The sequence below is a fragment of the Lactuca virosa genome, chromosome 7 (assembly GCF_052849685.1).
Source record: "Lactuca virosa cultivar CGN04683 chromosome 7, Lactuca_virosa_CGN04683_v6, whole genome shotgun sequence".
Lineage (NCBI taxonomy): Eukaryota > Viridiplantae > Streptophyta > Magnoliopsida > Asterales > Asteraceae > Lactuca > Lactuca virosa.
In genome coordinates this window covers 68,302,559-68,374,647 of record NC_136432.1, presented here as the reverse complement: position 1 = coordinate 68,374,647, position 72,089 = coordinate 68,302,559, and the positions used below count along the sequence as shown (strand labels likewise).

General features: G+C 40.0%; 3 protein-coding genes across 4 annotated transcripts; all 3 read left to right on the top strand.

Annotated features, from left to right (window-relative positions):
• Nucleotides 1–14,626: 14,626 nt before the first annotated feature.
• Nucleotides 14,627–19,051, top strand: LOC145126747 (uncharacterized). Its single transcript, XM_079062054.1, has 2 exons — nt 14,627–15,128; nt 19,017–19,051. Exons 1-2 carry the CDS (start codon nt 14,627–14,629, stop codon nt 19,049–19,051), a joined length of 537 nt encoding a protein of 178 aa, XP_078918180.1.
• A 4,814-nt stretch (nt 19,052–23,865) lies between these two features.
• LOC145123880 (Excinuclease ABC, C subunit, N-terminal) lies at nt 23,866–25,528 on the top strand. The gene is made up of 3 exons (XM_079059072.1): nt 23,866–24,159; nt 24,703–24,809; nt 25,263–25,528. Exons 1-3 carry the CDS (start codon nt 23,939–23,941, stop codon nt 25,436–25,438), a joined length of 504 nt encoding a protein of 167 aa, XP_078915198.1. The 5' UTR covers nt 23,866–23,938; the 3' UTR covers nt 25,439–25,528.
• A 1,886-nt stretch (nt 25,529–27,414) lies between these two features.
• On the top strand, nt 27,415–33,482 carry SS4 (starch synthase 4). 2 transcript variants are annotated; one of them, XM_079059582.1, is made up of 17 exons: nt 27,415–27,648; nt 28,295–28,487; nt 28,722–28,803; nt 28,900–29,402; nt 29,469–30,010; nt 30,096–30,147; nt 30,392–30,514; nt 30,618–30,693; nt 31,334–31,518; nt 31,601–31,795; nt 31,874–31,945; nt 32,024–32,233; nt 32,324–32,449; nt 32,526–32,675; nt 32,784–32,845; nt 32,943–33,018; nt 33,102–33,482. In XM_079059582.1, exons 1-17 carry the CDS (start codon nt 27,500–27,502, stop codon nt 33,285–33,287), a joined length of 2,982 nt encoding a protein of 993 aa, XP_078915708.1. In that variant the 5' UTR covers nt 27,415–27,499; the 3' UTR covers nt 33,288–33,482. The 2 variants fall into 2 exon arrangements, with proteins under 2 accessions (XP_078915708.1, XP_078915709.1); XM_079059583.1 differs by lacking the exon at nt 27,415–27,648 and having other exon boundaries at nt 28,403–28,528.
• The last annotated feature ends 38,607 nt before the right edge of the window (nt 33,483–72,089 follow it).

The window sequence follows — 72,089 nt, the reverse complement described above, 5'->3', positions numbered from 1 at the left end:
AATCCCCTGGAAGTTGAAGGAGGGAAAATCTATCTACAATCATGTGTAGAGAATGCAAAGATACGTGGGGTGTCTTGAAAGACTCAATGTGAACTTTGACAAGGAGTTGGCTATTGACATAGTCCTTAACTCTTTGTCATCCTGTTATGATCAGTTCATCCTGACTTATCATTTGAAAAATACAGAGACCATATTTGCCCAAATCCATAACTTGTTTCAGACAACTGAATAAGGGATGAAAAAGAATCAAGTCCCTTCTGCTACAAGTACTCTCGTCCTTGCCATTGGGCAAAACAGAGGAAAGAAGAGGAAGGCTAAACCACAATCTAACTGAAAGGGCAACGCTCAAGCTGGATCGACTTGCAATGGGTTAAAGGCAAAGCCCAGTTCAGATATTCTTGCTGTTAGTGACCCCAAACATGCCACTTGCTATTACTGTAATGATAAGGGCCATTGAAAAAGAAGCTACCATAAATACTTGCAAGATATCAAGGATGGTAAGTTCAAGCCATCGTCGGCAAGTACATACACTATTTAAGTCAATAACTCATAACTTACTCATTCTTGGGTCCTTGATACAGGATGTGGATTTCACATTTGTTTAGATTTGCAGGGGCTAAGAGAAAGTGAGGAGGTGGAGCATGGAAGAATAAATCTGATCATGGGAAATAGGTGATCTTCTCATGTTACCAAGATTGGAACTTATAGTCTTATGCTTAGTAGTGATGTTAGGATAGATTTGATAAATTGTTGCTACTCGTCAGAAATGACATGAAACATTATTTCTTTTCATGCATTGTTTAGACACGAAATTCGATATTCTTTTAATGATATGAATGGTTTGATTTTAGCTTATAAAAATGATGTTTTTATGTTTGAAGCTTTACCTTGTAATAGTGTGTATGAAACTGTGATTTATGTTGATAGCTTAGGAAATAGTTTATTAAATATCGATTTGTCTAATGGTATAGACAAAGCATGCTTGTGGCATTGTTATTTTGGACACATTAACAAGAAACGCATCGCCAACTCCAAAAGGATGGAGTGTTGGAATCATTTGACTTAAGTCGAATGATGAATGTGAGTCATGTCTTTTGGGTAAGATGAAAAAATCACATTTCACTGGATCTTATGAAAGAGGTGAAGGTTTGTTGGACCTCGTACACACAAATGTATGTGGGCCCTTCAGATCAACCACAAGGGATGGCAATTGATTCTACATGATATTTACAGATGGTTATAGCAGATATGGATATATCTGTTTAATCAAACATAAATCAGAAACCTTTGAAAGGTTCAAAGAGTTTAAACACGAGGTCGAGAATCAACTAGGAATGAAGATAAAGATGCTTTGATCTGATAGAGGTGGAGAGTATCTTAGTATCGAGTTCCTAAACTATCTCAAGGAATATGGAATAGTTTCACAACTGACTCCTCCTAGGACACCACAACTTAATGGTGTGGCTGAGAAGAGAAATTGAACCTTTTTAGACATGGTTCGTTCCATGATGAGTCGAGCTTCACTTCCTATTTCTTTCTGGGGGTATGCCTTAGATACAGCCATCCATATTCGTAATCTTGTCCCTACTAAAAAGGTTACCAAAACACCTCACGAGATGTGGACGGGGAAAGTTCCCTCGCTAGGCCATATCAAGGTTTGGGTTGTGAAGTTTTCATTAGACGAGAGACCCACTAAAAGCTAGAACCTAGAAGTGAGAGATGTATTTTCATTGGTTACCCACATAAGTCTTTTGGATACTTGTTCTACAGACCTAATGAGAACGTGGTCTTCGTAGCTCAAATAAGAGTCTTTCGCGATAGAGAGAGAGAGAGAGAGCTCATATTCAAAGAGGACAGTGGGAGCCCTATTGATATGTAAGAAATTCCATAATCATCCAATGAAGGAACCTTAGAAGACACTAACTCTCAACCAGAGGATGAGACTTATGTTGAGCCCATTGACAATTCATTACCTCTTCACCGATCAGGTAGAGTTAGGATGCCACCAACATTCTATGGTTTCCATATAACATCTGATGGTGACACGTTTATCAGTGATGGTACGCTGGTAAATTTGGTCGAGCCAACTAACTACAAGGAAGCGATGGCGAGCCATGAGGCCGCCAAATGGAAAGGCAATGTACAACAAGATTTAGTCCATGTATGACAACCAAGTTTGGAATTTGGTTGATCAAGAACCTGGTCGAAAGACAGTGGGTTGCAAATGGATCTTCAAGAAGAAGACTGGCGTAGATGGGAAAGTAAACATGTTCAAAGCACAATTGGTTGCAAATGGCTTTACTCAAACCTTTGGGGTTGACTATGATGAGGCCTTTTTGCCAGTGGTTAAGATCAAGTCTATTAGGATAATGCTTTCCATAACTATCTTTCATGATTATAAAATATGGTAGATGGATGTCAAAATTGCTTTCCTTAATGCAAAGTTGGCTGAGAATGTTTACATGAGTCAGCTAGAGGGTTTGTACATGCAAAGCTTCCTATCAGAGTGTGCAAGCTTGAGAAATATATTTATAGTTTGAAACAAGCTTTTTGCAGCTGGAATCTTTGTTTCCATGAGAAAGTGAAAGAGTTTTGTTTCTCTGGGAGCAAGGATGAGTCATGTGTGTATGCCAAAGCTAGTGGGAGTATAGTGACTTTCCTAGTATTGTATGTTGATGACATACTCCTTATGGGAAATGCCATTCCGACCTTGAAAGAAGTGAAATCTTGGCTCGGGAAGTGTTTCGCCATGAAGGATCTAGGGGAAGTTTCCTATATTCTTGGGATAAGGATTATGAGAGAGAAAGAAAAGACTTATTGGTATTAGTCAAAGTACTTACTTGGATAAAGTACTAAAACGTTTTAGTTTGGAAAATTCCAAGAAAGGGGAACTGCCTATTCGGAGTAATGCCAAATTGAGTAAGACTCAAAGTCCTAGTACAGATGAAGAAATAGATTATATGAGTCGAGTACCATATGATTTGGTTGTAGGTTCGTCATGTGTTCTATGACATGTACACGCACTGATGTGTCTTTTTTTAGCATGGTCAGTCGCTTTCAGGGAAATCCGAGCAAAGCTTATTGGACTGCAGTAAAGAACATACTTAAGTATCTACGAAGGATGAAGGATATGATTTTAGTCCTTGTTGGCAGTGATACGCTAAGAGTAACTGGATATATGAACGCCAACTTTCACACAGATCGAGATAACTTTTGTTCTCAGTCGGGCTGAGTGTTTGTGTTAAATGGTGGAACAGTAACTTGGAAGGGTTCCAAGCAGGATATGGTGGTTGATTCTAGTTGTGAATTAGAGTACATTGCAGCGAATGAAGCATCAAAGGAGGCTGCTTGGTTGAAGAACTTCATCGGAGATCTTGGAGTAATCCCGACTATTCAGGAGCCATTAGAACTTTACTGTGATAATGACGGAGTGGTTGCTTTGACCAAAGAATCCAAGGATCATGGTAGAGCCAAGCATGCCAAAAAAAGTACCATTACATCAGACATAGGGTTGAAGAAGGTCATCTTATAGTGAAGAGAGTATCCTCATAAGATAAGCCTGCGGATCCTTTCACGAAGGCTCTGAGTAGGGTTAAGCATAACCAACATGCTAGGAGAATAGGCTTGAGAGGTGATATTAGTTTTAGTAGTTAGTTTATATTTTGAAACTTGTAACAAAATAAATGTAATTGATTTTGGTGATTAAGTAATAAAGATTATTTATGAGTATGGCTACTGCCTTTTTTGATTATTTATTCTTGTGTATCGTTCTGTATTTTTTACTTCCCGAATGATTTGATTATTCGAAACTCCACATACGCTCATACTTTTGGAAGTAAGTAGTGAATGAATATTGTCATGAATACATTGTAGATTGTATATGAAGATTAGACATTGCAATCGTTGCTACAATATTCATGAGTACTTAAAAAAATGAAGATAATATCTTATATTCATGGATTATATCATGAGTAATTATGAGATGATAATATCTTATATTCTTAAAATGGAGATATATTAGTTGTAATTTACAAGTCGGTTGTGTATTGGTGTTACGTGAACGCATCAGTAACATGATGTTATAAAACGTAGTGTCATGTATGATTTGGTGAGTAAAGGATACAAGCATATGAGTCAAAATTAAATTTTTCCTATTGCCCTAACAGGAAAAGGCGATATCTTAGGTCCCCTCGGTGATTTGGTGTTGACATTATAGTGTTGGGTCAAGCCATGACTAAATTGATGTGTTCAATTAGTAAGTCTTATGAGATCATCATAAATCGGGAAATCGGAAAACAGAATTTTGGAAAAGAGATAGATTATAATCCATGTATCATGTTCATATGATATCCTGTAGAACGAAGTAATATTTGATCACTTATCTTAGGACCGATGTCTGATCAGATCAGAGACTGGAGTTGATTTGGGAAGCACCCTTTGCTGTCAACTTAGAAGTTATACTTGTAATTGTATTTATAAACTTATCCAAGTAGTACACTGTTGGATTAGGCGTCTAAGCCAATAACTAAATTGGTATATACTTGAATTAAAAACAGAGTACTTTTGGGTTTCCCTCAAAACTAGTAATTGACATAATGTCATTTTGGAGAAAGAGGTTGATTTATTGGTTTATTATAAGATTAATAAATAGTAATAAATGAATTATTAATATATTATAAGATTAATATATTAATCATAAATAGTATTATTTAATGAATAATTAATCAGAAATTAATTGGAATTAATTTTGGGATTAATTGGAATTAATTTTGGGATTAATTGGATTAATTAAAAGTAGAAGGACAAAATGTGAAAATGTTAAAAAGTTGAGCATTGAAGAATTCCAGAACCTTCCCATAAGGGGGATGGTTTTGGAGAAGGGTTCTAGGGCTTCTTAGAAGCCTTAGGGAGCAAGAAAATGGATAAGGGTTATCCAAGGAAACCTGTCTTATCCTAGCCTCCTTACTCGCTTATATAAACTCCTTATGGGTTCATAATTTTGGCCATCCCTCTCTAAGAGCCTTAGAGCCAAAATCCATTCCTCTTTCCTATCTCCTCTAAAGTCTTCTATTGCTAGGGTTTGGGTCCAACCCATTAGAGGCACGGGATTTCTTGTTCTTGCTTTCTGAAGCTTATTCAAGAAAGAATTGGTGATTATTTACTACAATAATCAAAAGGTATGTAAACTCTAAAACTGTTTATGAATTTCAAAAATAGTAGAGTACTACTAGGGTTCTTGATATTTAATTGTTTGTTTTAAACCAATAGTGAAAACATAGATCCATTAGGTTGCATGTGAACTTAGGGTTAAGTTTTTTCCGCCACATATTTTTTGTAACCTATAAAACATATCATGTTGGACGTCAGTTCTTAGCAAATTCAAGAAAATTCTCCTCTCCAACCTCAAACCTCCAACATGGTATCGTTGTCCAACATGCACACGCAAGGGTACAGAGAATGGGCTTTCAGGAATCGGTAGTCTGAAGATTTGAGATGCGAGTGTGATGAACTTGCCACATTCACGATCTCCAAAACACTCGAGAATCCATGGAGGAAATTAAGGGGGATTCCAAACTATTAGTTAAGATCGACCTTAAATCTTCTATTGCTTTTGTGTTCTTGAACTAGTATGAACAAGTGGTCATGTTGTGCAGGACTCCATAAAATGTGATTCTTTTTATTGCTTGATCCACCGCTGACAAACACTTACTACAAGGAAACCATGTGGAAATTCTTTATGGATTTTGAGGAGACAAAGAAGAACAAAGCATTTGAAATGGAGATTTTGAAGCTTTCAGATGATGCCAAGAACAACAAATCAGTTCAAATGGAGATTTTGAAATGGTTGAAGGTGGCGCTAACTATTATGGTCATGCTTTTGGTGGTGGTGATTATGATGGGGTTTATGTTTCACAGTGTTTTGATTAAAGCATTGGGAAGTCGTGGGCATTAGTTAGGTTTAGGTGGAATGGTAGTAGTGGTTTAGGTGTAAGGGTATTATGGTCAAGTTAGACAATAATTTTATGTAGGTATTATGTATGTTAGTATTTTGGTGTTGTAATAGATGACAATGATAACAATATATTATATCTTAGTAATGCCAATAACTGTAACAGAAACCTAGTTACGAAAATGACCAGATCTTGAAAATGTAATAGTATCCTACTTTACAAACTAACCAAAGCATGGAAGGTAACAACAATTATAATGATCAAGATACATATATTGATAAGTAATAGCATTCATACATCCATTTTCAATGTAAGTTAACAGCCCAAAAAGGGGAATGTACCTTCTAAAGCTTCCCACAAACCATTACCATATGAGGTAACCTAATTAGAACCAAACTTCCAATTCTACCAAACATTATGGACAGGAATTGGAAGCTTGTTACCAAAAGACATGTTTACCAAAAAAAGATGTTTACAAAAAAGGAACCTATTTACTAATGCCCATTCTACCCATTCTACCTTTAAAACACAAATTTTTAATTTAAAACCCATGGGGTTTTGCTAGAACCACCACCTTCACGTTCTGGGACCATTTTCCTAAGCTTCATTTTCCTAATTCTTTCATAGGGACGTGTATTTTTCACCCAAGGGATTTTGTAAGAACCAGGACCCAAGGGTACCTCTATTGCTTCAGCCTTTCTTTCTTTAACTTCTCTTTCCTCAACCTCTCCTTCTTCAACCTATGTTTCTACAACTTCTCTTTCCTCAACATCTCTTTCTTTAGCCTCTCTTTCTTCAACCTCTCTTTCCTCAACCTCTTCTCCATAACACTATAATGTGGAAATCTAGTTAGTAAATCTACAATATGAAAGTAACAAAGTAATGTAACAACACATACCTCTTTCAAAGCATCAACATGTGTATATCCAAATTGCAACAAGTCCTTTAAAGTTAATCTTTCATTCACCTCCACCACATGGCCATTCTCTTGTTCCTACACCTCCTCCTTTGCTTGACTCATAGGTTGTATACCATGGGCTTTCTTTAGTGTATGGATGAAAATATCCCAAAAGCCTCATCACACCTTAGGGACACATCCTCACTTCCTTGAATCATAGGTTGCTTACCATGGGATTTCTTTGGTGTTTTGTGCCTTGGTCCAGAAATCTTAGCTTTGCCTCCCCTCATTTCCATCATCTTAGTCCTTTTCTGTAACACCCGTAGATCCGGGCTAGTCAATTTAGAGATAATAGGGGTCGAAAACGACTTTTTGACAAAAGATTATTTAGAATAAATAATCTTAACCAAGTTGTAGAACACGTCTCAAGGGTTCCGTGCATATAAAGAACGTTGAAATCCGAGTTATAACGAAGAAGTTATGGTCCGTCGAAGTTTTACGGCAAAACCGGCACGACACCGGGAGACGTAAATAGTGAATTTACGATGGATGACTTTTTAGCCTTAGAAATCTAAACAAAAGTTGTAGTATACGTTAAACCGAGAACATACAAAAAAAGAACGCCCAAATCTGACTTCGTATGAGGAAGTTATGAATTTTCTAAGATTTGGCATAGCAGTGCACGGCCCGAAACTCGAATTTTAGTTCGAGCGGTTTTTGGCCTACGCTACCTAAATTAAAATTGAAGATCTCATTAATAGGAACTCAACGTTAAAAAGACAGACGAAAACAGAGTCCGTATGTAGAAGTTATGAATTTTAAGCGGACATTTAACAGTATAATCTCCTCGTACTGTTAAATTTAAGATCGGTCGAGAACTATCCGACGGAGTCAAAATTAAAGTTTTAGATCTTATTTTTACCTACGTGTGGATATAAAGAACGTCAAAAACGGAGCTCGTATGTGAAAGTTACGGATTTTAGAAGTCGGAAGTGTGTTGTACGAAAATGGGTGATGTGGCACAATCTTGACCATTGCTTTCTCCCCAAGTCTTGCCACTAGATGGTGACATGTGGCACCAAGTTCAGCCATTTTTCACCCTATAAATAGAACCTCTCCCACCCTCATTTTCTTCACACCTTTCCCATTCTTTCTTCTCTTTACTCTCTCTCTAAAACCTCTCTCTAGCCCTGAAACCCCCCGAAAAGCCTAGGGAACCTCCCTAGCACGAGGCGGAAGCCCCGGAGTGCTCGAGGGCTCCGAGAAGAAGAGCTTTTCGGCTCGGGAACGCTGCTCCAAGCAAAGCCCGGTTTTCTATAAAACCCGCTGTAAGTGAGCTACACCTACGCTATTTTTAATATAGCTTTTATTTAATTATAGTAACGTTATTAGGAACTTATAATAAGTACTTGGGCTATTATTATGGGTTATATAAGTATTTTTTTAACGCTTATATAATAGTAATAATAGCTAGACTATTAATTAGTCTCGACGAATAATATACTAAACTCTAGTGGTAATAATACTAAGTTTCGTCGAAAGAAATTATTTTTTAAGAAGCGAAGCGCTGTCTGAGTTCGGAATCACCACCTTGAGTGCATGGTCCCTTTCAGCTTACACATAGATATGAAGTATTTTATATAAATTATGTATTGTGTGTGCATATTATCTGTATACTTGCTATCTATGTTGGATGAATGATTTTATACATGTTTTAAATGATTTAAACTGTATATGTATTTTATATCTACAAAATGTGTTGGGTAAAACATGGGTAGATGAATAGTTGCTGTGTGACAAAATAAAATAATGAGAGGCCTCGATATAGATGTTATTGATGATCCAGTCATCTAGCGGAGTATAGATGACGACCACAGACTATTCTAGACAGTCCAGTGGAACGCTAGCAGGCTCGCAACCTGTAGGTGTTTATTTGAACTGTGTGCTCACCAACATTACTCCATCCCCCACATGGTTGCCTTATTTGACATGAATTGCTGAGGAACCCCCGAACCATGTGTAGTCACCCCGATGAAAGTCCTTAGACTAGGTCCCTTGTGTTAGATGTTTTAGGGACGTAAAGTGAGGATAACGGGAACGGGTAATCGGGTTTGTTTGGTTTGATAAAGTTAATAAACTTATTTATTGTGGGTTGAAAACCCTATGTACTCACTAGGTTTCCCAACCTGACCCGCTCAGTTTATTTATATCACAGGTGTTGATATGAAGTCACATTACACTGAGAGATTAAGGAGATATAAATCACTAGAGATAATGAATGTAAGTTCTGTTTATGCTTATGTTTCTGTATTGACGATGACATCCCAAATGTTTTAAAATGAATAAAAATACTTTTCTTCGGAAATTCTTTGATAACGTATTTATCATGTTTTACTGGGAACAAATTCCGCAACATTTTTATTAAAAGAGGTACTCTGATTTTTATAAAGCATAAACAAAATCGGTCTTTTCTGTCCATGAAAATGGGGATGTCACATTTTCCTATGAATATCAGCAAGACCACCAGATTGAGAAACAATAGGAGCACCATCTTGATTACCAAATTTAGAAATAGGAGGAGCACCATCTTGACCACCATATTGAGAAACAGGAGGAGCACCATCTTGAACACCTGCACCACCATCATTAACACCTGCATCACCATCCCTTCTTGGTCTAGCAGGCCTAACTGGGGGGAATTGGTCAAAGATAGGTTTCCCTCCCCCATATTTCATAGGTCTTCCAATCTTCCTTTTTTGGACAAGGGGCTTAGGTACTTCACCATTTGTGCAGGAAATCTTATTATGCCCAAGCTCTTGGCAATTTCCACACCTCACAATCCTAGTCGCCTTTAACCTTTGTGAGGGGTATTTGGCATCTATTGATTCATATGCATGCTTCACTCTCTTTACTTTGGGTATTTTAGGCATCCTTTTAACTAGGGGTGGTAATGGCTTAATAAACTCAGTCCTTCGCCACAAGTTGCTTCCACCTTCAGGTAGTATGTTCTCCGTGTATGTTGTAACATACTTGTCCTTGTGGAACCAGGAAGAAATGAACAGAATTGGATCTTTGTGGATGATGTTGATTGCAGATTGACAATGCACACATGGTATGCCAGACAACATCCACAAGTTGCAGGTATAAGTGCGAGCATCTAAATCCACCTTGTATCCATTATAGTCATACCTGGTCTCAAACACATCACCTCCACTTGGCACCACTGTCCACAACCTAAAAAGAAAACAAACAAATTACACACATAAACAATAAATACATAATACATGCACATTAATCAAACATTACCTCATGTCCTTCCCAAACTCCTCAATCTTTAGTAAGATGTTGGGCCCACAATTACCCCTCCATTTTGATACCTCTTGTGTGACATCCCCAATTTCACGGCCAGAAAAGACCGATTTGTTTATGCTTTATTTTGAAATCATAGTATCCTTTTAAAGAAAAGTGTTGCGGAATATGTTCCCAAAAATATGATAAAGATTTTATCAAATCATTTCCGAAGAAATGTATTTCGTTATATTAAAAACCTCGGGATGTCATTGTCAATACAGATCAAAAGCATAAACAGAAACAACATAGGTCGTACAACATTTATTTATATCTACTGGCCTATAATCCATAAACTCTCATCCGATCATCACATCTATGCTCTTGTGTCACTACCTGTAATACAAGAAGCTGAGTGGGTCAGGCTTGGGAGCCTGGTGAGCACATAGGGTTTTCAACCCACAATAATTAAGTTTATTAGTTTCATCACATCAATCAACCCGATTACCCATTCCCGTTATCCTCACTTTCTGTCCCTAAAGCATCTAATTCAAGGGACCTAGCCTAAGGATTTTCATCGGAATGGACACTATTTCTAAGGGGATTCCTCAGCGATATATGTCCATAAGTCAACCATGAGGGGAATGGAGTACACCGGTGAACACTTCGTTCACAAACACCTACAGGTTGCGAGCCTGCTAGCGTTCCACCAGACTGTCTAGAATAGTCTGTGGTCGTCATCTATACTATGTTAGATGACTGGATCATTGTCAACATCGAGGCCTCTCATCATTTTATTTCATCACACATCAACTATTTCATCTACCCATGTTCTACCCAACATATTTGTAGATATAAAATACATATACAGTTTAAATCATTTAAAACATGTATAAATCGTTCACCCGACATATATATCAAGAACACAAATAATATGCACACATAGCACGTAATTTATATTAAATACTTCATATCTATGTGTAAGATGAAAGTAACTATGCACTCACTTGATAAAGTGGCGATTCCAACTTGGACAGCGCTTCGCTTCTTAAAAATATAATTTCCTTCGACGAAACCTAGGATTATTACCACTAGATTTTAGTCTAATATTTATTGCGACTATTTACGAGCGTTATTATTTTATAAGTGTTAAACAATACTTTTCAAACACTATGTACAAACAAGGGCCAGACATGAAACACCGGAGGGCAGGACCATTTTGGCATTATAGCACTTCTGAAATCCAACAACCCTATGCGGCCCTTCAAACCAGATTCCTCGTACCGCGAGTAGTTAAAAGATATTATAATAACACTTTTTATATTATATTTTATAATATATATATATATATATATATATATATATTATAAGTTCATAATAACGATATTAAATTTAAACATAAACTATATTTAAAGTAGGGTAAGCATATCTCACTTACCGGGGTTTGGCTAGGAACCGGGCTCTGCGGGGGCAGAACTTTCCGAGCCAAGAAGCTCTTTTTCTCGGAGCCTACTGGCACTCTGGGGCATTCCTCTAGTACTTAGAAGATACTAGAGGTTGGTAGGGCTTAGAGAGAAGAGAATGGATTTGGTGTGAGAAATGAAGGCATCCCTCGCATGCTATTTATAGATTGACTGGTCCTCGGTGCGCAGGGCGCTTCTCGGAGGAACGCAATGCATTCCCGGTGCGCAGGGCGTACCTGCTTACGCAGCGCGTATGAGTGGACAGATGGCGAGCTTCGGGTGGGGCGACGTGGTTGATCCGGAGCCAAGTCTTTGCAAGAGCGTGGGGCGTTCGGCTTCTCTACGCGGGGCGTTCCCTATTCCTCTCGCACTTGCCACTTTCGAGTTCTAAATTCCGTAACTTTCGCATACGAGCTCCGTTTTCGATGTTATTTATATCCACGCGTAGGTGGAGACGTACTCTACAACTTTCATTTAGACTCCGTTGGTAATTTTGACTTTATTTTTAAAGTTATATTTTAACATGCCTGGACAGGTAAAGTCTGTTAAAAATTCATAACTTTGTCATCCGACGTCCGTTTTCGTCTGTCTTTTTTATCGTTGAGCTCCTATTAACGAGATCTTCGATTCTCGTTTAGGTTGTGTCGGCTAAAAATTGGTCGATATAATATTCGAATTCCGGGCTGCATACTGCAATGCCAAATCTTAGAAAAATCACAACTTCCTCATACGAAGTCATATTTGGATGTTCTTTTTATGCACGCTCTCGGTTTAACGTATACTAAGAATTTCGTTTAGATCGCTAAGCGTAAAAAGTACTTTATCGTAAACTCATTTTTGACGTCACACATCGTCGTGCCGGTTTTGTCGCTAAACTTCGACAGGTCATAACTTCTTCGTTATTACTCGGACTTAAAAGTACATGCTAGTTGGTAGGCTAAGGATTCCCTAGGAGTTTTAGGATAGGGTTGCCTAACTTTGTGATGCCTTATAGCCTAGGAGATTGTTGTGGATGGCTTACTAGGGTTGAAGCTAATATTGCTAATTATTTAGTGTAATTGCATGGTTGTACAAAGTTAGGATTTTATAGCGTTACAATGCTTGGTTTAGCCTTACTTCATGTTCCTTGTTTGGTTGTGGATTTGGGGTGGAATCTTTTATTCGAATGTCCATTGATTCTGGGTTATGTACAATTGGTTTACGCAGAGTTGTTGGCAAGGTTAGCAGAGACTTCTTGCGGATCAGAACAATAGCTGAGAAGGGACCTAAGATGTGTGTCTAAATATTTAGATGTGGCTCTTTAAGCACCTAGATGTATATGTGTTGCTTCCTTGGAAGCAACGTGTTTGTGTCTGGGGATCTCGGTTAGGAATCTAAATCAACTACAGATAGGTATGGAAGGTAGTATGTGCCCGTATTACTGAAAGCACATGATTTGTATGCAGTTTAAAAGGAGTCATGACGGTAGCAAGGAGTTGAGTGGATTATATGCTTGTCATGATTTTAGTTTGGTTTGGACTTTTTCCTTGTGAACTTTAGTATGGTGTTTACCCGAGGTTCAGGCTCTAGCGGCCAAGAGAGGCAGGGTATCAGTGACAGCGAGATCCATAGGATTATCGATGCGGAGGAGGACGCAACGGTTAGGGAGGCTATCCCGGAGGTATTTGGGTTTATTGAGATTGCGATGATTAAGATGTTTGACGAGCTCTACGTTGCTGTTATCGAGGCTTCTACTGCCGCAACTGTCACCGCTGTGAGATCCCACGGGGGTGAGTTGATGCAGTACTGGGAGTTCAACAATATGAAGCCCCTGGAGTTTGATGGATTCCAGCATCCGATTGTTTCTATGAGGTGGATCACTGATGTTGAGGGTGATTTTATACCTGCTCATGTCCGAATGATTTGAGGGTTCGCTTTACGCTGAACCTATATCAATTTGGAGCGAAGGACTAGTGGAAGTTCATGACTGATGATTTATCACCTGCGGAGAAGGCCGCAGTGACCTGGGACCAGTTTTTTGAGATGTTTCGAGAGGAGTATGTTCCTTTGGCGGAGAGGGAGCGATTGGCTCAGGAGTACCTATCGCTCCAGCAGACGATAGAGATGGTGACTAAGATCACCAGGATGTTCCATCAGAGAGCTATATTTTGTCCAGAGAATGCATCTACTGAGCAGGCACGGATGACCTGATTCTTGAGTATGCTTAAGAAGGATATCAAAGAGTTCATGACGAACTGCCAGTACCGGACATTGGCTGAGTTGTAGTCCAATTCCAGGAGGAGGGGGAGATTGATTTGGATCTGCGGGAGATGGAGATAGGGGTGGACTCTCATAGGAGGGATAAGAGACCAGTCCAGTCGTAGTCGGTGGCTAAGCGGGCAAAGCTTGCTGATTCGAGAGCAAGGGTTCAGAAGAGCCACACTTGCAGTAAGTGCGGAAAGGGTCATGAGGTTCCCTATTGATCATGATAGCTATGCTACTTATGTGGCAAGGATGGTCACTTTGCGAAGGAGTACCCGAAGCGTTTGCGAGTTTGTTTCAGCTACAAATAGGTAAGCCATGTGAAGGTCGAATGTATGCTTCTTGCAGCGAAGACAGTTCGGACTCCTGCTCCTGCGACCATGTACATCATTGATGGGCGTCAGGGGAAGGTTGAGGCCCCAAAGGACAGGGGTCGAGTCTTTTAGTTGACTGCGGAGGAGGCCAGAGCATCACACGATGTCGTCGTTGGTATGTATTTGTTTTATATTCATGTTGAATTATTTAATTTTATACTTATGTTGTAATTCTGTTAGGTAATTTTCTTATAAATTATGTACCTGCCTTAGTGTTATTTGACTCGAGTGTGAGTCGATATTTTGTGTCTACATCTGTTGTAGAGGTTTCAGTAATGTCGTGGCGCCCTGGATCGACATTTGGAGGTCGCTATAGCTGTTGATCGTACGGTTTTGGCTTCTGAGGTATATCGAGATTGTGTATTGGAGATTTTCAATATTGGATTTCCGATTGATCCCATCCCTATTGAGATGGGAGATGTCTGTGTGATTGCGGGTATGGATTGGCTGAGTTGGTTTGGGGCACTGATTTACTGCGAGAGCCAGTTAGTGACGATTCGTGACCCTAGTGGGGGAGTTCTGACCATCTATGGTGAGGGTACTAGGGTTGGATCCGCCTTCTATTCCGCCGCCAGGGCGAGGCAGTGTCTTCAGCTTTGTTATATAGGGTATCTTGCTTATGTAGTTGATACGCGGGTTGAGGAGAAGAAGTCAGTCTTCGATGTTCCTATTGTGCGAGAGTTTTCTGTTGTTTTCCGTGAGGAATTACCTGATGTGCCTCCCGAGAGGCAAGTGGAGTTCAAGATCGATCTGATCCCTGGTGCCGCCCAGATTGCGAATGCGCCATATTGCCTTGCGTTATCGGAGATGCAAGAGTTATCCTCACAACTGCAGGACTTGTTGGGGAAGGAGTTTATTCGGTCGATTAGCTCGCTGTGGGGAGCACCGACCCTTTTTGTCAAAAAGAAGGATGGTTCGCACCGGATGTACATCGTTTACCGGGAGTTGAATAATATGACCATGAAGAACCGGTATCCATTGTTGCGGATTGATGACCTTTTTGATGAGTTACAAGGGGCATATTGGTTTTCCAAGATCGACTTGAGATCTGGTTATCATCAGATGAGGGTTTGGGAGGAGGATATCTCGAAGACGACTTTCCAAAATCGCTATGGGCATTACGACTTCATGGTGATGCCTTTCAGACTCACCAATGCACCGACAACATTTATGGATCTCAACACCCCGACCTATGTTGGATCGATCAGTGATAGTTTTCATCGATGATATATTGGTCTATTCCAAGACCAAAGAGTAGCATGAGGAGCCTTTTCAAGAGCTTCTTGGAGTTCTTAGGTGGAGAGGTTGTACGCCAAGTTCTCCAAGTGTGAGTTCTGGTTGTGCAAGGTCCAGTTTCTGGGGCACCTCATTAACCAGGACGGTATATTGGTCTACCCGGACAAGATTGAGGCGGTTATGCGGTGGGAAGTTCTGAAGTATCCATCTGAGATTCTAAGTTTTCTCGAGCTAGTAGGGTATTATCGGAGATTCATTAGGGACTTCTCTAAGATTGCAGTTCCTCTTCGACAGAAGCTCTATGAGGCATCGTTGCTTACCCTTCCTGAGGGAGTTGAGGATTTTGTTGCATATTGTAACATATCGATCATTTGTTTGGGTGCAGTAATGATGTGGAAGAGCATGTGATCGCTTACGCTTCGAGGAAACTGAAGCCTCATGACGTGAATTATCCTACTCATGTTCTGAAGTTAGGGTGGTGGTTTTCTCCCTCAATATTTAGCGTCACTATCTGTATGGATTCCTATGTACTATTTACACGGACCACAAGAGTCTGAGGTATCTGATGGATCAACCCAACTTCAATTTGAGAAAACGGAGATGGCTTGACATAGTTAAGGACTATAACTGTGAGATTTTGTACCATCCGGGTAAGGCCAACGTGGTAGCCGATCCACTGAGTCGCAGTGTGTTTAGTACTCCGATTTGGGATGTATGTTTGAGGATGATGGTTGTGATTCTAGTGTTGGAGATGATTAGGGTTGCTCAGATGGAGTCCATCAAGGAGGAAAATCAGAATATTGAGTGGGTGATTGGTCAGATGTCAATTATGATAGTCGAGGATTGTTGACACTACTTGGTAGGATTTGGGTGCCTTATTCGGGTGGAACACTTCAAATTTTGATGGACGGGGCACATAAGTCGAGATTTTATATTCATCCGGGCATGACAAATATGTATCATGATATGAGACACAATTATTGGTGGCCGTGTATGAAAAGGGATATGGCTTGTTTCGTGGAGCAGTGCCTGACCTGCCGGAAGGTCAAGGTCGAGCATCGGCGCCCTCACGGAGTGATTGTCGATCTGGGTGATTGTCGATCGGTTGACTAAGAGTGATCATTTTTTGGCTAAGAGTCATCATGAAGCTACTAAGGGCTGCAAAGGGTTTGGACGCTATCTGGGTGATTGTCGATCGGTTGACTAAGAGTGATCACTTTTTGGCTATCCGAGAGAGTTCATCGGCTGAAAAGTTAGCCGACATTTATGTTCACGAGGTGGTTGCTTGCCATGGGGTGCCTAATTTGACTGTTTCATACCGGTATATTCACTTCATTTCCAGATTTTGGAAGAGGTTCCATGAGGAGTTGGGTACCTGGTTACACTTTAGCACCGCCTACCATCCGCAGACGGATGGACAGAGTGAGCAGACCATTCAGACGCTATACGATATGTTGAGGGCTTGGATATTGGATTTCGGTGGGAGGTGGAACTCTTACATCCTTTTGGCTGAGTTTTCGTATAACAACAACTATCACGCCAATATTAGTATGCCACCCTTTGCGCTCCTCTATGTGAGTAAGTGTCGGACCCCAATTTGTTGGGGAGAGGTTGGTCAGAAGGTCATGGGGAGCACAAAGATAGTGCTCAAGACAACAGAGCTTATACAACAGGTTAGGCAGAGACTTCAGACAGACCAGAGTCGCCAGAAGAGCTACGCCGACCGACGTCGATCTGAGTTGGAATTTCAGGTTGGGGATATGGTACTTATGAAGGTTTTGTCTTGGAAAGGCGTCATTCGATTCAGAAAGTGGAGAAAGTTGGGTCCCAGGTTTATTGGTCCTTTTTGGGTAGCAGTGAGGGTGAGCAAGGTGGCCTACTGCTTAGATTTACTAGATGAGCTCAATCAGATTCATAATACCTTCCATGTGTCCCAGTTGCGGAAGTGTGTGGCAGACGAGACAATTGTAGTACCTCAGGATGATATTCAGGTTGATGACTGCCTGAATTATGTCGAGCGGTCGGTAGCGATTATCGACGGAAAGACGAAGACTCTGCGGAACAAGGTGGTAGACTTAGTGAAGGTGCAGTGGCAACACTGGGAGAACGCAGAATGGACTTGGGAGCCCGAGAAGAAGATGTGTACCCACTATAATGCTTTATTCGAGACCGAAGACTTTTAGGGCGAAGTCTGATTCTAGTGGGGGAGATTTGTAACACTCAAACCTGCAGGTATGATTTTCCTTGACATATTTTAAGCATTTAATGCAATTTTGAGTCCTACGTCGGGCGTAGGATGGCATCATGTGCTCAACATAGGAGAAAGATTCCTTGCGGACAATTAATGACTTACTCTAGGTGTAAGCCTAACTATATAGATCGTAATACGCAAAACCTTAAACCATAATTTCGGGGTTGTGAGCCTATTTAAAGGCCCTAACCCTCTCGAGGGCCTCTTCATACCCAGCCTCCGTCCTCCCATCATGTCCCTCCGAAACCCTAATCATCTGTGAGAGATTTTGTAGGTTCTAAGTGTTGTGTGTGTGCTACTTTGAATAAGAAGACCCTTGGAGAAGCATCTAAGAGTCTAGGCATTGTAGATCCAAATTATTCACTTTGTTGTCCACCTCCTGGAGGTATAAAGTTTCCATCTTGGAAATCTCTCATGCTATATCTAGTTAGTTATGCATTTTGTATGTTTTTGTCCCATAACCTTGGATATTGTGAGTATGATCTACTCCAGACCACTTGATGATCATTTCTTGTTATTTTGGGGTTTTCTGAATCATAGAGTTGATAACTTAATCACCCCATCTACCCCCATGCATGAGCTCTTGAGCTTTAGTGCATGCCATGGACTTAGGGCTTGGTTTATTGTCCATTTATGGCATGCAAATGGATAAAGTCAGAGACTTTATCCATTAAGTCGTCCCTTTGATTCATATATGAAACTTTAAGGAGCTAAATTTATGTAATAAGATATTTATGGGATTTTTGGTGTTCAGACCTAGTACGCAGGGCGTAATATATGCTACGCCGGGCGTAGCTTGATTTCAGCCCATAACCACCCAAGCTCTACGCTATGCGCAGAGCATCTTGTACGCATGGCATATGCCGTTGACTTTAACCAATGTTGACTTTTAGTCCAAAATTAGGTTTTGAGCATAGTTTGAAAATGTGACTTTCTTTATTACTGATTAGGTGCTTATTTGTACCCGTATACCTTGTGTGAGCTGTTTGTGCTACTTGTGAGGTGAGTCTTCTCACTACATTTACCTGAATGTTATTTATATCAGTGGCCAATTGGGTCTTAAGTGTTGATTATTGTTATGTATGAACTGAATTGTATTATTGATAACTTGGGATTTCTGAGAATCCCCAGGGTTATTGATAACCCATAGAACATGTTGTTAATCCACAAGGTGTGCAGTTAGCCTACTGGGATTGTTGATAATCCTCAGGGTTGCTGATAACCCATAGTTGTTTATTGTGTTGTACTATATGGATATTTTGAGAAGGACTCACTAATATTTATTCTTACAGTTGTGGATTAAATATGTTTCAGGTACTTTAGATGATCACAGAAAGGCGAATGCTTGACTGTATGCTCCAACTTGCAGATTTTATGATTTTCATATCTTGATACTTTGATTTGATGATTGTATTGATATACCTGGGATTTCTCATGGCTTGGTTTTTATGACACTTGTGATTTTCATATCTTGTGTAACGTCCCAAAAATAAGATCCAAAATTTCATTTTTGATTTAATAAAAACATTAATCCAAATATTGTCATACAACCCCCAAAAAGATCAAAATATGTCACTACATCAAAACATATCAGAGTAAATCTCAAAATGCAGAAAAAGGTGGTGTGTGCTCTGCAATTATCCCAGGCTCTTCCCTTTCGATCCGGAAGTACCTGTAACATAAACTGAAAACCGTAAGCCCAAAGCTTAGTGAATTCTCCAAAATACCACATACCATACATAAATAAACACATACTGGCCCCCTGCCCCACATCGGGCCTCGCCCGGCATCGAGTCCCACTCGGCCTCGGGCCCGCCCAACATCGAGCTCCCTCGGATTACAGATTTGTCATTCGTTAGGCCCCGCCAGGTACACATAATAAACATATAAACATATAATCATGCTAACACATTCAATAACCACAAACCAATAACATACAATACAACCATCGGGCCTCGCCCGACGTCGAGCCTCGCTCGGTATACATACCAGCACATAACGCATGCAAGAGTCACACAAACATCTAGCATCTTATCATAATAACCATGGACCGGCATTGGTGCCTTTGACCCGCTAAATACAGTGAGAAAACTCACCGCAGACTGTTGAATCTGACTGCTGGCCCGCTAAAATCCCCGCGCTATAATCAAAAAATAACATCCAACTAATAATTGGATTCCGACTCACATTAAGAGTCCAAACTAAGGTAAAAGACCTTGTTACCCTTTCCCCAACTTGGCCCAAGGTCAAGGCCCATTCCAATTATCCAAAGGCCCAAAATTCCAAAATAATCACCCAAAGCCCAAATATGGCCCAATTTTCCAAATTGGGCCCAAATCCCTTTCATGGGCCTTTAACCGAAAGAGTCCAATAAAATATCAACAACCCAATAATAGAATTTTGATGGCCCAGCAAGGCTCAAGACAACTAAAGTCCAACATGGCTCAAAACCGAGAAGCCCACAAATTTGAGGCCCACTACTGAGTACGCAGGGCGTACTCAGCTCATACGCTTAGCGTACTCGCTTTAGGGCTTGTATGCGCAGCATACCTGCTTGTACGTCCAACGTACTCCACCAACTTCACCAACTTCCATTATTCAGCTCCTAATCGATTAAGACTTCACACCAAACTCATATCTGACTTCCTTAAGGTGGTTTATCACGTAAAGTTGCCAAGTTTACGTGCATGCATGGCTTAATGAGGCTCTTATAGCTCATAAGAGCTTAAAAAACGACTTAACACATGCATGAGTCCATAAACACCTCCAAGCTTTCATTTTTATGGACAAAGGGACCAAAAAGATCCTAGATCTACCATCAATCACTTCTAGAGTGAAGCAAGAGGCTCAACAATCAAGCCATGGACTCAAAAAGCACAAAATGGCACCAAACTGGATCTAACATCATGGATTAGCAAGATGGAAGCTTTTTACCTCACAAAGGAAGCAAATGAAGAGAAAATCTCAGATCTTTAAGCTCCAATCACAACTCCAAATGGTTCACTTCTTCTCCTCCTTCACAAAGCATCAAAAATCACACTTTAAGGCTCAAACTCTCAAGATCTCACTTAGGGTTCGATTTTCTGGACAAGAAGGGATGGAGGCTATCTAAACATGACCTAGTGATGCTATCACTAGGTTTTAAATAGGGTGCAACACCCTAAAATTAGGGTTTCACTTAATCACAAGTACGTCATGTGTACCCTTTGTACGCCCAACGTACGTGAACCAAAGGCGCGATCAACCCGGGCTAGTACGCCAAGCGTACCTCCTAGTACGCCCCACGTACTAGCTTAGAGACCAATTTGCAAACTTTTTAATTAACAAGGGTGGAATAAGAAACTTACAAAATCCAAGTGTTACATCTTGATACTCAGATTTTATGATTTTCATATCTTGATACTCTTATTCTCAACATTCACAACTGCACATGTTATTGGGTAGACATAGTTGTCTGCATCTCTCCCAATAGCAGTTAGAATCTCCCCATTTATCTTACCCTTCAAGAAACTACCATCCAATCCTACAACCCTTCTGCAACCTCTGTTCCATCCATATTTCAAAGCCTTGAAGCCAACATAAAACCTCTTGAAATAGTTAAACCCAAGATTACCTTCTACCCCCACCAAGCATGTTTACCTGGATTAGTCAACCTAATTGCAACTACATAGTCCCAAACCCTGGCATAACGGTCTTCTAACTTCCCTTCTATCATCCCCATTTTCGTAGCCCTTGCTCTTTGGCATTTTCCAATAGATACACTCACTGAAAACCTTTTGTAGCATATCTGCTTACATCTCTAGCAATGTCTTCGCTTCATGATTATATCTTCCTGGTAGTGTTTGGCTATCCAATTGCTAGTAACTAGGGAACCAAAGTGATAATTCCTAATACATAGATGAATGTCATTACAAAATTTAACCTGGAATGTCCTTTCATTGTACTGCCATCCAACTGCAACCCTAAATGGACACTGTATTTTTTCATTTTTACAAGTTCCACTTCCACACTTAGCTATAACCCTCACTCTATCACTTTTTTTTCAAAATAAAGTGAGTAACCTCCATAAACTGCATAGTTTGTTAAAGCAAACCTGATTTGATCAGGGGATTCATAACAATCTTCTAATCGTGGCTTCATTTCTTTCCAGTCAACAATAGGATCATGCACCTTATACTCCATGCCAACATCTTCATCATCCTCATCTAATTAGGCATGCTCATTTTGTTGGCCACCATGATTGTCTCTATTATCCGCCATTCCATCAATACTCCTCCTTAAAATGTTTTCATCACACAATAAGTTAAGGAAATGGTCATCACATAGTTTTGAGGGGATTTTGAAAGTTTCTTTAGAAAAATCCAAGAAGCTAAAGTCAAATGCTTCATCATCGGAGTCGGAGTCTGGAAGGTAAGTCTTCTCAGGCCCTTTAGGCTTCTTGTTGCCAGAAGTAGAAGCCATTTGTTACATAAGAAAAACAAACTTGTTACTTCACACTTGGAACTCCTAACGTAAGATAACCACCCAAGAGGCATCAATTTCTTTGGTTCCATATACGTACCTTTTTACTCCAACTTACTTTACCAACGATTTTGGAGCTCAAAGATGTGAAATTGGGGACTATGAAACCCTTCTCAGCTACCGTGAAAGGTCGAATGCATGAAACCCTTTCTCAGCGATGGCCCGTGAAAGGTGATGGCTAGGGAATATGTTATAATTCGAATGGGGTAATGTTTTAAGGAGAGTGGTGACCAGATGAGTACATTTGACCTGCTCGTTACCGGCTATTAGCTCCCAAGTGATAAGTAAACGAAAATATCGTGTCCATAGTCAACGAAAAATTAAATTTAAGGCTTTTGCCAATTTAATGGTAAAAACTTAAGACTTTTATGGTATTAGTCATTATTTTAATTATTAGTATAAAAAGAAAAACAAACAATTAAAAAAGTAAAATAAATAAATAAAGCAAAATAGGCAAAAGAGACATTTCATATCTGTCATAACCATAATCACAACAAAAACCAATTATAAGGACATATCAAATTAATTAAAAGAAATTAAGGGACCAAACATGCAAACGACGTCAAACCATAAGAACTATTCTAGTAATTTACCCTAATAATAAATAATAATAATGTAGGGGGTGTTTGTGATTGTTTTTCAAAACAGCTTATTGACTTTTTAAAAAACTAATAAATTAAAAGAAAAAATGTTTGACAAACTCAAAAACATTTTTCAGAATAGCTTTTCCATAAGTTTTAAAAACACTTTTTAATAAACATGTAAAACTTTGATTTTTTTAAATTTTTTATGGCTTTTTAATCAAAATAACTTAAAAAAACACTTTTTAACTTATTAATTTATTCACTTTTTGTAAAAACTAATCCAAATTATTTATTTATTTATTTATTATTTTTTAAGTTATTTTACCATCGCAAGCTAATGGTTTTATCTAGGGGTGTTCGCGGTGCGGTTTGGTGCGGTTTATACTCAAAACCGCAAACCGCACCACATATGCGGTTTGTTATTTTCGGGAACCGCAGACCGCACCACAAATGTTATAAATCGCGTTATGCGGTGCGGTTTTGTGCGGACGGTTTTGCGATTTTTGTGCGGTTTATGCGGGTTCATAAACATAAATATTAAATTTAGTTTTAAACATAATAAATGTGTGGTGCTTTATATTCTATGAAGAAAAGATTAATTAGCTGTATAAGCATCTTCTTAATGCATAACATCAAAATATTTTACAATGTTTTAAAATTATAATACGAACTTATGGCACGGTAAACACATATTTTTGATATAGTTGGTTTCACATTTTGACTCATGTTTATCAATCGCAATCTCATAAACATTATTAAGGGTATTAAAAGTGGTAAACATCTAGTGTGTTGTGTGTGTATATATATATATATATATATATATATATATATATATATATATATATATATATATATATATGGTATGTTGCAGTGCGGTTTGAACCGCGGTTTGGTAACTATAAACCGCAAACCGCACCGCATAGTGCGGTTTATGAAAGCTACAAACCGCAAACCGCACCACGAGCGTCCAAAACCGTATTATGCGGTGCGGTGTGGTGCGGTTTGGGCGGTTTATGGGGGCCTCTGCGGTTTGATGTACTAGTTTTATCTAACACCCGGAAGACTGCAACGATCTGTTCGTTGAGATGGAAAGAAAGCAGAAATTCCAATTTGTAGGCTTTGGAGACGTGAATGACGAGGTTACTGTCCACAACCTTCCGATCCATCAAACCACATTCTCAGCTTCCAAAATCACCTTCAATCAGACTTCCATCTTCATCGCCATCATCATTAAACTCCAATCCCTCGCCGTCGGTGGCCTCAAAGCAACCTAATTGGTCGGTGTATCTAATCTTATCGACTAATCCACCGATCAAAACTTACGTTGGCGTCACCACAAACTTTTCTCGCCGGTAAACCCCCATTCAATCTATCTTTATGCTCTGTGATTTTCATATATCTGAAAATCTGTAAAATTGAAGAAATGCCGTAGATTTCCACCCTTTCTTCATTTCTGGTAAAAAAAAGGTCCGAGTACGAAGTTTAGGCACCCTAATGGTGGGATTTGATCTCGTAATCTCTGGGGTTATCAATATGTTTTGGAAATATAGGCATAATTTGGAAACCAATGACTTTATAAAAAAGAGGGATCTTGAGTCTTTTTAAGTTTCAGTAGGGATTAAAGGTTCAGGGAGAAGAAGGAATCATATTACCATTTGATTACAGTTCAAGGGAAATCCATGTATCTGTATAACTTGCACTGTTTTATTTCTTTTCACAGCAACCCAACCAATTATGACCTAAATCAGGACTCATTCTCAATCTTTCGTTTGTGCAAAAAGAAAGAAATATTGTTGCAAAAATAAGCATTTAAACGGGTTACAATGCATATTTTAGGCATACAATTCAATCATCTTGTTTAGTAAAATTTTGCTTATTTGACCTCCTTTTTGCAGCTTGAAGCAACATAATGGTGAATTAAAAGGTGGTGCAAAAGCATCACAAGCTGGAAGACCTTGGATTTGCGCATGCCTTATTCGAGGTTTTGATAGTAAAAGTGAAGGTAAGCTTCTAATCTGTTATGATCTTCTTTTATATTATGCATTTGGTCCTTTTGTGTTCTTGAGCATCTTCAATGGGAGGTTGTTACATAATTTTTTACTATTTCATTTAGTCTTTTAATAGGTTATTACCATTGGAATAGAGTGATTTTTTTTGGTTTTTTTTTTTTTTACATCAACCACTTATCAATCTATATAAGTGGTTGTTAAACCATTTTACTTTTGATTTTTTTATTTACATTTTGCCCCCTTCTTTCAATGATATTTCAATTACTCCCCTATTTGTCTTTTAAATATTTATTGTTTCTTGACTAATGGATCTATCTTATTAAATATACAAAATAAAAATGTATATATCTTTGAAGAGGTATATCTTTATAATCATATTTTATATATTAGTTATTTATAAAATTAAAAAAACATTGGTACTATGCATGCCTTTTGTTGTGTTGTAGCATGCAAGTTTGAGTTTAGATGGAAGAACATATCACGTAAAATGGGGCGTAAAAGGAACTCGAAGGATGAGGGAGGGCTTCATTTGTTGCAACATAGAAATGCAGCACTAGAGAAGGTGAAAGGTTCAACCAATTGCAAACACTTAGAATTTGATTGGAAGCTACAACCTATCTAATCTCTGTTTTTTTCTTTACCTTGTAATTCTTGATTTCCAACATTTAAATTCTTATGTGTTGTAATATATGTAAATGTTTAATTTGTTGCATTCATTGTCTTGAAACTAGAAAGGGTCTCTAGCATAGCGGTATAAGAAGTTTTTGTGGTACCCCTCATAATGTAGATTACGAGTAAATTTAGAGAAGAGGGGGTGTAGGTTATTAATAACTTATTGTTTTCATATTTCATTACTAATTTACGGTTGTTAGTATCCTTTAATATTAGATATTAGATACCAACAAAATTACCATTTCTTACTTTTACCATTTAGGCGTTATACTTTTAATTTAGATATCTTACTTTTAATTGTGACATCATATTTTAATTTAGATATCTTACTTTTAATTGTGACATCATACTTCTAATTCTAGCGATTACACTTTCATTCTAGATATCATATATCAAGATTTATCACTTTGACATCTTTTAATACTAAATGAAAATACTAGATTTTTAATTAAAATAAAAACACATAAATAAAATAAAATAAAACAAACATAGAAAAAAAACGAAACATTCAAATAATCCTAAAATCCTTTTTATCTCTAGCATCTGGTTATAGTGCAACTTTAAAACATTCTTGATACTTAAAATACTTCCCTACTAATATGATTAAGATGATTGAATGCTACATCATCATAAAGACAATCATTGACAAAATAATTACATACTAAAAATTCATGTGCGGCTTGCTGATCTTGATTAATAACCGCTTTTGTATTACTAACACACGTGTGCTCTTGATTGACTATGTTTTAAACAACATTAAAGAACGTTACGATAAAATTCCCATCATCCAAATCATAATTTGTAGAAAGTTCCATCTTTGTGGTGTTAAAAAGTATAAAAAAAGAGTGAGATTGTGTGAAAGTGGGGTAAAATGTAGTGTTGTATTAATATGGGTGAAATGTGTTTAAAATTTGAAAAAAGACACTTTTTTTTTTTTACGTTATAATCACAGCCATCATGACATACACAAGGTGGTGTGTATGGTCATTGTTGTTCGTATGGGTGCAAACGATGCGAGCCGAGCCCGAGCCTGACAGGCTTGGCTCGGGCTCGTTTAATTTATATGAAGCTCGAGCTCGAGCTCGACTTGGCTCTATTCGAGCTTTCTTGTACTGAGTTCGGCTCGAGCTGGTAAAGAATTATACAAGCTCGGCTCGGGCTCGAGCTCAACTCGTTTTTTATCTGACGTGCCTAAATAAGCTTAAGCTCGGTTTAAGCTCGTTGCTCGTTTACCAATACCCTAAATCCATAAATCCCCTAATATGTTTTTATTTTAATATATATAAATAATAATAAATTATATTATATAAAGGCTCGTTTAGGCTCGCGAGCCTAATCGAGCTTAATGACATAGGCTCGAGCTCGAGCTCGTTTAATAAACGAGCTTAATACTAAGCTCAAGCTCGGCTCGAGTTCGTTTAAAATCGGTTTCGAGTCGAACTTTTAACGATCCGATCCCGAGTAGCTTGGCTCGTTTGCACCCCTAGTTGTTCGCCACCGTAGCCACAATTTAGGACTAAAAGTGTGAATTTGGACAAACATAATGGACCAAATGTGTAACTTACTTTATTTTAAATATATATATATATTTTTTCAAACTTCGTTTCCCCACCGTCCGATCAAGTCTATTTTGTCTATCACCACCTCAAATCCCGTCACACGTATCTCCTACCTACACAACCCCGCACCGAATCACTGCTTCATAACCGCGGAAAAGCACGTTCTATTCTATGTTTCGAAAGCAATCCACAGTAAGTCTAAACTACACCACCTCGATGTCCAAATCTCCAAGTTATTCGCTTCTTTACCGTTGGATGAACCCCCAAACCCTACAACACAATCACATACGTACACGTGTCAGTAAGACCTACACCTTCACACACATGAATATTACTTTCTGAGATTTATTTAAAACCACCTGAAATAGATAAAATCGCCCTTTTCCGTTCGTCTTCTTCCCTAATAACACACAAATTCACACAGTGGAGAACTTTTTCTTCTTTTTCCGTCCATGGCGGGGAAGCTATCAACGTGTTTTTTGAGCCATCAATGGAGCTGTTGTACAGTGGTTGACTGTAAGCATTTGAATGTGCGCTTTTACTCTTTGCCTTCTCCTCGGTTTGCTACAGTTTCCTGCAAGATACGTCAACGTAACTCCAGGTATTATTCATTGTTTCGTTTAAAAAAAAAAAATAATCTTGAATTACGTTGTGGAAGGAAACACTATTTCTTCTTTACTTTGTTTTTCGATTTTGAGATAAATTTCTAATTTTGGACTATGAATTCTTATTTCCCTTGTTTCGAGAAAGGTGATAGATTTGGGAATTTTAAATGGACAGCAAACTTGTCATAAATGCTATCGGATTATTAAAGCTCTCTCCCGTTATTGTATCTAGTTCTATGTGATCTTATAATTGAACATGATTGTTTTAGCTTCACGTTGATCAATGATTTTGGTGTTTAGACCTTGCATTGTGCTTTGATCCGTTTATGTGTATTGTTTAAATTTGTTGGTAAATGAATTAGGGATTACACTTTGTTTGAGAAATTGAAATCTAACCAAAATTAACCAGTAGTTATTACTTTACAGAACGTTGTTAATATCTTGTTGCCTCTAGAAACTTTCATTGACAGGATGAGTTTAGGTAAACTGAACCACAGTTGCTAAAGTAATCTGGAACAATACTTTTATTAACTGTTATGATAGAGGAAAATGTTTACAATACATTACCTCAGTATTGTATCTTAACTTTTTGTTACTTTGTAATGACTTTTAATTTTGTGCAATATGTTCAAATTGGCACAGCTTACCACCTAGGAGACCACAAGCAAAGAAAATCATCCCTGCACAGATTCCTCAAAATGACAATCTCATGACACCTGGCAATGAAAATAGTGATTCAGAAAATGAAGATGACTTTTCTCATCAGTGTACCTCTGATGAGGTTGTAGCAATTCAACGTTTTGATGATAAGAATTCAAACAACAAACTGATCCCGGTATGCCTCAAGAATATTCATATATGATGGTTTTATCCTAGGTATTGTTGTTACATCTGTTTCCAGCTATTTTGAGCTTTTCTAAGTTGAATGCTGTAGTTTTAGTGAAGCTGTATTGATCTGAACAAAAGGCTTTAAACAGAGTATATAGGAAAGAAACCTGAAGTGATAAAGAACTAGAAACTAACTTACATCTGTTTCTATTATTAATAATCTGATTTTTCATCTTAACAGTCTATTGGTGCAGATAAAGTGGGCGAGGTTACAACTGTAAATCTTCAGGATGTAATAGGAATGATACGTAATGCAGAGAAAAGTACAATCTTTTTCCTCTTGAGTATAAATTCTATTTAGTATTAAAAAAAAGATCGTATTTTCCTGTAATTCTTTTTAATGTCTAATTGTTTTCTAGATATTCATATCCTAAACCAAGCCCGAATCAATGCAATTGAAGATTTGGAAACAGTTCTTAGTGAAAAAGAGGTCTTACAAAGAGAAATCAACAATTTGGAAATGAGGTTAGCTGAAACTGATGCCAGAATCAGAGTTGCTGCACAAGATAAGATACATGTTGAGCTTTTACAGGATCATTTAGAGAAACTTCAATCTGAAATGTCTAATAATGGAGCACATGATGCTGTTGTTCTTCGATCTCCTGATCGACAAACCCGTGCTTTAAGTGAGGAGCTGAATGCATTAAGAAATGAAAACATGTCCCTGCAAAATGACCTAAATACCCTTAAAGAACAACTCAGGGATGTCAAGAGAACAGACGAACGTGTTGAAATGCTTGAAAATGAACGCACTGTTTTGGAATTGTCCATAAAGGAGTTGGAATACAAGCTCACTGTTTCTCAACAAGATAGTGTTCAACTTTCAACTTTAAGATCAGAGTGTGAGACCCTTTGGAATAAGGTAAAGCATTTGTAAGGTATTTTTTTATAAAAATATAAAAGAAATTTTAATAATCTTGTGTTTTAGGTAGAGCATTTGCAAGGATTACTTGACAAGTCAACAAGTCAAGCAGATCAAGCTATCTTAGTACTACAACAAAACCAGGAGCTTCGAAAGAAAGTTGAAAGACTTGAAGAGTCTCTTGAAGATGCCAACATTTACAAATTATCATCAGAAAAGCTACAACAATATAACGATCTAATGCAACAGAAAATTAAACTACTTGATGAACGCCTTGAAAGATCAGATGCAGAAATACATTCTTATGTACAATTATATCAAGATTCAGTGAAGGAGTTTCAAGAAACACTTGACAATTTAAAAGAAGAAAGTAAGAAAAAAGCATCGGGTAAACAAGTGGATATGCCATGGGAATTTTGGAGTCGTTTATTGCTTATGTTTGATGCTTGGTTTCTTGAAAAGAAAATTCATGGAGATGAGGCTAAGTTTTTAAGGGAAATGACATGGAAGAAAGATGGAAGGATTCATGATGTTTATATAGAATGTAAGGAAAAAAATGAGCGTGAAATTATTGCTGCTTTTCGTAGATTGACATCTTCATCATCCGGGTATTTTTATTTATTTATTTATTTAATGACTTAAATTTTCAGCATGTTATTATTTGTATAAATCATTGTTTTCTTTTTATTGTAGTTCAGGATTGCATGTTGTTCATATTGCTGCTGAGATGGCTCCAGTTGCTAAGGTAAATATTCTTGTTAGCTGCAACTTTTTTAATAACAATAATAATAATAATTTTAATCTTGTATATTGTAAAAAATTGGGTAGATTTTTCAAAGTACAATAATAAACAAATCAATCAAAGTACATACATTGCTAGTTCTTGCATATAACTCTTTATTTAACAATGTGCCAAAATAGAAAAAAAAACTATATGCATTTATGAAATTAACTTACATTTTTGCCTAATTTTTGTTTTTGATTATTAGGTTGGTGGTTTAGGTGATGTGTTGTCTGCTCTTAGTAAAGCATTACAGAAGAAAGGACATCTTGTAGAAATAATTCTCCCTAAATACGATTGCATGCAGTATGAAAGTATCCAAAATTTAAGGGTATTTATTATTATTATTATTTTTATTTCTCATCATCATGGTTGAAGAATCAAGACTTTTATAGACTACTCACTCATCTATTTGTCTAACTCTTTCTCTACAGGTTCTAGATTTAGCTGTAGAGTCGTATTTTGATGGCCATTTGTTCAAAAATAAAATCTGGGTTGGTACTGTTGAAGGTCAGAATATTCCCATCTTGCATACACATGACATTACATGACATGACATGACATCATATGACATAACATGACATGTAATGACATAACATAACAGGATAGGACAAGACAACTTTTGTATTCGGACTGATGTCAATGAGACAAAAATTGCAATTTTATTATCCCAACCGAAAAGGTGGGACAAAGTTGTGCTACCTATCTTTCCTATATGCAAAAAGACGTAAATGCCCTTGTCCTCATCCTCATCATAAAAAATAGCCTTGAAAAGATCTATTATTGTGTAACAAATACAAGCTTAAGAAATTTTTATCCCACCCAAAAAGGTGGGACAAGGATGTGCTATCTATCTATCCTATATGTAAAAAGACGTAAATGCCCTTGTCCTCATCCTCGTCATCGAAAATAGCCCTGAAAAGCTCGTCTATTATCAGTGTAACAAATACAAGCTTAAGAAATTTTTATCCCACCCAAAAAGGTGGGACAAGGATGTGCTATCTAACTCTCCTATGTGCAAAAAGACATAAATGCCCTTTTCCTCATCCTCATCATCAAAAATCGCCCTAAAAAGCCTGTCTAGTCTTGTGTAACAAACACAACCTTAAGCAAATTTAACCTTTTTTTTTTTTTTTTTTTGCATGTTTAGGGCTTCCTGTTTATTTTATCGAGCCTCTTCACCCTGCTAAGTTTTTTTGGAGAGGAAAAACATATGGTGAACCTGATGATCTGAAGCGGTTTTCATTCTTTAGCAGAGCAGCACTTGAGCTGCTACATCAATCTGGAAAAAAACCAGATATTATCCATTGCCATGATTGGCAGACAGCTTTTGTTGTATGATTTTTTTAATTTTTTTATTACAGTTATATCTATTAAGATTCAAAACGATAATATTCTTTTCTATATAATTACTCAGGCACCCCTCTACTGGGATCTATATGCACCCAAAGGATTAAATTCTGCTCGAATATGTTTCACATGTCATAATTTTGAGTATCAAGGAACTGCATCTGCTTCAGAGATAGCATCTTGTGGTCTTGACATTCATCACCTTAACAGACCTGACAGAATGCAGGACAACTCATCACATGACAGACTCAATCCTGTTAAGGTAAATTTACTTTAATGCCCTCTTTCTTTTTATACTTCTCAATGCTTAAAAAATATTTAAGAAATTGATACATTGTAGGGTGCAATTGTGTTCTCTAACATTGTAACAACAGTGTCCCCAACTTATGCACAAGAAGTGCGAACTTCACAGGTATGGATAAATAATATTTAATTAAAAATCACTCAATTTTCTTTCAGATTTATCATTATTGTAACAAATACTTTACAGGGAGGACAAGGGCTTCATGCAACACTTAATGCTCATTCTCAAAAGTTTGTGGGGATTCTGAATGGAATTGATACTGATTCATGGAATCCTGCAACTGACACATATCTCAGTTTCCAATACAATGCCAGTGATCTTGAGGGGAAATTTGAGAATAAAAATGTCTTAAGAAGACACCTTGGACTCTCTTTATCTGATAGTAGGAGGCCATTGGTAACTTTCTTTTCTCCTTCAACACCTTTTTAAAACTATATTTAATTTAAATCAATTTTTTCTTAATACAAATATGCATATATCATTCAGGTTGGATGTATAACAAGATTGGTGCCACAGAAAGGTGTGCATCTCATCAGGCATGCAATATACAGAGCATTGGAATTGGGAGGACAATTTGTATTGCTTGGTTCTAGTCCTGTGCCAAATATCCATGTAAGATAATTTTAAAAGAGAAAATTATAGGAAAAATATTTTTTAGAGAGATAATTAAAAGTGATTTGTTTTGTAGAGGGAATTTGAGGAAATTGCAAAGCAATTTCAAAACCATGAACATATTCGACTGATTCTCAAGTATGATGAGGCTCTTTCCCATTCTATATATGCAGCATCAGACATGTTCATCATCCCATCAATATTTGAGCCATGTGGCTTGACACAGGTCCACTTTTCTTCAACAATACAATATAATATTAATTATTAAATATATACCTTATTAATATATATATATATATATGTACATAAACAAACAATTTGTTTTTATTTTCAGATGATAGCCATGAGATATGGTGCAATCCCCATTGCTAGAAAGACAGGTGGTCTAAATGACAGGTCTCTGTTTTTCCTCGTATAAATATCGAGGTTAAATATATTCTATTGGGATTTTAAAATTTTGAATTTTTAACCTTGAAATCTTTTTTGTTTGCAGTGTTTTTGATGTTGATGATGATACGATTCCAATACAACTCAGAAATGGATTCACATTCGTAACACCTGATGAGCATGTAAATAGCAATATGCTTATATTACTTATCCAATTTTGGTATGAATTTATCTATAATAAGTTAAATGTAATAAAAACATGCAGGCATTCAATGGTGCATTTGACAGAGCGTTCAAATTCTACAAAAATGATAGTGAAGGTTGGGAAGAGTTGATGAAAAAAGTGATGAACATAGACTTCAGTTGGGACACATCAGCATCACAATATGAAGAACTTTATCTTCAATCTGTATCCAAAGCAAAAGCAGCTCGACGTGCAGCTGCTGGATAATAGTAATCCACCCAAACACTTTTCTCCTCAAATATATATTCCAAGACCACAAACAAATGGTCAATACACAACCATAGAGAAAACTGACTACATTTAGTGTCCCTTTTGTTCATATTATATATCTTTCGAGATTTAATCCCGATGTAAATCATGTCCATATGTGGTTTTATGAAATGACGTTGGAGAAATTGTACATTGAGCTTGTCATTCGTATACATGTAAGAGTAAGACATTTTTTTTTTCAATAATTTACTACGAATCAATCAGGGACCTAGAGTGCAACAAATAAATCTCATGGACTAAAGGTGTTACAAATAGCAAACATCAATCATTTAATTTACTCGTTATGATACTTGCTATAAATTTACAAATGGAATCTTGAGATATTTATACGAAAAAAAACAAAATAGATAGAATTATACAAATTTCAAAAACTTCACTGAATAAAAAAACCATTTCAAAATAAAGCTTTGAAGTGAGGATCATTCATTCTTATGTGGAATATTGCAACTGTTTAGAGCCCAATTTTCCGTTAATGGGATTGCTCCATTGGTACATAAAAGCCTGGAGAACCCAGTCTATTAGAGGTGCTTAAACCTCGGGCCTATGCATGTCTTAGTTGCGGGCTTTTTTGTGCCTGGTCGTAGTAACTCATCATAGGGACCGAGCCCTTTTAACCGATATTTTAAATTTTTTATTCAATAATTGGGCATTTTTAACTGTGTACACATAATGGTGCTATATCATCAAATCACCTTATTTATTTTCCTTAATAACATTTTACTTACAACTTTATACCCATAACATAAACTTACTTATCTTTTGTTATCCATAATAACATCATATTTGTATTTCACTACGAATATGGAAATGTACTTTATTTGTTATATATCGTAATTATCCATAAAAGTTTAAGTATGTTGTTATTATGAGTAAGGAATAGTAAGTATCATGATATTATTTTGTAAAAGAAATGTAAGTACATTGCTATTATAAGTTTTATATTGCCCTGATAACACTAAAAGATGCATTTTGATAAAAGAATGACGGTTGAACGAAACATGAAGGTATTCAATGGTGCATTTGATTGTGCCTTCAATTAATACCATAAAGATAGTGAAGGGTGGGAAGAGCTAATGAAAAAATGGTGAACATTGATTTTAGTTAGGACATGTCAACATCACAATACAACGAACTTTACCTTCAATCTATAGCCAAAGCTTAGGTAGCTCATCATAAAATTGGCCAATTATCCCACCAATTTTCTCTCAATCTATATACCTTTATATGTTAACTCAACGACAACATCAACAGACCCTAAGATCCCATTAATATGGAGTAGGAGGGAGACAGATGTCGACACTCATGCCTCCTTAGGTGTATAGTGAATGCTTCAAGTAAATGACCACCTACATTTTTATAAATGAACCTAAACATGCGATACACAAGTAAGAGTAAGTCGATGTCATCAGTCATACCTTGTACGCGTGCGTGTATGTGCAACACATAAGTGAGAGTAAGTCAATGTCAAAACTAACACCTTTGTAGGTTAAATATTGCATCATAATCAATCCACAACATGAAACCACAACTAAAGGGTCAATACCCCATACATAAATTTTAAAGGGCCCCACCATTCTAAAATAAACCCCATATAAGTTTGCGGCTGCCTTGTTGTCGGATTCATTGATTATATACATTGTATTTTATCGATTTTTGTTATAATTATAAGAATTTTCTGGATTACTTGTTGCCAAATGTATGCCTGTTGATGTATATGTCCCTATGATTTTTAGTGAAAGCCTGGGTGGCGGCCTAATTAAGTCAAGAGGGAAATAAATGTCTCCAAAACATATCAAATAATTATCAAGATTAAGGTAGGTATATATGCAAACCTAAAATTATTGCTTGTAAACATTATTACATAAAGAGATGGTCTGATATAGAATGTTTGATTAAGAGTTCAAAAGTTGGATCAATGGTCTATAGGATTATTTGTTCATGACATGTTCTAATCCAATTTATTTTTGAAAATACATGTTGCTTTATAAACTTTATTTGTAAAGTCAACAAAATATATAGATGCAAAAAATATAATCGTTATATGTTGAGATTGGGATGACGATTCTGATGACCAGTGGCTTATTCCAACCACATTGATGAGGGGGGGGGGGGTAGTTCCTAGGTTATGATGATTAAGAAGGCCACGAAGGTAGTATGCATTCTTGGTGGAGGGGGATGATGATTTGACACATGCGATGAGAAAAGGAAAGAAGTATGTGAACCATGATATTGATTAGGTAATTTCTGAATCGTAGTCCTTCTATATTACTAGTTTTCCAGATTCAAAGAATTAAAAGTCCTTTGGGGGTGTTTGGAAGGATTTGAAACGTGGTTGACTTCATTATTTCCTAAAAGATGTCAAAATTAGGAAAACATTTTGGTTTTGTGAAGTTCACTAGGTTTAGGGACGTGCATCTTTTACTAAAGAAATTGTGTGATACTTGGTTTAGATACTATAATATTTTTACATCCACTACTTAGTTTACCTATGGTGGAAGGGAAGTGAAACAAACATTCACCAATATGGATGAAAAGGGGACAAAGTACAAAAAATCTACTCATATGGGGTGTGAGCCGATGACATGGAATGTCATATGCTAGTGTTGTGAGTGTAGCTACAGTAGAGGTGGGATTGAAGGGTCGGGATGCTAAGGACTCAATTATCGAAATTCTATCAGGTGATTTTGTGGTGAGTGACAAAGGTGATAATCTTGCATGCTTCGAAAAAGCTTGAAATTTTTTTGACTCTCGAGAACCTTGGTATGCTTTTCATGGATGAGGGGTTCAATAATATTAATCTACGTTATGTCGATGGGTTATAGGTCATTCTTGAATTGAAAACGTCTGATGCATGAAATAATTTCATCTTGAATGAAACTATAGATCCTTGGTTATTGGAAAAAAGATCTTGGAATAGGGATTTTATGATTCCATAAAGATTGGTATGGGTTGATGTGGACGGTATACCAATCTATGCTTGGAGTAAAGTGGCAATTCAGAAGATTATTGCAAAATGAGGTAATATAGTTCACATGGAAGATGATCTTGGGGAAAATGTTTATATGACCCGCTTACGACTTATTAACCTATTATACCTATACCTGAAGTTGTAAAGGTGAGGGTAGATGAGATTTATTTTAGGTTCATGTGAAAGAATCCATGGGGTGGACTCTTACCTTTTCTTTACCCACCAATGTTCTAAATGATACGAAAGCTGATATAGAGAGGCATGGGTCTATTCATAAAGAGGAAGGACACAATTTTCACTCCTTGCGCAAGAATGAAGATGGTGGGTGTCGAGACCACCAAATAAAAAAAAACCTAATACGACGACATACAAAAATAAATTGTAATAGCGGTAATAGGGATTGAATCCACAAGGATTGGTTCGAATCAAATCTATGCATTCAGTTTCTACGAAATAAAAAATATAAAATGATATGGGGGTTTTCAAAATGTTAAATGCGATAAAAACTATTTTACAAAAATAACAAAAATGGAAAAATACAAAATCTATAAAATAAAACATTCCAATATCGGGATAAATCGAAAGTTCAACTATTTGATTAATCATCATAATTTTGTGGTGCAATGGGTTTAATGGATACTAGTTTGGCTATAGTAATCTAAGAAACTTGAGATCACCTAGACTTTTTTTAGTTAATACAATGGTTAGAGAAACTCATAACACATTTTTTTAGTTAAAGTCACAATTTCTATGAAACATGTAATTAATGAAAATTAACTAGCATTAAGATTTAAAAGTCACCAAATCCAAAAGGAGTCAAAATGTTTTCACTACCATGTTGGAGAAAATATTTTCATGATTGTGTGAAAGTAAAACAATCACAAGAACCATTTGTTGCTTGTTAATTTGAAGATCTATTACGTAATCAAGAAATTAATCAACTAATTAAATATTCACATATCTAAATTCATGATTAAAGACATATGAACATAAATTGATGTTTTACTAGAAAATATTTTTATAGCATGCCATCAAAACCACACAAAACTATTACTAATCAATTAATTGTTCCATAGATTCACCCAATATTGAAAATAAAAACTAACTAGGCAAAATAATAATAACAATAAAAAGGATAGAAATTATACAAATACCGATTACGAAATGAAGATGATAAAGCTCATTGAAATCGTCACTTCTTGTTGCTCCAAAAAACTTCATTCCTAATCCAAGTACTAATACAAAAATTAACCTAACCTAATCTAAAGAAAATAAATTACAAGATAATAAAATCAATGATAAAGATATCAATGATAATAGTGTTTGAATTCCAAAAATAAGAAAGGAGGAGACACCTAAGGTGCCGTCACTCCCACTACTCCTACTGCCGGCCAAATAAATGAGATGCTTTTGATTGTTGCGCGTTCAATTCCCAGCACAAGTTCAAAGTGGGCTTCATGCTTCTGAAAATGGGCTGCACTTCTTTTCTGGGCTGTTGGATTAATCAGAAATGGGCTTGTACAATTGCTCTATTGGGTTGCCATAAAATACTAACGTGGGCTGCATATTGGACTTCATGTATTGGGCTGCCAAAACTAAATATGACAGCAATCTGCATTGTTGCTCATCAGACCAAAAACCCGACCAAAACATGTCCAAATCAGCACATTTTTTGTGAGATTGAAGATCAACGAGTTGGGAAGATGCTCGTAAAATTTCAGCTAAATCGGACAAAGTTTTCCCCTCCGTCTGATTGCTTGAAGAAAGCCGCGCAAAGCTGTCAAAATCTGAAAAATTAATTTATATCGCTTTGTTTTTCTTTTCGCTCCCGGATTTTGCTACGAGATTTCAATCTTGGTTATAGGGTATTCGATGTGGCTTTAACGATGCTCTAAAATATCATCTTGCTCGTACAAATCTGCACAAAAATAGCTTAAACGAGTAAAAATATTCAAAACAATAAATCTAACGATTTAATGCAAAAAGAATATTAAAAATGCTAAAAGTGAAAGAAAACGATTGCTAAAATATATACAAATAATCAAGCTATCAGAAGATGAAATGGAGAATTTGGATTTTTTATGAAAGTCATAATGAGGACACCAATAACAAGACTAATTCTTCAGATGCTTTTGCTATTTATGATATCATGGTGAAGATGGAGGCAACTATAGATTTGAACCAAACACATGGGAAGTTAGGGGTTGACTTTGTGTTAAATGTGACTCAAGCATCTGGGGCATTCTCATGGAGCATTTGGAGCACTTAGATCTCAATGGAGCACTTGAGGTTCATGGAGCAAGTGACAAAGGAACGGATCATCTGAGATGGCTTTGGATCATCAGACAAAGGAACGAATCAAGTGATAAAGGAACATATCTTCCAAAAGGAGGTTTGGTGCAACTTGGAGTGGTTTAGAGTTACTTAGAGTGGCTTGGAGCAACTTGGAGCACTTGGAGCAACATGGAGCGCTTGGAGCACTTGGAGCAAGATGGAGCACTTGGAGCAAGATGGAGCAACTTGGAGCACTTGGAGTACTTGGAGCAACATGGAGCAACATAGAACATCATGTTGAACCATGTAAAAGGAAGTTGCGCCATCCTTGGGGATGTTGCGCCAAATGTAGCATGATGCGCCATCATGTCTGAAATTGCACCAAGGTGATATTGAGCCAAGGAGATGTTGAGCCATGAAGATGATGTTGCTCCATCAAAAAGGGAAGTTGCGCCATGGAGGAGATGTTGCGCCATCATGGACCATCTTGGTACATGACGTGCCATCATGATTCCTTTGTTGTGCCATGTTGATCCATGTATGCTTAGATGATGATCATGCTCAAGAAATACACCATATTGTGAAACCATGATGAATGTTGGATCATTAGTGTTCATGATGCGCCACCTGTACATCATGTTGCTTCACTATGGTTAAGGTGGTCCATCATGTGTGTTGCGGATGCTCATGGGTTGTATGACATGGAAGAATGTTCTAGAAGATGCTGCATGGCGGAATATGATTGGTTTTCACCATTTAAATGACTATGGGCTTGGCCCATTAGGGTTTTAGGTCTGATCTCTCAAGTATAAGTAGGGATGCATGCTAGGTCATTTTGTATCTTGAATTCTAGAGTGTTAGGCGAATCTATGTGAAAAATGTACTTGTAACCTCTGTTTGAGAGATATGAAATAAAGATTACTCCCCTCCTGCCCGTGGACATAGGTCACCTTGACCGAACCATGTAAATACTATGTCTTGTATGCTTTTGGCTTTGCTAGTTATCCGTTTTACTTCCTAACAAGTGGTATCAGAGCTGCGGTTTGTATTCCTGTGATTAAGGATGTCTACTCACAAGTTTGATTTGGAGAAGTTCAATGGTTCAAATGACTTCACTTTGTGGAAGGTGAAGACGAGGGCTCTTCTGGTTCAACAAGGATGTGTAGCGGCACTGGAAGGAGAGGCAAAATTGTCGAATGACATGGCGGATGAAGAGAAGGTGGACATTCTGAAGAAGGCACATAGTGCTATTCTGTTGAGCTTAACAGATGAAGTACTGAGGGAGGTCATGTATCAAACAACTGCTTCTAGGCTCTGGGATAAACTTTGTGACAAGTATCAGAACAACTCACTGACGAACAGGTTGCATCAGAAGCAAAGGTTGTACAGTCTCAGAATGTCTGAAAGTACCCACGTGAAAGATCATTTGTATAACTTTAATCGCATCATCTTGGATCTACAAGGGGTTGATGTGAAGATTGAAGATGAAGATCAGATGCTCATTCTCTTATGTTCTCTTTCGAACTCATATGAGAATTTCGTTGATACCATGCTCTATGGTAGGACAACGATCACTGTGAATGATGTGAAGGACTCTCTGATGTCCAAGGAACTGAAAAGAAAAATTTCAATTGGAGAGGAGGTGTACAGTTTCGATTTGTTTGTAGGGAGAGGAAGGTCAGAAGAGAGGAAAGGAGGAAACAGAGGGAGATCACGTTCTAAATCAAAGTCTAAAGGTTTATTGAATGCGAAATGTTATAAATGCAAAGAGAAGGGGCACTTCAAGATAAATTGTCCATAACTGAAGAATAAGTTCAAGAGTGAATCAAGCAGCAATAACACTGAAGCTGTGGTTTGGGAAAGTTCCGATGAAGGGGACGATGGTGATGTACTGAATTTTAGTACATCTACTTCTGTAGATGCATGGGTCTTGGATTCTAGAGCATCCTATCACATGACATGTAATCGTGACTGGTTCGACTCCTTCAAAGAGTGGGATGGCATAGTCAAGATGGGTGATGATTGGGTGAGCAGCATCAAGGGTAGTGACACGGTGCAGATCAAGATACACGACGACATTCAGGAAATTAGATTAATGGTATGTTCCGGAACTTCAGAAGAATTTAGTCTCTATTGGTACATTGGCTAAGAATGGGATGAGGTACGTTGGTGAAGGTGAATGGGTCAAAGTGACAAAAGGTTCTCTAGTAATAATGAAAGGGAAGATGAATCTTTGAGGGATTTATATCCTAGAAGGTAGTACGGTTATGGGAATGGTGGCCATCTCTCAATCCTTGAATGAAGGCAATGACAAGACAGAGTTGTGGCATCGTAGGTTGGGGTACATGAGTGAGAATGGCATGTCAGTTCTAAGTAAACAAGGACTAAATGGTGGAGAGGCTACCGTACAGATAAAATTTTGTGAAGTTTGTGTCAAGGGAAACCATCACAAAGTGAAGTTCGGTACCGATGAACATACAAGCAAGGAAATCTTGGAATATGTTCGCTTAGATCTGTAGGGTCCTGCACCAGTGAAGTCTCAAGGAGGATGCTCATACTTTGTGACGTTCATTGATGATTATTCAAGGAAGGTTTGTTTATACTTTCTAAAGACCAAATATAAGGTGTTTAGGAAGTTCAAGGAGTGGAAGATCATGGTTGAGAAAAGGACTGGAAACAGGTCAATACTCTAAGCACTGACAATGGGTTGGAGTTCTGCAATGCTCCATTTGATAACTTCTACAAGGAAAAAGGTATAGCGACGCACCACACTATACGACACACACCACATCAAAATGGAGTGGCTGAACAGATGAACCAAACACTTATGCAACGTGCAAGGTGCATGCATATATTTGCTAACTTATCTAAGCAATATTCGGTAGAAGTAGTGTAACAACGTAAATTTCCAAAACAATTTTTCATTTTAAAAACATATTTTCATTCATAAAATATCATAGTAATCCAATGTATCAAATGTTATCACAATAAACAAATCCCAAGATACTCAAATACATAAATCCTCTTAGTGTGTACGGATCATGCCGGCGCCTTCCCGTGATCCTCGCTAGTACCTGAAACACATAACACAACAACTGTAAGCATAAATGCTTAGTGAGTTCCCCAAAATACCACATACAACACATACGCCACTCGAGGCTACAATACGACCCTCCGGTCGATGTGTCTCAGCGGGACCCTCCAGTCCCGTAGCTCGTTGGATCCTCTGGTCCGGTCATAGCTCGTCGGACCCTTCGGTCCAGTCTGTGTCGTTGGACCCTTCGGTCCGGTCTATATCGTTGGGCCCTCCGGCCTGGTCTGTTCAACACATAGCATACATATAACACAATGCACATAACTCATATATATACACATAGCATATAAGACCCTTTGGCCTACACATAAATACCACTCTAGGTAATGTATAGTGAGAAAACTCACCTCGGTATCTCGGATGATCTCGCACACGAATATACTGATCTAGCCCCCGCCTAATCACATACACAATATCCTCAATTAAATAATGGCTCTCAAAGGCTAGATTAAATCCCCTTCTACAATCCCTCAGAAGGGTAAAAGACCATTTTACCCCCCCTTGACCCAAAAGTCCAAATGTTGACCAAAACCCTAAAAGTCAACGAAAGTCAATGGTCAAACTTTGACCCGACTCGTCGAGTGCACATGGGTGACTCGGCGAGTCCATGCAGGTCCTCTGAATCCTTTCAGTCTCTCTTGGCTCGTCGAGTCATCCTTCCACTCGATGGGTTACACCTGTCACGAATCGCGGGGCAACCCCGACTCGACTCGTCGAGTCCACTTATGGACTCGGCGAGTTGCTTCCATGTTCATACTCAAATGACCTTCTAAGGTCAGATCTGCTTCCCTAACTATCAGATCTACCCTTCAAATGTTCAAATGTCACGTAAAGGTGCAACCTTTACGTGCATGCAACCCACATCAAGTCATAAATGGAGAAATAACTCTAAAAATGGCAACCTAGTCCCCAATCTCTCATTTGCTTGCATAAAGCTGAAGGATAGTGACTCTATGGACCTCTCATGGTCCATATCTGATGCTATTAACACAAAGGGGACCTCATACTCACTAGATCTTACATAAAATGGAGGTAAAAACCCTAAAATCATGAAATCTATCATATCAACATGAAATAGAAAGGATTATACCTCCAGAGATGAACTCTCAAGATGATTAGCCCAAATCCAAGCTCCCTTCACGCTCTAGATGGGTGTTTCCTTCTTCCTTCTAGCAAAACCACACCAAAAGTGATGTATTAGCCTCTTCTTGCTCTCAACTCTCCTACTGCTCTCTCTAGGGTTTCTCTGGGATGAAGTGGCCGCAAATGGAGGCCATAAGGGCCTTTAAATAGGGCTCAGGCCCGGGGATTTAGGGTTTCACTTGACAGCGCGGACTCGCCGAGTCCACGCATCGACTCGTCGAGTCTTTCATTAAATCAAACAAGAAATGCGCGATCCTACTCGGCGAGTCTGAGCGCCTACTCGCCGAGTCCCTCCCTAAAACCCAAAATAAATAACTAAAATAAGATACCTGGGAATCCGGATGTTACAATTCTCCCCCACTAGAATCAGACTTCGCCCTCGAAGTCTTGCCCCGCAAACAACTCTGGATGTTGCTCCCGCATCTCCAACTCCGGTTCCCAAGTCAGCTCGGACCCTCTCCGATGTTGCCACTGGACCTGAACCAGGGGCATCTCCTTGTTCCTCAGAACCTTGATCTTCCGATCTAAAATCGCGATCGGTTTCTCAACATAATTCAACCTCGCATCTACCTGAATGTCCTCCAGCGGCACCACCGCCGACTCGTCGACTATACATTTCCTCAACTAAGACACGTGGAAGGTATCATGAATCTGGCTCAACTCCGCAGGTAGCTCCAACCGATATGCTACCCTGCCCACCCTCGCGGTCACCCTGAACGGACCGATGTATCGGGGCCCCAGCTTGCCCCTCTTCCTGAATCGGATCACTCCTTTCCAAGGAGACACCTTCAGGAGTACGAAGTCTCCCACCTAGAACTCAAGCTCGGATTGTCGCCTATCCGCATAACTCTTCTGACGACTCTGAGCCGTCAATAACCTCTGTTTAACCTGCTGTATCTGCTCTGTCGTCTGAACCACTATCTCAGTGCTACCCATCACACGCTGCCCTACCTCTCCCCAGTAAATGGGAGTCCGACACCTCCTCCCATACAACAACTCGAAGGGAGGCATACCAATACTCGAATGGTGGCTGTTGTTGTAGGAAAACTCAGCCAACGGCAAGTACGTGTCCCAACTTCCCCCGAAGACCAACACACATGCTCGAAGCATGTCGTCGAGTGTCTGAATCGTCTGCTCACTCTGTCCGTCCGTCTGGGGGTGGTAGGCGGTACTGAAATGCAACCTCGTACCCAACTCCTCGTGGAACTTCTTCCAGAACCTGGAAGTGAAACGTACATCTCGATCTGACACAATCGAGATCGGCACCCCATGCCGCGATACCACCTCCCTCACATACAACTCTGCTAGCCTCTCAGCAGAAGAGCTCTCACTGATAGCAAGAAAATGCGCGCTCTCCGTCAGCCGGTCGACGATCACCCAAATTGCATCGACACCCCGTGCGGTCCTCGACAATTTGGTGATGAAATCCATAGAAATCTGTTCCCACTTCCATTGGGGACCCTCAAGTGGCTGCAACTTTTCATGCGGACGCTGGTGCTCGGCCTTAACCTTGTGACAGGTCAAGCACCTCTCAACAAGCCATGCTACATCCCTCTTCATACAGGGCCACCAATAGTCCCTCTTCAGGTCCAAATACATCTTAGTGGCCCCGGGATGGATCGAGAACCTCGATCGGTGCGCCTCCTCCATCAAAGTGGTGCGCGTCCCGCCTGCATACGGCACCCAAATCCGACCCTGAAAGGTCATCAGCCCTCGACTATCGGTAACAAACTCAGGTACCTGCCCAATCACCCGCTCTCTCTTGCGGTTCTCCGGTCTCACGGCCTCTGCCTGGGCCTCCCGAATGGTGTCCAACACCGGAGTCATCACTGTCAATCGCATACAAGTGTCTCGAATCGGGGCACTCTCCGCCCTACGACTCAACGCATTAGCTACAACATTAGCTTTGCCCGGGTGGTATAGGATCTCACAATCGTAATCCTTTACCACATCCAACCATCTCCTCTGGCGCATATTCAGGTTGGGCTGATCCATCAGATACTTCAAACTCTTGTGGTCCGTGTATATGGTACACCGAACCCCATACAGGTAATGGCGCCAGATCTTGAGGGCGAACACCAATGCCCCCAACTCCAGATCGTGGGTGGGATACCTCGTTTCATGAGGCTTCAGCTGCCTCGATGCATACTCTATCACATGCCCTCTCTGCATAAGCACCGCACCCAACCCTGATATCGATGCGTCGCAGTACACCACAAAATCCTCCATTCCCTCTGGAAGGGATAACACCGGGGCTTCGCACAACCTCTGGCGAAGAGTCTCAAACGAGGCCTGCTGCTCAGGACCCCATGAAAAAGTAACGCCCTTCCGGGTCAACCTGGTGAGAGGCACGACGATCTTGGAGAAATCTTTAATAAATCTCCTATAATAGCCGGCCAACCCCAGAAAACTCCTGATCTCGGTGGGGGATCTCGGCACCTCCCAACTCATCACCGCCTCAATCTTGGCCGGATCGACCAATATCCCATTCTGATTAACGAGATGTCCCAGGAACTGGACCTCTCGTAACCAGAAATCACACTTGGAGAATTTGGCGTAAAGCCTCTCCGATCTCAGAACTCCGAGGATCTCCCTCAAATGCTCCTCATGCTGCTCTCTGGATCTCGAATACACCAATATGTCATCGATGAACACGATCACCGATCGATCCAACATCGGCCGACACACCCTGTTCATGAGATCCATGAACGCTGTCGGTGCATTGGTGAGCCCGAAAGGCATCACCACGAACTCGTAATGCCCGTAACGAGTCCTGAACGCCGTCTTCTGGACATCCTCATCACGCACTCTCATCTGATGATATCCAAACCTCAGATCAATCTTGGAGAACCAAGACGCTCCCTGCAACTGATCAAACAGATCATCAATCATCGGCAGTGGGTAACGGTTCTTGATCGTTAACTTGTTCAACTCCCGATAATCAATGCACATCCGGTGTGAACCATCCTTTTTCTTGACAAAAAGGATTGGCGCTCCCCACGGCGAGCTACTCGGTATGATAAATCCCTTCCCCAACAACTCCTGAAGTTGTGAGGATAACTCCTGCATCTCTGGTGGCGCAAGGCGATAGGGCGCCTTCGCGATAGGCGCCGCTCCCGGAACCAAATCGATGCGAAACTCCACCTGCCTCTCGGGAGGCACACCCGACAACTCCTCGGGGAAAACGTCCGGGAACTCACGCACTATCGGCACATCATCAACAGAACTAGGCCTCTCCGCTGCTACTCGTGTGTCCATCACGTAGGCCACAAACCCACTACAGCCCTGTTGTAGACTCTGCCTCGCTCTAGCAGCCGAACAGAATGCTGACCCTGAACGGGTACCCTCGCCGTACATCGTAAGAACTCCCCCACTAGGGTCTCGTATGGTCACCAACTGTCGCTCGCAGTCGATAACCGCTCCAAACCTGCTCAACCAGTCCATGCCCACGATGACACAGACATCTCCCATCGCAATCGGGACCAAATCAATCGGAAACTCAACGCCGAAGATCTCGAGTACACATCCTCGGATCACATCAGTAGCATACACCGCTCTCTCGTCGGCTATAGAAACTCGTAGAGGTCGACTCAATGCCTCTCGCTGAACACTGATGTGCTGACTAAATGCTAATGACACGAAAGATCGACTCGCACCCGAGTCGAATAACACCAACTTAGGTACAAAACTCACAAGAAAAGTACCTAAGCATAACACAATATAAGCACAAAATCTCAAATTCAAAATAGGTAAGTAAAAGAATACATACCGGCCACGACATCGGGCGCTGCGCGAACCTCCTCCGCTGTCAACTGGAAGGCTCTCCCGCGAGCCTGCGGTGCCTCAGCCTTCGCTGGCCAGACCTCGGTAGCTCTAGCAGCAGGTGCATACCCCTGTGCTGATCCCTGTAGTAGCTGAGGGCACTCGACCTTCCGATGGCCGGTTTGGTTGCAATGAAAGCAAACCGAGAATCCCTTGGGGCAATCCCTCGCGTAATGCCCCTCCTTCCCACACTTGTAACACACCCCAGCTCTGCACACCCCCTCGTGACTCTTGCCGCACTTCCCACAAGTACGGCCCTTCGGACCCCCAGATCTCGAATCAGCGGGCTGTGCCGGTCGCCTGTCCCTCCTCTGAGACTCGGCCTCCTCCCTGACCTGAGTCTCCAGCTCAATCTCTCTCTTCCGGGCATTTGCCTGGAGCTCGGCAAATGTCCGGTATGACGAGTTCGCCACGAACTCACGGATATCCCTCCTCAGTATGCTCAAGTACCGGCTCATACGTGCCTGCTCAGTCGACACGTGCTCAGGGCAAAACAACGCCCTCTCGTGAAACATCCTCGTAATCACCGTCACAGACTCAGTTCCCTGCTTGAGGGATAAGAACTCCTGGGCTAGACGTTCCCTCTCCACAGGGGGAACATACTCATCTCGAAACATCGTGGTGAACCTCTCCCAGGTCACCGCAGTAAGCTCTGCCGTAGTGAAGTCTGCCGTCACAAACTTCCACCAATCCTTCGCTCCCAAGCGAAGCTGGTTAAGCGCAAACCTAACCCTCAGATGCTCCGGACACGAGTAGGTGTAGAAGCATCCCTCGATGTCAGAAATCCACCTCATCACAGCAATCGGGTCCTGCGTCCCATCAAACTCTGGTAGCTTCGTGTTGCTGAACTCTCGGTACAGCAACAAGTCACCTCCCTAGGGCCTGGCAGCAGCGACAGCTGCGGTGGCTACAACAACAGCAGCCTCAGTAAGAGCAGCGTACCGCTCATCAAAAGTCTCGATCAGCGTGGTCTTGATAGACCCGAACATCTCTGGTATCTCAACTCGAATGGCCGCAACCACTTCCTCGTGAATCAACCTACAAATCTCCTCATCGCTGGTACCATTGGTACCACTGCCTCCTGGGTGGTGGCGTGTCCCAACCATGATGTCTCTGAAATACAACACAAAAGAATCAGAGACTCGTTCGAGTATACTCGCACTCGATGCTCAACCCTACTTGTTCTTTTAGTACCCTGAGGATTCTTACTTGGACTGCTCACCGATCCGGTGTTTCCAGTAGTACGGGCCCTTATACTACCTTCCACAGTGCATCGGTATTCACCCCAAGTCCTCCTCCTAGGATCCCAGATCACAAGTACTCTATATCTCAATAAACTCAGGCTACTCTCTGGTAGACCACTCATAAGTTCCTCGCTGCTACCTACTTACTCTCGAAGTATCTCATAGTAGCAGTAACTCCTAGGCTAAGACATCACAAATCAGGCCCACTCTAGTCCTAACCATGAATACCTAGCCTACTCTAGCATGCATAACATATCACATAATATCTCATAACACATAATGTAAGGGTATTTTGGGAAATCACCGTTCGGGCGCTGGCTGATCGTACACACTACTCCGTTCCACGTTTCTCAAAAGTCCTTTACTCTTTTGAAAAAATTGTTTCTTTTATGAAAAATTCTCTCAAATCCTCAGTTTGAGTTCAGATACGCCCGGAGGTGTATCCGAGTCTCTCAAACCAAGGCTCTGATACCAACTTGTAACAACGTAAATTTCCAAAACATTTTTTCATTTTAAAAACATACTCTCATTCATAAAATATCACATACAACACATACACCACTCGAGGCTACAATACGACCCTCCGATCGATGTGTCTCAGCGGGACCCTCCAGTCCCGTAGCTCGTTGGACCCTCTGGTCCGGTCATAGCTCGTCGGACCCTTCGGTACAGTCTGTGTCGTTGGACCCTTTGGTCCGGTCTATATCGTTGGGCCCTCCGGCCTGGTCTGTTCAACACATAGCATACATATAACACAATGCACATAACTCATATATATATATATATATATATATATATATATATATATATATATATATATACACACATAGCATATAAGACCCTCTGGTCTACACATAAATACCACTCTAGGTAATGTATAGTGAGAAAACTCACCTCGGTATCTCGGATGATCTCGCACACGAATATACTGATCTAGCCCCCGCCTAATCACATACACAATATCCTCAATTAAATAATGGCTCTCAAAGGCTAGATTAAATCCCCTTCTACAATCCCTCATCAGGGTAAAAGACCATTTTACCCCCCCCCCTTGACCCAAAAGTCCAAATGTTGACCAAAATCCTAAAAGTCAACGAAAGTCAATGGTCAAACTTTGACCCGACTCGTCGAGTGCACATGGGTGACTCGGCGAGTCCATGCGGGTCCTCTGAATCCTTTCAGTCTCTCTTGGCTCGTCGAGTCATCCTTCCACTCGACGGGTTAGACCTGTCACGAATCGCGGGGCAACCCCGACTCGACTCGTCGAGTCCACTTATGGACTCGGTGAGTTGCTTCCATGTTCATACTCAAATGACCTTCTAAGGTCAGATCTGCTTCCCTAACTTTCAGATCTACCCTTCAAATGTTCAAATGTCACGTAAAGGTGCAACCTTTACGTGCATGCAACCCACATCAAGTCATAAATGGAGAAATAACTCTAAAAATGGCAACCTAGTCCCCAATCTCTCATTTGCTTGCATAAAGCTGAGGGATAGTGACTCTATGGACCTCTCATGGTCCAGATCTGATCCTATTAACACAAAGGGGACCTCATACTCACTAGATCTTACATAAAATGGAGGTAAAAACCCTAAAATCATGAAATCTATCATATCAACATGAAATAGAAAGGATTATACCTCCAGAGATGAACTCTCAAGATGATTAGCCCAGATCCAAGCTCCCTTCACGCTCTAGATGGGTGTTTCCTTCTTCCTTCTAGCAAAACCACACCAAAAGTGATGTATTAGCCTCTTCTTGCTCTCAACTCTCCTACTGCTCTCTCTAGGGTTTCTCTGGGATGAAGTGGCCACAAATGGAGGCCATAAGGGCCTTTAAATAGGGCTCAGGCCTGGGGATTTAGGGTTTCACTTGACAGCGCGGACTCGCCGAGTCCACGCATCGACTCGTCGAGTCCTTCACTAAATCAGACAAGAAATGCGCGATCCTACTCGGCGAGTCTGAGCGCCTACTCGCCGAGTCCCTCCCTAAAACTCAAGATAAATACTTAAAATAAGATACCTGGGAATCCGGATGTTACAAGTAGTGAACACTACTTGCTATCTGGTGAACAGATCGCCATCAACTGCTATTGACATGAAGACTCCTAAAGAGGTATAGGCTGGGAAACCCTCTGACTATTCTGGTTTACAAATATTTGGATGCCCCACATATGCTCATGTGAATGATGGTAAACTTGAGCCAATGGCAATGAAGTGAATATTTCTAGGATATGTGACAGGAGTAAAAGGTAATCGAATGTGGTGTACAGATGAAGGAAGAACTCCTAAATTTATCATGATCAGAGATGTAACCTTTGTTGAATCTACCATGGGTAACCAAGAAGGAGGTGATACAAGTCAAGCAGGGAACAAAGATTAGGATGCTATCCAGAAGGTGGAGATTGCATCTCAAACTCCAGACAGAGTTGTGATAAATGATGAAGAGCAAGGCGATAGTGAACAAACTCGACAATATGAAACCCAAGAGCAACCCATAGGATCTTCTTCCAGTATTGATGCCAAGAAGGATGATGGGCAAGAATCTATAGCAAGCAGGAGATCAAATAGGGTTATTCGTCAACCTGCTAGATATGTGTGATGTGTCAATTCTGGTGGCCTTGACTCCATTGCTTTTGCTTTAGAAACTGGAGAACACATTGACACTGAGGAGCCTCAATCGTATAAGAATGCAGTGGCGAGTAACGAAGCAAAAAATTAGTTGATGGCCATGAATGAAGAAATGCAATTATTAGAGAAGAATGAAACATGGGATCTAGTTCAATTATCAAAGGGAGCAAAACCAGTGGGATGTAAATGGATCTTTACAAGGAAAGAAGGGATCTATGGAGTTGAACCAACTAGGTTCAAGGGAAGGTTAGTGGCAAAAGAGTTTTCTCAGAAATAAGGAATTGATTATCATGAGGTGTTCTCACTGTTCGTGAAGCACAAGATGATTCAAGTTCTTTTGGCCATGGTGAGTGCATTTGATCTGGAGCTTGATGTGAAAACTGCATTTCTTCATGGGAACTTAGAAGAGAGGATGTATATGTCCCGACCAAAAGGGTTCCTTGATTCTAAGAAGGATCATGTATGTTAGCTAAAGAAATCTCTATATGGTTTGAATCAGTCTCCAAGACAATGGAAAAAATATTTGATTCATTCATGATCTCATATGGCTATACTCGGAACCAGTTTGATAATTGTGTCTACTTAAAGGAATTGTCACGAGATTCCTACACACACACACACACATACACACACACACACACACACACATATATATATATATATATATATATATATATATATATATATATATATATATATATATAGGACATGGATGGAATAAATGACTTGAAGGCGACCCTGAAGAAATGAGTTTGAGATGAAGGATTTGGGAGCAGCAAAGAAGATACTGGGGATGGAGATTAAAAGGAATAAAAGAGAATGACGGTTGTGTATTTCTCAACAAAAGTACATTGAGAAAGTTCTGTAGTCTTTCAACTGTGATGAGTCCAAACTAGTTGGAACTCCTTTGGCAGCCCACTTTAAACTTGGTCCAGATACTATACCCACAACTAATGAAGAAAGGAAGTACATGAGAAGGGTTCCTTACTCTAGTGATGTTGGAAGTATTATGTATGCAATGGTCGGTACCAGACCTAATGTGGATAATTCAGTTAGTGTGGTAAGCAGGTTTATGAGTAATCCAGGGAAGGCTCATTGGGAAGCTGTCAAGTGGATCATGCGATACTTAAAGGGAACGGCATATGTTTAGTTGGTGTATGGAGCTAATACGAAGACTTACTTGGTTGGATATGCCGACTCTGATTATGGAGATGATTTGTTGAATTGCAGGTCATGAACATGTTATATTTTCACTTTTTTTAAATATGCCATCAGTTGGAAGTAAACGTTACAAGATATCGTTTCTTTGTCTATACCTGAGTCTGAGTACTTGTCTATGATAGAAGGAATAAAGGAGGATATATGGTTACATGGGCTTATTCAGAGTCTTGGTATGAAGGTGGAAAAGTTGGTATTGTACTGTGATAGACATATCGTGTTGAATTTTGCAAAGAATCCTATGTATCATGAGATGATGAAGCATATTGATGTCAGATTGAATTTCATTTGTGCAATTTTGGAAACAGACAGATTCTTAATTCTGAAGATTGATACCACCATCAGACATGTTAACAAAGTCATTGCCCACGGAGAAGTTCAAGCTTTGCTTGGACTTGGTTGATGTTCGCAGGAGGTAAGCCCCTTCAGGGCTTGATGGTAGGAAGGGAATGGAAGTTCTTGTTTGAGGCGGAGTTCATAGGATGCTCAAGTCAAGATGGATATTGTTAAATGTGATCTGAGCATCTGAAGCATTTTCATGGAGCATTTGGAGCACTTAGATCTCAATGGAGAACTTGAGGTTCATGGAGCAAGTGACAATGGAAAGGATCGTCTGAGATGGCTTTGTATCATCAGAAAAAGGAACGGATCTTCCAAAAGGAGGTTTGGAGCAACTTGGAGGAGCATGGAACAACTTGGAGCAACATGGAACATCATGCTGCGCCATGTAGAAGGAAGTTGCACCATCCATAAGGATGTTGTGCCAAATGATAACATGATGCGCCATCATGTCTGAAGTTACACCAAGGAGATGTTGAGCCATGAAGATGATGTTGCTCCATTAAGAAGGGAAGTTGTGCCATGGAGGAGATGTTGCACCATCATGGACCATCTTGGTACATGATGTGCCATTTTGATTCCTTTGTTGTGTCATGTCGATCCACGTATGCTTATATGATGATCATGATCAATAAATACACCATGATGAATGTTGGACCATTAGTGTTCATGATGCGCCACCTGTGCATCATGTTGTTCCATTATGGTCAAGGCGGTCCATCATGTGTGTTGCTGATGCTCATGGGTTTTATGACATGGAAGAATGTTCTAGAAGATACTGCATAGCGGAATATGATTGGTTGTCACCAGTTATGGGCCTATGGGCCAATAGGCTTGGCCCATTAGGGTTTCAGGTTTGATCCCTCAAGTATAAATAGGGATGCATGCTAGGTCATTTGTATCTTGAATTCTAGAGTGTTAGGCTAATCTCTATGAAAACTTGTAACGACCCAAATTTTACAAAGAAAATTTTCATTTTTAATTAGTCAACCATATTTCATAAAACATGAAACTTCCAATAATTTTTTTTCAAAACCACCAACATTACAACATTATTATTTTCATAACATCAGAGTGTCCCCCAAACCATATCGAAAAAGAGAGAGATGGAGTGCACGCCGCATCATCACGCCTTGCCTTTGCCCTTGGGCTCTGATGTACCTGAAACAAATCCACAGACGGTAAGCTGAAAGCTTAGTGAGTCCCCCAAAGCATACCCCACACAAACCACATATTACATTAGCTATAAGAGCTATCTCTACCACTATCACACGTCAATTATCTATTAAGCTATCTCTACCGTTAGCCACAAGGCCATCTCTACCATCAGCAATAAAGGTTGTCTCTACCTTTAGCCATAATGCCATCTCTACCATTAGACATAAGGCTATCTCTACCATTAGAAACAGAGGCTATCTCTACCACATATCATGCATACATTCATATCGCACCTCTACATAGCAAGTAAACCAACGAACATAAAATGGGCCGACCTTGGTGCCTTAGACCCATTGGTATGGTGAGAAGACTCACCTCACAAAGCTGAACCAACAACTGAATTTAGGTATGACCTACGCTCTTCCTCCCAAACTGCCTATAACCAACAATAAATAATCTTAACTCAGCCCCTAAGGCTCCTCTGAGTCAAACCTGGTCAACGTCTAGGTCTGTAGTCAAGGTCAATAGTCCATATTGACCTTGACTCGACGAGTGCAATCAGCCACTCATCAGGTTCCTTGCTTAACTCATCGACTCGCCGAGTCATCTGAGGGACTTGTCGAGTTCCTTGATGTTTGCCGTAAACTCCCAACCGAACACTCTTGACCGTGAACCCTTGGCTGTAAACCTTCGGCCGTGAACGACGAAACCCTCTCGACTCGCCGAGTCACTTGCACGACTTGCCGAGACCCATTAGTCCCTTATGTTTACGGCCCTTTCCAGTGGGACTCAAGGTCTCAACCTTCAGATCTATACTCTACTAGTGAGAATAACACGTAAAGTTGCAAACTTTACGTGCATGCAAGGCCTCACATGGTCGTAACACCAAAAATAACCTTCCAACAAGGTTTTCATGCATGGAGAGGGAATGAACTTAATAAAAGGTGCAACTTTATGATATTTGGGACCTAAGAAAGTCCAGATCTGGAACCATATCCTTGTGATAGGTCCAGATCTAAGCTTGCTTCCATTTCCTCAAAGTTGGTCACAACTCTCAAATAGAATCTAGGCTTAAGGTAACAGATTCATACCTCAAATCAATGCCCAAGACGAACCAGATGTTAGATCTAGTGTTTTCCCCTTGATACTTCTTCTTCAATCTTGGAATTCCTTCCACAATCCCAAGATTTAAGATCCCAAAATCCTTACTTCACACACCCAAGTGTTTGCGGCCGTAAATGATCTCTTATGATGTTAAGGGAGGCTACAAAGGCGTATAATGTCGTTTATATAGGGGGAAAACCCAAAATTTAGGGTTTTCTTTAAACAGTTCGGACTCGCCGAGTCGACCCTTCGACTCGCCGGGTCGGTCCCGTTCCGCGTTCCATGATATCACGGCCCTACTCGACGAGTTGATCTCCCAACTCGCCGAGTCCATGCATAAAACCTTTCCAAATCAAACCAGGTGTTACAAGTCTCCCCCACTTGAACTAGACTTCATCCTCGAAGTCTCCTGACCTAAACAAATCGGGGTAATGTTCTCGCATCTCCTCTTCCGGTTCCCAAGTCCATTCGGAACCCTTCCGATGCTGCCATTGCACCTTTACCAAACCTACTTCCCTGTTTCGAAGAACCTTGGTCTTCCTATCCATAATTGCAATAGGCTACGTAATTCAAGCTCTCATCCACCTGCATGTCTTCCAACGAGACAATCGCAGCCTCGTCGGCGACACACTTTCGAAGCTGCGACACATGGAATGTGTTGTGAATCTGACTAAGCTTTACCGGCAACTCCAAGCGGCAGGCTACCTTACCTACCCGGTTAACAATCCGGAACGGTCCTATATATCGGGGCCCTAGCTTGCCCCTCTTCCGAAACATGATGATCCCCTTCCAGGGCGACACCTTCAGCAACATTAAATCCCCCACCTGAAACTCAAGATCTGATCACCGTCGGTCAGCACAACGTTTCTGACGGCTCTGCGCGACCTGTAACTGGTCGCGCACCTGCTGAATCAACCCAGTAGTCTTGAGCACTACCTCAGTGCTTCCTATGACCCGATGTCCAACCTCATTCCAGCAAACCGGGGTTCGGCACCTCCGACCATATAACATCTTGAATAGAGCTCGTTCGATACTGGCATGGTAAATCGTTATTGTATGAAAACTCTGCCAGTGGAAGATACGTATCCCAACTCCCTCCAAAATCCAACACGCATGCCCGTAGCATATCCTCCAGTGTCTGGATCGTTCTCTCACTCTGACCATCGGTCTGGGGGTGGTACGCCGTACTAAAATGTAGCTGAGTGCCCAGCTCCTCGTGGAATTTCTTCCATAACCTAGATGTAAACCGAACATCGCGGTCAGAAACTACCGACACAGGCACCCCGTGTCTAGCCACCACCTCACACACGTAAATATCTGCCAACTTCTCTGCAGATATACTTTTGGATATCAGAATGAAATGGGCACTCTTCGTCAGTCTATCCACAATCACTCATATGGAATCCAGACCCCTCGCCGTCCTTGGCAACTTTGTAATGAATTCCATTGTGATCTCCTCCCACTTCCATATGGGAATGGGTAGCGGCTAGACTTTACCATGAGGCCGCTGATGCTTGGCCTTGACTTTCCTGCAGGTCAAGCACCGCTCTACAAACCAAGCAATTTCCCGCTTCATGCATGGCCACCAATAACTCAGCCTCAAGTCCCTATACATTTTCGTAGCTCCTGGATGTATAGAGAACTTGGACTTATGAGCTTCCTCTAATATCTTCTGTCTCACTCCCCCGGTCACAGGTATCCACACCCAGCCACACTGCGTCAAAAGATCACGACTATCCTTAACAAACAAATGATATTGTCCTCGGATTCTGTCTACCTTCCAATTCTCTTTCTTCACACCCTCAACCTGAGCCTCTATGATCATCTCCAAAAATGGAGAGATCACCGTCATTCTCAAACACACATTCCCAGTCGGGGAACCTGCCGTCTTACGACTCAAAGCGTTAGCCACTACGTTGGCCTTCCCTGGATGGTAAAGGATCTCACAGTCATAATCCTTCAGCACATCCAACCACCTCCTCTGTCACATGTTGAGGTTCTGCTGGTCCATCAAATACTTCAGACTCTTGTGGTCGGTGTAAATGGTACACCGTACTCCGTACAAATAATGCCTCCAAATCTTGAGGGCAAATACCACTGCCCCCATCTCCAGATCATGAGTGGGGTAATTCGCCTCATGTGGCTTTAACTGTCGTGAGGCGTACACTATCACGTGCCATCTTTGCATCAGTACTGCACCTAACCCTGTAATCGATGCATCACAGTACACCACCAGGTCGTCTAACTTCTCAGGTAGCACAAGGATCGGAGCTTCACACAATCTTCGTCTCAATGTCTCGAAAGCCAACTGCTGATCCGTACCCCATCGAAACGTCACATTCTTCTTAGTTAGTCGTGTCAATGACACAACAATCTTGGAGAAGTCCTGAATAAACCTCCGATAATAACCCGCTAAACCCAAGAAGCTACGAATCTCTGATGCATTCTTTGCTACTTCCCACCGCATCACAGCCTCAACCTTGGCTGGATCAACCGAAATACCCTCCTGATTGATGATGTGCCCCAAGAATTGTACCTCTCGCAGCCAGAAATCACACTTGGAGAACTTGGCATACAACTTCTCCGCCCTTAGGGTCTCCAGCACCTCCCTTAAGTGCTATTCGTGCTGCTCCCTGGTCTTAGAATATACCAGGATATCGTCAATGAAAACGATCACCGACCGATCCAGTATCGGTCTACACACCCTGTTCATACGATCCATGAACGCTGCTGGGGCATTGGTGAGCCCAAACAGCGTCACTACAAACTCATAATGCCCATACCGAGTCCTGAAAGCCGTCTTCGGTATATCCTCATCCCGAATCCTCATCTGATGGTATCCCGACCGAAGATCAATTTTGGAAAACCAAGACGCACCCTGCAGCTGATCAAACAAATCATCGATCCTTGGCAATGGATAACGGTTCTTCACCGTTAGCTTGTTTAGTTCCCTATAATCGATACACATCCTATGGGATCCATCCTTCTTTTTCACGAAAAGAATTGGTGCTCCCCACGGGGAACTGCTCGGACGAATGAACCCTCGGTCTAATAGCTCCTGGAGCTGTGTAGATAACTCCTACATCTCGGGTGATGCCAACCGATATGGTGCATTTGCCATTGGGGCGGCACCCGACACCAAATCGATGCGAAACTACACATGCCTCCCCAGAGGCACTCCTGGTAACTCTTCGGGGAAAACATCCCGAAAGTCCTGAACAACCGGCACACTGCCTACATCCTTCGTGATATCTACCCTTGTATCCGAGATATAAGCCAAAAATCCCGAACAACCCCGCTGCAGGAACCTTTTAGCCCTCGCAGTCGAACAGAGGGTCGGCCCCTGTGATGCCCTATCACCATGTATCACCAGTTCTCCCCCACTTGGGGTTCGAACCCTCACCAAATGATGCTCACAGTCAATCATGGCCCTGTTGGCCCCCAACCAATCCATTCTGATAATCACTTTTAGCCCTCGCAACGGTATCGGGACTAGGTCGACACGAAATCTCTCACCAAGCACATTCAGGACACAGTACCGATACACCCCCGCAACACTAACTGTGCGGTCATCTGCAATCTCCACCTCGAGCGGGGAATCCAGAGTTCCCGGCGCGTCCCAGAACTTCTTGCTAAGCGCAAGAGATACGAACGATCGGGTAGCACCCGAATCAAAGAAGACATGAGCAGACATACCATTGACCAAAAAGGTCCTTATACAAGCATATCATACACATAAGCAAAACAGATACATGGAGCAGGGAAGAATAATTACGTACCAGCCACAACGTCTGGCGCTACGCGTGCCTCTTCGGTAGTCAGCTGAAATGCCCATCTCTTTACTTCTGGAGCATCCGCCTTAACAGGGCGGCCATCGGTAATCCTCATTGTGGCGGGCGCAGACACCGCCACCGCTCATCCTCCTCCCTGCAACTTCGGACAGTTGACCTGCTTATGGCCGGTCTGGTTGCAGTGGAAACAGATTAAGCCCTTCGCAGGGCAGTCCCTGCTCATATGGCCCTGCTGGCCACATGCATAACATCCCGAGCCTGCAATACGACAAGCTCCACTGTGTACCCGGCTACAATTGGCACATCGGCCCCGACCCTGCTGACCCTTGTTGGGAGTGTCTGACGTCTTAGGCTTCTTAGCCTGTCCTACCGCTGCCTGAGCCTGCTCAGGCTTCCGGTTCGTGCGGGATTCGAACTCCATTTCCCATTCCCGGGCCTTCTCCACCATTTCATTCAGGGTCTTGCACCCCGTAAAGCTCACAAACTCCCGAATATCGTCCCTCAACATGGAATGATATCGGGTCCGCCTCATCTCCTCATCGGTAGCGTATTGCGGAATCAACAAAGCTCATTCCCGAAACTTGGCGGTGATCTCTGGCACAGTCTCGAGGGTCTGCTGCAAGTCATGAAACTCTCGCACTAGTCGTTGCACCTCAATGGGCGGTGCAAACTCTAAATCGAATCGCCGAACAAAACCGGCCCATGTCATCTCAGCCACCTCGGCTGGTCCCACCTGTCTAGTAACCTCGCCCCACCAGTCCCGGGCTCTGTCTCTCAGCATGCAAGAAGCAAACCTAACCTTTGCCACATCCGGGCAAGAACTCGTGTGCTGGGCATTTTCGATATCCGCCACCTAGCGTCGGATGACAATGGTGTCCCTGACCCCGAAAAACTCCGGCGCCCCACACGCCTTGAACTCCCGGAACGAGGGAGTTCAGGCCCCTATCTGGCTCGAAACAATCTCAGCCCAGAATGATCTGAGTCTTTCCTCCATGATCTACATTATGCCCTCCTTGACCGTCCCAAAAATGACTGGGGTAGCGTCAAGGATGCCCCTGGTAACCTCGGCTGCAATAAGCTCGCGCAGCCTCTTATCTATGCCGTCTTTAGTGTCACCCGATCCATTCCTGGATCCGGATCACGATCCTGATCCTCCCGCTCCGAAACGTGTCACCACCATGCTGAACTGGAATGTCATAAATCATAACGATCAGGATTTCCATAAAACGGATCTCTCCATACCGGTCCTCCTTCACGTTGTCAGATCTAACATTGATTCGGGTACAGATCCTGTACTTTCAGTAGTACGGGCCCAATACTACCTTCCACACCTACCTGTACCTTTCCTCGATGCTCTACCTGATAACCCCAATTCGTCCCAAAAACAAAACATATTCCACGAACTACCGCATACATCAATCTCAGGCTGTCCTAAGATTTGCTCTACTCATATCAATAAGACCAATCATAACATGTTGCCTTTATGCATGCAAATTATACACAGAAAAGGATCAAATAGACTTTCGAATAAAAGATTCTACCCTAGGACCACAACCAGACAAGGAATAGGAAATAAGGCCAAATGAATCATTCTAAGGCTATAAGCTCCTAACCATATATAATTTTAAAAGCATACACATAGCAAGTTCCATACGATCATCAAGTTCAGATATCATAATAACATGACTAGCATATTGGGGAACTACTTACTTGGCTCGGCTGATCATGCGCGTTGCACTATCATATTTTCCTTTCTTTCAAAAGCTTTTTATGTCATTTTGAAAACAATTTTACCATTTCCTTAGTTTGAGTCCTGACACACCCGAGAGTATGCCCGAATCCCTCAAACCAAGGCTCTGATACCAACTTGTAACGACCCAAATTTTACAAAGAAATTTTCATTTTTAATTAGTCAACCATATTTCATAAAACATGAAACTTCCAATAATTGTTTTCAAAACCACCAACATTACAACATTATTATTTTCAAAACATCAGAGTGTCCCCCAAACCATATCGAAAAAGAGAGAGATGGAGTGCACGCCGCATCATCACGCCTTGCCTTTGCCCTTGGGCTCTGATGTACCTGAAACAAATCCACAAACGGTAAGCTGAAAGCTTAGTGAGTCCCCCAAAGCATACCCCACACAAACCACATATTACATTAGCTATAAGAGCTATCTCTACCACTATCACACGTCAATTATCTATTAAGCTATCTCTACCGTTAGCCACAAGGCCATCTCTACCATCAGCAATAAAGGCTGTCTCTACCTTTAGCCATAATGCCATCTCTACCATTAGACATAAGGCTATCTCTACCATTAGAAACAGAGGCTATCTCTACCACATATCATGCATACATTCATATCGCACCTCTACATAGCAAGTAAACCAACGAACATAAAATGGGCCGACCTTGGTGCCTTAGACCCATTGGTATGGTGAGAAGACTCACCTCACAAATCTGAACCAACAACTGAATTTAGGTATGACCTACGCTGCTCCTCCCAAACTGCCTATAACCAACAATAAATAATCTTAACTCAGCCCCTAAGGCTCCTCTGAGTCAAACCTGGTCAACGTCTAGGTCTGTAGTCAAGGTCAATAGTCCATATTGACCTTGACTCGACGAGTGCAATCAGCCACTCATCAGGTTCCTTGCTTAACTCATCGACTCGCCGAGTCATCTGAGGGACTCGTCGAGTTCCTTGATGTTTGCCGTAAACTCCCAACCGAACACTCTTGACCGTGAACCCTTGGCTGTAAACCTTCGGCCGTGAACGACGAAACCCTCTCGACTCGCCGAGTCACTTGCACGACTTGCCGAGACCCATTAGTCCCTTATGTTTACGGCCCTTTCCAGTGGGACTCAAGGTCTCAACCTTCAGATCTATACTCTACTAGTGAGAATAACACGTAAAGTTGCAAACTTTACGTGCATGCAAGGCCTCACATGGTCGTAACACCAAAAATAACCTTCCAACAAGGTTTTCATGCATGGAGAGGGAATGAACTTAATAAAAGGTGCAACTTTATGATATTTGGGACCTAAGAAAGTCCAGATCTGGAACCATATCCTTGTGATAGGTCCAGATCTAAGCTTGCTTCCATTTCCTCAAAGTTGGTCACAACTCTCAAATAGAATCTAGGCTTAAGGTAACAGATTCATACCTCAAATCAATGCCCAAGACGAACCAGATGCTAGATCTAGTGTTTTCCCCTTGATACTTCTTCTTCAATCTTGGAATTCCTTCCACAATCCCAAGATTTAAGATCCCAAAATCCTTACTTCACACACCCAAGTGTTTGCGGCCGTAAATGATCTCTTATGATGTTAAGGGAGGCTACAAAGGCGTATAATGTCGTTTATATAGGGGGCAAACCCCAAAATTTAGGGTTTTCTTTAAACACCTCGGACTCGCCGAGTCGGTCCCGTCCCTCGTTCCATGATATCACGACCCTACTCGACGAGTTGATCTCCCAACTAGCCGAGTCCATGCATAAAACCTTTCCAAATCAAACGAGGTGTTACAAAAATGTACTTGTAACGTCTGTTTGAGAGCTATGAAATAAAGAATACTCCCCTCTTGCCCATGGACATAGGTCACCTTGACTGAACCACATAAATATTATGTCTAGTGTGCTTTTAGTTTTGCTAGTTATCCATTTTACTTCCTAAAAATTTGGTTATTATAGGAAACTTGAAAGACCACACAAGCATCATGATGATTTTACACATGTTTTCAACGACAACAAGCCATCAAGAATAGTAAATTTCCAAGAAGGCATCCGGACAGATCATCCTATTGGAGACAACAAGTTGTTGGTGGGTATCTTTGCACAAACATAGGTTGTTTTTCAATAACCCTTGATAGATGCATCCTCGAGTACAACATATACAGTAAATGCTTCATTTGCAGCAGTTCATAATGATGAGTACAAGGATGAAAATTAGTTTTACTCGATTGGTGTTTTGGGTGGTTTCAAGGAGTCTCTTTCTCCCTCTCCAGGTTTTTCACCAAAATTTAATATGCCACCAGAAAGACCTCAAGAATGAAAGCACTCAACCTGGAAAGTAGGATTTCCCCAAAATGATCTCACCATAAATAAGTCCATAACACCCATATTCATTTTCTGAATGCCAAGAATATTTACTCAATTCTTATTACATAATGAACGAATCCAAGCCCACTTATCCACATTCCCCGCTCCTTGAATATTAATAGAAAGATAATTTGTCTTTCCACATTCAAATGACCTATTTTCCTAAGCAACTCTATAACTTCCCGCTAACATCCCACCAAAATATACCGACACTTCATGCATATCCATAGTTTTGTTTCTTTCCTCTTTCATCACACCACCACGACAAGAACCCCCGAAAAAAATGCCACCTACAACGAAAGAGAGTGGCAATACATGATTATTATGTAGCAGTTGAAGGAGTTTGGATTCCTACGGGTTTAGTGTTTTGATTATTAAAGTATATTCGCAAGAGAGGTTGGAGAAATAGAGACAACTCTGGCTTTCAATTACACAGTTGATGGAATCAGTTAGGGGATTTTAGTGTAGTGCATGACGATTCGGAAATGTTGGATGTTCCTTCAGTAGGCGCACAATTTACTTGATGTGATAGGTTGGGTTCAAAATTTAGTAGACTTGATAGATTCTTCATTTCAGAAGGTTTTTTCATGACGTTTCCTTATATTTTGGGTCATGTCCTAGAAAAAAAGATTCATGATCATCACCCGATTCTTCTTATTGAGCATCTGGTGGATTATGACCCATACTCGTTTCATCTTTTTCATTATTGATTTGAGATGGATGATTTTAATAATGTTGTCTGGATTACTTGATCCCAAGTTGTAAATGAAGATGGTAGCCCTTGGCGTGGTCTTTAATAATAATTTGTAACTTCAAAGGTTATTTACGGGTGTAGATTCATGACACTAGGAAAAAGATGAAGGCTCGTAGAGTGCTCTTATAGAAGAAGATTGATTCTTTTGATTTTGTGCTTATGGAGGCCGAGGGTCACGTATTGTAACTGTATCGGAGGACCAAATTTTGGAGGTTAAGGAAATGAGAGAGATTAGGCATGTTTCTTAGTTGGACTTAGCCCAAAAGGCTAAGGTCCAAAAGGATACATATGGAAATGAGAATTCCAAGTTCTTTCATGAAATTCTTAATTGCAAGAGGCGTTAGCTTATTGTTAGGGGCATTATGGTGGATGTGATGTGGGTTGATGATCCAACTTTGGTGAAAAAGGAATTTACAAATTACTATCAGTCTATTTTTTCCAAGAGGGTTGGGGGGGGGTGGCTTGTTGTCACACCCCCAAACCAAGGATGGCGGAAACGTCCGGGGGTGGAGGACTTCATGTATAGTATCACAACAACGAGTATAATAGTGTTCAAACTAAATACAACCATCATAAATATAATTGAAAGAGTTACACCAAAGTATATGTTTACATGATTCAAATCAATTACATTATGATGACAAAATGAACTATTTGACGATTTATCGTCCCATCCTCAAAATGCTGTTGGTTTTCCTGTTTCACTGATTTCCTGAGAATACAAGTAGTTTTGAAAAAGTGTCAACAATTAAGTTGGTGAGTTCATAAGAGTTTTGTTTGAGGAAGAAACTGTTTTCCTTGTAAAAGCGATAGAGTTTGATCTCCAGAAAATCCAATATTTTCTTAATTAAGTGTGAAAAGAATGTTCCTATGTTATGTGATAATGCACCCTAGAAAGACCCATAGATTCCTTCTATAATCGCCCAGCGTATATAAGTTATATAAAATTTAAGTTAAATAAACCGTTGAATTTAATGGGTCTGCCCTAGGTCCACAACCAAACAAGGAACAGGAGATAAGACGGGCCCACCAATTCTAAGTCGATTATGACTAGATTCTTATATAACTCTAGCATATACACTTAGCAATTATAGCTGAAGTCTAACAATTCTAGATGAAATATAGTTTTAACAGAGATATGATTCCAAAGAAAATCCTATATTTTCCTTATAAAAGTTATGTGGTCCTGAATCCCAGGACCGAAAGTAAACAAGTATTTTCCATACTTAAAGATATAAAAGCGATTTTAAATCGACATAAAACCCTTTTTAAAGTTAGGTGGTCCTAAATCCCAGGACCGATAACAAGTATATTTCCATACTTAAAGATATAAAAGCGATTTTAAATCGGCATAAAACCCTTTTTAAAGTTAGGTGGTCCTAAATCCCAGGACCGAAGATAAACAAGTATTTTTCCATACTTAAAGTATTTCCTGTGAGTTAAATCGACATAACTCGCTAATTTAAAAGTAAGAACCCGTAAATCTTATGATTTGTTAATACCATATGTGAGCTATTATAACCATGCTAAGACTAGTTTAGATGGCCTCGTAACACGACGTTCTTCTGGCGTCGCACGTTAAATGACACTTGTCACCACAGACCTGCCGGTCTAGCTGTTGCATGCAGCTCAGGTGTGGGTTTGTCAAACCCAATATAGATCTATACACAACTATCACGCTCTCCCTACAAGAGACTCTGGTTATAATTTACAGGACTTTTTGATTTATTACCATGAAGGTAACTCGAAGCGAATGACTCACAAATTTATTCATTAACAGATTTACGTGAACTTAACTGAAAACCTTTGGTAAATGAGTTTGAAATGTAAATGATACATAAACTATACCTATTATAGTTTATCCAAAACGTTTGTACTGAAAAAGGACTCTTTTATGAAAATACATTAGTGCTATGAATCCATAAACTATGCATATTATAGCTTATTATATGTGTTCGAAATGAATGAAAAATCTTATCATGAATGACTAAATTTCAGTTTATGATAATAAACTAACAAGAAATTACATTCAATATTTAGAACTTATTGTTATACACTTTGCTCAACATAATACAAAGTGTTATGAAAATTATAAGCTGTTAACTAGTTTTTAAGCTTTCTGCACTGTTTTAGAAAAATCATAGAAAAAACATACGAAGTCGAAAACTGAATCCGTAAATTCTGAGAGTTCATAAAATGTGTCTAGTTTATTCATAATTTTTATTATGATTTTTAGAAGTCTTTAACTTGTGTTAAAATGTTCATATTCACAGACTGGTCCGAATTTGTTTCTGAAATGATAGGCAGTTTTGTAAAAATCACCATAAATCGTTGAAAAATCGTATGGAGATGTGTAAATAGTCATTTTAAAGGTATGAACCTGAACTATTTGCACCAAATACAGTTTTGAAAAATAAAATGTTTAAGTTGACCAAAACAGTCCGTGAATGGAGTTGAACTTTTCTGATGAAGGGTGTTAAATGAGTTTAGTTGTGTTCTTGGTGGTTTAACTTGTATTCCCCCCCCCCCCTTAAAACTTAAGAAAAACATGAAAAGATAGGGGTATGAACTCACATTGAGTGATTTCAGTAGATGGATGATGGAGAAAAGAAGTTTTCAACTCAAGAACACTTGGGAGATGCTTGAAGATTCGAAGACCTAACACTAATGTGATGGAATTTGTGTAAGCAATCTATGATTTTGAGTAGGAGATGTGTAATAATCATAAGAAAGATGATGATACTTACCAAATGAAGGAGAAAAGCCTTGGAGTATGCCTTGAAGTTCTCGAAATTGAGAGAGTTTGGAGTGTGATTCTTGGTGGAAAATGAGAGAATGAATGAAGTGTGAGGAGAGAGGGTGGATGTTCCAGCTCTAAGAACGTGGGAAATGGCTGGAAATGATGAGAAAGTACATTGACATGACCTAGGTATGGTGGAATGAGTGTGGCTGGTCATGGAGTGGGTGTGGGGGTGGTTGCTTGTGTCATAAACTAAAGAAAAGTCAACACTCCACCTCTTGTACTTCACCCACTCTTCTTGGATAAGATTTATCCCCAAAAACGTGATAAATTAATAAATATGGGGCCTTATATGTTAAAATAAAGTTTTGGGTGAAAATCCCGCGTTAAAATAATTAAAACGGGCCTAAAATGCAAAACTAGTCGAAAACCGGGTGAAATTGGCCTACCTGCGAGACCTCTCGGTTCTGGGCCGAGGTTCGGTCCTAATGCTGCTGGGCCCGAAGGCGAAATGGAGCGAAAGGGTAAGAAGCGAAATAGCCCGAAGGCGAAGGTAGGAAGCGAAGGCTTCGGGTTCGGTTCGTCCGAGGTTCGGGCCCGAGAGGGAGGGTTCGGTCCGAAGGTAAGTTCGGTTCATGGCAGCTTCGGTCCTTCAGCAGTTCGGTCCCTATAGGGACCTTCGGTTCTAAGAGGGTTCGACCCTTTAAGAGGGGTTTCGGGTCCTTAAGCCTAATTTACCCGTATTTACCCCGTTTTAAGCGGTTTTTGACCCGGTTAAGGGTCGGGATGGCCCGAATGATTGTAAAAAGTTAAAGGAACTTTTGAGAGAGATTTGGGAGAGATTTCACACACTTGGAGAGATTTCTCATACTTGGAGAGATTTCGCATTCTTGGAGAGATTTCTCCCACAGAGAGAGATTTGGGAGAGATTTCACATACGTGGAGAGATTTGGGAGAGATTTGACATTCTTAGAGAGATTTCTCCTCCTTAGAGAGTTTTGGGAGAGTTAGAGTGAAAGAGATTTGGAGAGACTACGTTTGTGACCTTTTTGAGTGTTTGGCTTTGTAACGCAAGGTTTGTACATCTCGTTAAGTCTTGTTATGATTGTTATATGCCCCCGAGGGTTAAGGAATAATGTTTTATCGAGTAGTTTCATCACTTGCCCTGATTAGGGTTTAGAATTTCCGAACACGTGAAAACTCTAAGTGATACTTTGTATTAAGATTGCGAGTTGTTCAATAAGAAATATAATGGAAACCCTAATGTACAAGGGTTAGATGAGTTGACCGGTTTGACTTGTTGACTTTAGTTGACTTTGACTTGGCCAAAAATTGACGGTTGTCACACTTGCTTTTAGCCCATGGGTGTTCATGTTTATTTCAGAGTAGCAATTGTTAGCTATCCATGCACCATTTTCGAGGAAGGATATTAAGTGATGAGTTTGGGATTATAGGGTGAATAAAGCTCTTAGTCCATATGGTTTTCGTTTTCCTTCTTAAAGTGGCACTGGGATCTTTTATCAGTCGATATTGTTGCTTTTGTCTCGCACTTTTATTCCAAGGCGTCGATCCCAAAGGGGTTCAATGCTTCCTTTATTATGGTTATTCCAAAGATTCGAGACCCTAAGTCAGTTGAATACTTTTAGCCCTATTAGCTTGATTAGATGTTAGTATAAGATCATGGTAAAATTTTAGCTAATAGATTGGCGGAGGTTATTGGTAGCTTGGTGTGTACGGAGTAGTTAAATTTTATAAAATGCTGTCAAATTTTGGATGGGTCGTTTCTGATTAATGAGATTTTTGTGTGGGGTTTAGCTCGTTGGAAACATATGTTTCTTTTCAAGGTGGATTTTAAGAAATCTTAGGATTCAATTTCTTGGGATTACCTCATTGAAATGCTTTAGATTATGGGTTTTGGCTCGTTGTGGTGACCTAGGTGTAGGTGTCTTATTTACCTTTAATCAGTCTATGTTGTTTGAATGGTGATGGAGGTTCTTTCATTCTCTAGATTGTTTGTGGTTGAGGGTGATTAAGGTGTTATATGGATCACATAGGAGGTGTTTTTCTTTGTTTCCTTCTTCTTGTTTGAAGGGGTTGTGTAATGGTGTTATCTAAAATTTAGGTCATCTGAGAAATAGGGGCTTGGTAGGGAAAGCTTGTTATATGGACTTTTGGAGATGTATCGATTAGGAGGAGGGTACCGTCGTTGGATTTTCACATGATATACAGGTGGCACCTCCATGTGGTGAGCTCCAAAGGGATGGGTGATGAGCGATGGGAGGCTTTTCTTTTACTGATGCATGGGGTCTCCCTTTCAGATCGTTCAGACAAGTTGGGCTGGCTGCTTGATGTGTCAAATTCTTTTTCAGTGCCCTCGGCTAGGATCTTTCTTGAATCCGCTATGCTGGTGGGTGGGTGGGTGGGGGGGGGGGAGATGGTTCAACTCGATCGAGCACTTAGGTTCCCATCAATTTGAATATTTTCATGTAGCAGGTGGTTGGATATGACTATACTCCAACCAAGGAGAGACTATGCTATATGCATTGAGTTCGATTTGATCATTTCTCTTACATGTTCGACTCTTGTTAAGGCATTTTTTCATTGTTTTTTGCAGGATTCCCTCATATGATTGGGGGGGGGGGTATGTAGATGGATTTCTATTTGGTGGAGTGTCAGCAGTCCTATTATGGACAGTTGCTTTATTGATTTCTTGGGCTGATAGACTTTCTCTATCTTGTGTTTAAGAAAGCCTTTGATTAAGTCGTAATTACTACTTTTTGGACTCTTTGGAAGTTCCGAAATCTATTTATCTTTGAGGCGATCACTCCTACGAAAATGTTTATTTTTGATGAGATTGTTTAAAGGGCGTTTTTTTGGATCTTGAGTAGGATTAAAAATACAAGGTTGCGTTGGTCTGATTGGCTATGTAATCCTCTTATAGTTGTTAATTCTTTGTAATGTTCATTTTCTAGCGCTTTGCTAGATTTTCTTATATATTTTTTCCGTCCCAAAAAAATCTATAAATCTATTTTAACTACGAAATTACAATAATTGCTTCGTTTATGCTTATTTCTTTAAGTTTATAATGGAATAATTCAATAATAATAAAAAGCAAACGAAATAAATAGAACCATAAAAATTCAAAGAACACATTTTTAAGAGAAAGAACTAACCTGGTTTGAAGTAAGTTTGCAACATGATCAAAGTTAAAAGCCTGACAGTCCCTATATAAATATCATGGAATGAGATCGTCCGATTAGCTTGTTGTTATACATATGTTTAGGTAGCTTATTCATGGTGTTTATATTAGAGGGTATGTAAGTGTAACTATCTAGACTATATATAGGATTGTAATCAACCAGTTGGTTTAGATCAACTGGCCACCGGGGGTGATCTTGGGGGGGTTTTCCCTTGGAGGTCTCGAGTTCGAGTATTTCTAAGGGATTTTCCATTGGAGAAGAGAAGTGGGGTTTATTCCCCTAAGGAGTGGATTTGAGGAAGACATATTGCCCGCTTGGATGTCACTGCACGACTCAAATTCACTAACTAGGAAACTAACTTTGCCGTTCTAATATATATATATATATATATATATATATATATATATATATATATATATATATATATATGTATATATATTAGGATTGTATGTATGTATGTATGTATGTATGTATGTATATAGGATTGTAATCCACACTTCTATTCAATACAATCAATTACCCTTTACTTGGTTTAAATTGGTATCAGAGCCAAGTAAACCCTACCCTACGGCTCTAAATCCTAATTACAGAAAAGCCTCCTACGGCTTCCACTTGTACTCAACTTCATTCACCAACGATCAAATATAACTCGCATGGCTACTATTACTGCCTTCTCTACTGCAGAAAAGACATCACATAACTCCCATAAATTTTCTTTCACCCTCTCTCCCACCAACTATGGGTACTAGAAGGCAATGCTTGAACCTTTTCTCATCACCAACAATTTATTTGGTTATATAGTTGACACAATACCCTGTCCATCACCAAAAGTGGGGACTGGAGACGCAATCACGGATAACCTTGGTCATCCCCGGTGGATATCTAACGATGCTCATGTCCAAATGATTATCATATCAACTATCTCTTAAGCTTCGTTTTAACACGTCGATGGATCAATCTCCATAAAAAGATGGCTCACCCTAGAGTGGAATACACGCCAAACACCGCCTCACATGAGAACACTCTAAAAACCCAACTTCTTAAAATCGCCATGAAAGGTGATGAATATCCATAGGGCATCCAAGCAGGGCTCAAGAATATGCCATGTCCCTGACCAACATCTGTGAATCAATGAAGGATAAAAATCTCATCATGCTAGGAATATTGAGACTCCGAGAAGAATACAATGGTTTGAAGTCAACTCTTTTGGCTTGTCACCCACCAATTAGCTTCAACGAGTTACATGTTCTTCTAAGTGCTCATGACTACATGATCAACAAACCCATTACTATTACCGTAACTGCAACACCACAAGTTTTTGCTACCTCTACTGGAAATTCCATTCAAAGTCTTCAACAATTGGCATATCTGCTAGGTTTTCAACTTAATCCTATCACCTACCAACAACATTCTCCATAATATTGTTAGGCCTTGCATCCACCCAACTGTTGGATTAATGTCTAAGTCGATAACTATATTTGGTATGTACTTGACCCGACCCGGCATGGTCCATTTGGGTTGCACTTCACCGGCACAATTTATATGGATAGTCTTTTGAGAATACTATATTTATGATTTATATTAATATATTATAAGTTCTAATATATTAATATGGAATCATATTATTTAATTAGTATTGATCAAGAATTAATTTAGAATTAATTAAGTGATCAAAAAGAACTAATTAAATATGGACTCTTATATATATGGAATGGGCCAAGTTCATTTAGGTTGGGCTAAGCTTTCATGGATGGTCCATGGAGCTTTTAACCCATGGATCCTATGTAAATGAAAGGTCATGGGTATTAGGGTTTACATGGATGTAACCCTAATCCTCCATAATATATAAAGGGGTCCTTGGCTCACAAAATTGGAACAAGTGTGTGAAAATAAGAGTGGGCCGATTTTAGTGTGCATACATATTCTCTCAAGTTCTTCCAAGGTGTTTTGGTGATTTGTGATTCCATTTGAGGCCTCCACACTATTGGGGCTAAGCTCTTAAAGCTTGAAGACATCAAGCTACATCAAAAGGTATGTCATCTAACTAGAACTTTGTAGTATAGGTGCTTCATAATATGCTAGTTAGGATGAAACCTTGGAATAGTTAATATTTGCATGTATAATAGAGAAAACATAGATCCAAGGTTTATAGGGTTGCATGTACACCATAGGAGTGTTAGAATGCACAAAACCCAACAGTGGTATCAGAGGCATGGGTTGTTTTCTGTTATATTGATGCAAATGTTTTATTTTCAAGTTGGAAAAAAAGGAAAAAAAACATGACGTTTGTCAAATTTTAAGATAATTACTTGTTTTGTGAAAAACGAATTATTTGTAAAATTTGAATCATTTGTTATATGAGGTGAATTAGGTCAAATTTAGTAAAAGATAAAATGATATGATTATTTTATTAGTTTTAAAAGTTTGATCTAAATGTTTTAAGGAGTTACAAATTTTGTCATAAAATTTTGGAGCTCAAAAGTTTTTTTAAAGTTGTGATCTTAAGGGTTTTTGAAACTTCCATAAGTTGGTAAATCGTCATTCTAGGAGTTTCAAATCCAAGTAAAAAAAAACCTAATTAAATTATTTCGTTTTTCATGGTGGAAATTGGTAAATCGTCATTTACCTACCTTCAACTATTTTATAACTCGGATTACGGCATCCCTCTTCCAGTTATAAGTAGGTTGTTGGATCCTAGCCTTAATATTTCATATTGGGTGTTATATTAAGGACTTTAAATCAACTATCTTGAATATCTCCCAAAAGATGTCGAGTTCAGACATATATGATCTTCCAAAATCTCTTGGAACTTTACTTCCTCCACCTCCTCCAATTATTCTCCCCAACCCACAAGTTCAAGGTCACTCAAGCCCTAATGGCAAGCAAGGTCTATGTGTGATCACATCTTAGAGATGAAGTCACATATTGACAAGCCGGGAGAGTTGGGTTTCAAAGTCTTGAGAAAGTTGGATGTTCAATCACTTTCTAAGTCACATAGTGAGTTCCTTTGGGACTACTATGATACAGACTATGACATGAACCTTAATGATCATATCTATTTGCTTGGTGCTGCTGAATCAACAATGATTTGGAACGATAGTGAAGCAAATTTGATTAGAAGATCAATTTCCCAACAACTTTATGGACAGTGAC

Bases quoted from the DNA above. Each gene is read 5' to 3' on its own strand.
- LOC145126747 (XM_079062054.1), top strand. From the start codon at position 14,627: ATGGGAGATGTCTGTGTGATTGCGGGTATGGATTGGCTGAGTTGGTTT. The intron at 15,129-19,016 runs GTTCGCACCGGA...AATATGTTTCAG, and splicing joins TTTTGTCAAAAAGAAGGATG to GTACTTTAGATGATCACAGA.
- LOC145123880 (XM_079059072.1), top strand. From the start codon at position 23,939: ATGACGAGGTTACTGTCCACAACCTTCCGATCCATCAAACCACATTCT. The intron at 24,160-24,702 runs GTAAACCCCCAT...TCCTTTTTGCAG, and splicing joins ACCACAAACTTTTCTCGCCG to CTTGAAGCAACATAATGGTG. The intron at 24,810-25,262 runs GTAAGCTTCTAA...GTTGTGTTGTAG, and splicing joins TTTTGATAGTAAAAGTGAAG to CATGCAAGTTTGAGTTTAGA.
- SS4 (XM_079059582.1), top strand. From the start codon at position 27,500: ATGGCGGGGAAGCTATCAACGTGTTTTTTGAGCCATCAATGGAGCTGT. The intron at 30,011-30,095 runs GTATTTTTATTT...TTTTTATTGTAG, and splicing joins TTGACATCTTCATCATCCGG to TTCAGGATTGCATGTTGTTC. The intron at 33,019-33,101 runs GTAAATAGCAAT...AAAAACATGCAG, and splicing joins TCGTAACACCTGATGAGCAT to GCATTCAATGGTGCATTTGA.